This window comes from Brachionichthys hirsutus, chromosome 14, assembly GCF_040956055.1.
Source record: "Brachionichthys hirsutus isolate HB-005 chromosome 14, CSIRO-AGI_Bhir_v1, whole genome shotgun sequence".
Taxonomy (NCBI): Eukaryota; Metazoa; Chordata; class Actinopteri; order Lophiiformes; family Brachionichthyidae; genus Brachionichthys; species Brachionichthys hirsutus.
Window position 1 is genome coordinate 11335854 of NC_090910.1, and position 66564 is coordinate 11402417.

The 66564-nt window shown below is 51.4% G+C and overlaps 8 protein-coding genes across 8 annotated transcripts; 6 read left to right on the forward strand and 2 right to left on the reverse strand.

The window, feature by feature from the left end:
• Positions 1-4608: 4608 nt before the first annotated feature.
• arhgap21a (Rho GTPase activating protein 21a) lies at positions 4609-26824 on the forward strand. The gene is made up of 25 exons (XM_068747719.1): positions 4609-4920; positions 7604-7792; positions 9264-9285; positions 13503-13595; positions 14139-14217; positions 14667-14721; positions 16040-16063; positions 16820-18578; positions 19926-20051; positions 20132-20234; positions 20324-20360; positions 20506-20625; positions 20759-21058; positions 21140-21204; positions 21278-21426; positions 21501-21649; positions 21735-21893; positions 21980-22058; positions 22143-22216; positions 22307-22396; positions 22495-22620; positions 22695-22736; positions 22844-22949; positions 24333-24364; positions 25235-26824. Exons 1-25 carry the CDS (start codon positions 4609-4611, stop codon positions 26657-26659), a joined length of 5715 nt encoding a protein of 1904 aa, XP_068603820.1. The 3' UTR covers positions 26660-26824.
• A 1640-nt stretch (positions 26825-28464) lies between these two features.
• On the forward strand, positions 28465-29391 carry apodb (apolipoprotein Db). Its single transcript, XM_068748036.1, has 4 exons — positions 28465-28578; positions 28657-28778; positions 28989-29074; positions 29159-29391. The coding sequence occupies exons 1-4, from the start codon at positions 28465-28467 to the stop codon at positions 29389-29391; spliced, it is 555 nt and encodes a 184-aa protein (XP_068604137.1).
• A 1187-nt stretch (positions 29392-30578) lies between these two features.
• otos (otospiralin) lies at positions 30579-31906 on the forward strand. The gene is made up of 3 exons (XM_068747720.1): positions 30579-30700; positions 31065-31088; positions 31286-31906. Exons 1-3 carry the CDS (start codon positions 30643-30645, stop codon positions 31471-31473), a joined length of 270 nt encoding a protein of 89 aa, XP_068603821.1. The 5' UTR covers positions 30579-30642; the 3' UTR covers positions 31474-31906.
• A 272-nt stretch (positions 31907-32178) lies between these two features.
• On the forward strand, positions 32179-33806 carry cops9 (COP9 signalosome subunit 9). Its single transcript, XM_068748101.1, has 3 exons — positions 32179-32321; positions 32588-32660; positions 33650-33806. Exons 1-3 carry the CDS (start codon positions 32259-32261, stop codon positions 33685-33687), a joined length of 174 nt encoding a protein of 57 aa, XP_068604202.1. The 5' UTR covers positions 32179-32258; the 3' UTR covers positions 33688-33806.
• A 2851-nt stretch (positions 33807-36657) lies between these two features.
• Positions 36658-39472, forward strand: and1 (actinodin1). Its single transcript, XM_068748279.1, has 6 exons — positions 36658-36661; positions 36900-37042; positions 37322-37735; positions 37831-38082; positions 38177-38398; positions 38570-39472. The coding sequence occupies exons 1-6, from the start codon at positions 36658-36660 to the stop codon at positions 39143-39145; spliced, it is 1611 nt and encodes a 536-aa protein (XP_068604380.1). The 3' UTR covers positions 39146-39472.
• LOC137904117 (uncharacterized) lies at positions 39168-46914 on the forward strand. The gene is made up of 4 exons (XM_068748280.1): positions 39168-39261; positions 45965-46158; positions 46209-46815; positions 46859-46914. Exons 1-4 carry the CDS (start codon positions 39168-39170, stop codon positions 46912-46914), a joined length of 951 nt encoding a protein of 316 aa, XP_068604381.1.
• A 10-nt stretch (positions 46915-46924) lies between these two features.
• tmtopsb (teleost multiple tissue opsin b) lies at positions 46925-53034 on the reverse strand. The gene is made up of 4 exons (XM_068747846.1): positions 52668-53034; positions 50046-50374; positions 48489-48722; positions 46925-47221 (listed from the first exon to the last, which is right to left on the reverse strand). Exons 1-4 carry the CDS (start codon positions 53032-53034, stop codon positions 46925-46927), a joined length of 1227 nt encoding a protein of 408 aa, XP_068603947.1.
• Positions 53035-59314: 6280 nt separating this feature from the next.
• tnk2a (tyrosine kinase, non-receptor, 2a) lies at positions 59315-65414 on the reverse strand. The gene is made up of 19 exons (XM_068748177.1): positions 65310-65414; positions 64685-64847; positions 64534-64604; positions 64200-64406; positions 63803-63952; positions 63624-63719; positions 63278-63459; positions 63074-63200; positions 62841-62987; positions 62388-62482; positions 61914-62108; positions 61545-61636; positions 61384-61428; positions 61054-61289; positions 60791-60979; positions 60107-60711; positions 59864-59997; positions 59641-59753; positions 59315-59437 (listed from the first exon to the last, which is right to left on the reverse strand). Exons 1-19 carry the CDS (start codon positions 65412-65414, stop codon positions 59315-59317), a joined length of 3075 nt encoding a protein of 1024 aa, XP_068604278.1.
• Between the last annotated feature and the right edge of the window lie 1150 nt (positions 65415-66564).

The window sequence follows — 66564 nt, forward strand, 5'->3', positions numbered from 1 at the left end:
ATTAGTGTTGCCAACAAAATAAATGAGGGGGTTGACTCCTCATTAGTCCCACTGGGGGGGGGGCTAATGTTTTCTGCTTTGGTGCAGGAAAAGGGTTATATTTTGTATTTTAAACACATTTCTTTCTTTCAAAATGATGGTGACGGCCATCACCCCCTCCGCTGACACCGGGTTCCACATTAGCAGCCACGGCGCTGGAGCTTCGGCTCGGTCCGGACATTTCTGATCCTCATGGCTGCGAGCTTTTGTAGCACGGCAACGAAACACGCTGTGGGTGTCGGAACGCTGAGTCACATTTAGAAAAAAAAGAATTGATGGAAGAAGCATGTTTTTATTTGGGCTTTCCCGTGATCCTCCTTGTGTTATAACTCCGTGCGACCTGACCAGGAGCCGTGCAATAATTAAGCATCGACAGCAAGAGATTTTTTATTTGAGTTTATTCAGAGATGTGGGGGGGGGGGGGGCTGTTATCAGAAGCGTATTTGCTCCCCTTTTTTCCGCCGTCTGAGAGCAGCTGCTGAGGAGTGAATGAGCAGACTCCTGAATGCGTGATTGGCAGAGGCATTTGTCTGGAAGTGTCAAGGGACCTCTGGAGACAATTGTCCAGATCAAGCAGTGCTCCTTCACCAGTATGCCAAGCTCATGCAACCCCCCCTCTCTGGTTCGGGACTTTTGTCTTCACTGTTTGTTTTCGGGTGAGAGTCCCAACCCACAACTTCTCTTCTCTGCAGCCGCCGCTCCACCATGAAGGAAATCCCCTCTGCTTTATTTATTTTCTCCTCCTGGAAGCTCCTTGCCGTCGTGCGTTTCTCCTCTGCTCCACACACACGGTCTCCATAGCAAACTGAAATTTGGATCGATTTTCTTTTGCCAGCGGAAGCGAAGCGATGCCGGGACTCACACATTTGTTTGGAGTCGTTGCAGCAGAACCTTTGTTTTGGGTTGGATGCTTGGTGCTGACTTTACTTGAGTTGGATTGTTAGAGGATTTGATTTGTTCCATTCAGGTGTACAACCAGTAATTATCTTCATCATCATCATCCATTTTGCATCCAAGTGAATGTTTGCCGGGGGGGGGGCACTTTACACAAGGCCTTTCTTTGCACAAAGATTGTGCAACAGAACCACAATGAGGTCCATTCCAACCTCTTTTCTGTTTGTTCTAGTCCTGCCTTGTACCATAGAGAGAAACAAAGATCCACACCTACGTGCAATTTAGAGTCGCCTCCACAAAGAAAGGACTTGAACCGTGAACCTTCTTGCTGTGAGGTCATATTTAACCACTTTGTTTATTTAAAGCACAACAGAAAGTTGATCCCAAAGGAACAGTGTCTCACCTGCAAATCCAAACCTCAAAGATATATGAAATACAAATCATCTGATTTGTATTTCATATAAATTTCAGGTACTTCAATGTTCAATCAGAACTGCAGTTTTTTTTTCTTCTCACTAAACCATCCAAATCTTTTCAGATTTCATAATTGTATTTCCTAAATTGCTTTAGATGTGTTTATATAGTATTTCCCAGAACCACAAAGAAGATCAGTCCCCATTCTTTGCTTTGATTAGCTCTGGGCAGCCTGCTGCCTCCCCAGGGTTTTCAGTTGTGGGGTGAACACCCCTTGGTACCCCCCCCGAAGGGCTGCATGAAGCAGGGCATTATGGGTGTGCAGTGGTGTGGGTGCATAGCAGGAGCAGTCTGTTCCCTGGCCCTCATTAGCCAGCCTTTGTTACAGTAAGCCATACCTCGTCGAGCCCAGATGTAGCATGTCCAGATTAGATCCCGCGCCCGCCAGAAGTCCCGAAAAGCCACGCCGAATCAGGCCTAATCCTCCTGCAAGACTTTCTCTTTTCTTCTACCACACACAGGCACCGACCAAAAACGCGATCGCACACGAGCATCGAGTGGAGACTTCAGCATTTCTTATTGTAGTTCTTGGAGGCCTGTCGGTGGCTTGTGTCTTTAATCCCCGTCCAGAGATCCTGTCAGATGCTTATGCGGGGGCCTTTATTTTCTTTGTTACACAAATTGTAGCTGCGGATAATCGTCTGATAAACTCTAGCGTGGATTGAAAGCAAACTGCATCATGGAGCAGCCTGTCTTTGATTGTGCGGTTCTCCGCAAATATATAAACATTTGAAATTTGTTTCACGACTCGGCAAACTCAAATTTGGTGTTAAGTCTCGGATTTTTCCACAGTGAAAAACAGCAGCTTTTTCTCAAGCCCCTTTTTATATTCCTTAGCTTTTTCCAAACTGAAATTGTTTACTATTTACGACCATTAAAGACTCGGGTTTTCTCGAAAGCCCCAAGCCGACCTCTAAAAAAGCCTTTTCGATTGCTCCATCCTTTCCTTCGTTTCACCGCAGCCACAGTCTGGATTCCGGATCATGTCTCTGGCTGTGTGTGTGACGTCGCGGGAAGCCGCAAGGCCGTCGCCCATTTATTGGCGGCAGGACTCGAGTGAGAATGGTACAAAGAGCATTCACGGCGCCACCTCTGGTCATCTCTGGTCATACTATCCATCGGTTCGCCAACGCTGTTGTTTGTTTCTGCTGCGGCGTTCTGAGGCAAAGACAGCGTTGTTTTCAATTTACACCTCTGTGTAATCTCATAAATCTTGTCGAAGCGCTTTCCTCGCTGGTGCTAAAGAGCTGTGGCTGCTTTATTGTGTGTTTGAATATGTTCGCCAGCTCATTAACCTGCCGCAGTTTTTCCAAATGTATATTTGTATAAATATAGGCTACGGGTTCCGTTTAGAACTGAAGAAGCCTCTTGCATGAGAGGCGAAACGTCTTCAGTGAAACTTGAACAAGTCCAGTTGATTCTCCGTTTTCACTTCGATGAGCCGAACGGTCCTTAAAGTTGACGTGCTTCAACTTTTCTCATTTTAAATAAGACCCACCTCTCTTACATCTGAATCCAGAATGCATATATAAATGGATGCACCTTTTGTATTTGAACAATGCAACTCCCACAAAGGGTGGCCAATGTGCTGGAACAAAATGGATGGAAAACACCTCCCCAAAACAATTTGATGCCCACAGACACAATAGTCTATGCATAAACCACTTCACGGAGACCCAAACGAACTCTGAAATCACAGGCAACACCCCAGACTAGTGGCCGACGTTGTTGTGTTCTGGCTTGTTGCTACAACACCACAATGATGTTGGCTAGTTCTTGTGTCCGTACGGCTCAAATCCAGTTCCTAGCCGATAGGAACTTCATTCAGGGATCTTATTTACGTCATGTGTTTCAGATTTAGAGGAGTTCAGCGCTATATACAACATGGTCTGAAGCCCTTAACCAGTCTGACGCGTATTGCCCGGAGGTCTTGTTAAGTTGGTAACGTTACCTATGCAGTTCTCATGTCTTCTTATGAGACTCCATCCTTGTTTTGGCTTCCACCACTCGGATGTCTCGACTCCCTGTTGGGCCACTTCTATTTCTGCCGTCCTTTCCGTACAGAATGCTGCACGCTATATTGAGCTGAGTGAATGTGGTAACAAGATGCTCATAACAAAACACCAAGAGGGGGACATTCCACCACTGGGTTCTTGATGTTGTTTTCATGGAATAGACCGGCGCTTGTATTTACGCCATCTCCCAGTCGATTTCACTGCGAGAATTGCATCAGGTTTTATTTCATGAACTCACCGTGGAGACAAAAGATACAATTACTAAAAAGCCATCAGTTCATCTCCCTGCTCCTTAAATAAAGTTACTCAAACTACTGCTAGAGTGCGGCATACCTGACAAATCAAATTACTTGATCAAAAAGCCAAATTCAATCTTCAGTTAATGGACATACATACCAGTCCATAAGCTTCACGTTAGCTTGGGACAAACCGTTTGATCCTTTTTTTTTAAAATCGAGTAAGACATAAATATAAAGGAGTGATCGCATTCTCAAGCGGTTCCTGGTGAACGTCTTGGAGCACCGACGCTGTCACCCGGGCGTTCGCTCTTTGTAGTCGTGAGACGAGGAGCGCAGTCATTGAGCCATGACATATTTGATAGGACCCATATGCTTCTTGATCTGCGTTAGCCCGTCCTGATTTCCTCTGATGGCTGTGAAAGGTTACCGGTGTCTGCAGGCAGGTAGCACCTTCACGCAGCTTCTTTAAAAACGTCCTGAATGCTCTGCATCTTGTCTTCTTTCATTTGTCGCACTGACTTATTTATAAGCCTTAGCACGCGGGGGCCTTTAAGAATGCGCCTGTCAGAGGAATTAAACTTTAAAAAGCATCGGGAGAGGTGAGAGAGAGAGAGAGAGAGAGAGAGAGGGATGGTGGAGTTGAGGAAGGAGGAGAATTCACTCCACGCCGCCTGATGTGTGTGTGCTGAGTGGGTGGGTGTTAGTCAGTCGGTCTGGACTCTCTGCAGCGCACTCGTCCCCTCGGCTAAGTGGAAACATCATGTGTGTGCGGGACGCCCTGCGGAACAAGCCCGTTTCCCCAGCCTGAGTCCGGATCCGACAGAACCGAGCAAGGTGCGACATGGACTCCGGCGGGAACTTCCAGTAGGCCGTCTAAAAGAAAAGTGGAACAAAAAGGGCCCACTTTTGAGGATAGTTTGCTTTCACCACCTGAGTTTGGCGATGCCATGCTGGCCCAGAAGAACGGGCTCCCCCCAGGCCGTAAGCCGGTTCCTCTGAAGGATCGCCCGGCGCTGCGGGATGCGGATGCGGATGCTGAAGGCTGCTGCGCTCTTTCCCCGTCGCCATCCCCTGGAGGTTGTCCCTGGGCTCGGCTGGCCGGGGTGGATGGCTGTCTGTCGGAACCATACTGCCTTTGGTTCCAGCTTCTGGCCAGAGCCTACTGGGGAGAGGTGGAACTGGGGCTCACCAGTCCCAATCGCAGCATCTCTTGGGCTCGGCTCAGGGAAGCCTCGAAGAAGAACTGCGTCCGCTCAAGGGTGAGGGCCGTCGTGCATGATAATGGTGATCATGGTGATTGGAGAGCTCGAGGGGGGGGGGGGGGGTCCGAGGGACGTCGTGTTACAGCGTAAAGGAAACCCTGACTTGCTGAAATGTGTGATAAAGCGATATCAGTATCTGGCAGGGCTTTACAGAGGAAGTGCTTTTGAAGGGACGAGAGGTTAGGGGTGGCTCCACTTTGTGCTGCCGTCTGAGGAATTTAGCGTGCGTCATCCTGCGCTCTGCAGAGGCAGGGAAGTCCAGTTTCACTTACCGGTACCGTCTGTGCGGGTTTTGTTTGGTAGTTTCAGAGGAATACGTACGTTCTCTCTCTCTCTCACTCTGTGCATATATCTCAGTTTCATGCAATGTCAAAAAGATTCCAATAGACCTTATTTTTTGTGTAGATATGACTGGAGGTTAATCAAATTAAGTAATTTTCAGGAAAGTCCTAAAGTGGAGTCCCGAAGGCGTATTTTCCGACGGTAACGTGGATCAGGGTGACTAATGCTGAGGTCTGCGGTCACTTAGGGAGAAGAGTTTGGAAATAAAATGCAGCGGGAGACTGGGAGAGGTAGAACCGTGAGTCAGGCGTGACTCATGAAACAAAACAAAAAAGAGGTGCTGTGGAGAAAAGCTGAATCAACAACTAATGCCGTTCACATTCCTCATGTGAAGGAGGAAGACGTACACGAAGACGCTCCATCCTTTCGGCCCGCAGTTGGAAGCCTCAGCCTGCTCCTCATGGAGGCCGTTATGATGAACAGATTGCATAAATACTGCATAATTCAGCGTTATATATTTATGGCGACCCCGCGAGGCATTTAAACTAAAATGACGTATCTATTACCTCATCCCGCGTTAAAACAAAGAGCCGCGCTGAGCGTTCGGCTGCATCAGGGACCGTGGCTCGTTTCCAGCTCCGTTGGGTACCGGCGGTGATTTCACCAGTCACGCCGTGAAGTCAGCACCCATCCCACTCTCCAGAGGGCCCTACATCGGCTGCTCCCAGGCAGGCGGCGGAGAGGCGCGGATAGAGGAGCCAAAGAAGGACGACTGGGGAGAATATCTTTGTTTTGGACCCACACCTCAGATGTATTTTGGTAGGAGAAGAGCCTGTGGAGTGATCTGAACCGGGGCTGAAAGACTTGGCAAGCTCTCGTACCCCCCCCGAGTCGCTATGGTAGTATTAGCAGGAACCGCTAACACACCGCCTGCGGTGCAGCGATCCGGCGTCCATCGTTCCTCTGGTGATGGATGTGACAGGAGTCTGACTCCTGGAGCAGATCGGAGCAGCAGGAGAGGTCAGAGTGTTTCTGAGTGAACGATCAAGATGGAGGAGCCATGACTGAATGTGGCGTTCGTTTCTACTGCAGAGTTTTCAAAAATAAAATGAAAGTATCTTCACAATGAGTTATTGCCTTATCTGTTTGCGTTTTTCCATAATAAAACAAATGTCTTGTACTTTCTGATCGACCGAATCGCTGCCGGCTGTTGGCCGAGTATTGAACGGACAAGACTGATGAGGCATTGATCAGTCGGTAGATCATTTTCCTCCATGAATCAATGAGATTGGTGGTTTCAACCACTCTTCATGGAGATCAGGTCAAATGTTCGCCCGCCCAGGCTTTCTCCGTTTGAGTCCATGCATCTCTGTGCGTTTCGTCTGAGGTCGGCTGTCTCTGCAGGCCCATCAAATCTGATGTCGAACATGTGTCGTGTTGTGTGTGTCGACGTGAACGCAAAGTTGTGCGAGCTGAGAGCTGTCAGCATGTAAAGGTTGTTGGTTTTTTTACCCTGTGTGTTCGTCCCAGTAGGAATAGAGAAGATCAGTCTGTCATCATGCAAACACGCCAAACAGCCACGCTAAGCCCCAAATGTCCAATGACTAAAGCCATATGTATGTTTGTGTGGAGCTCTGGGCAGCGTAAATGTGGTTTAAATGACAACCGCGGTTCTGTCGAAAGAAATTGGGATCGCTGACCTGAACCACGACTGAGAAACGGAACGATTTGAAGCATTCTAACAGGTTTCAGCTGCGCTTCTGCAGATTGTTTTCTCTCTAGATTTGCTGGTGTGCATGCTCTGCGTGCGTCCAAACCCCGACTGCCCTGGTGTCTTCATTTGGGCAGGTCCGCTTGCAGCTGGGGGGGGATCATTTCTGTTCAAGCGTTGATGGGCCTGGGAATATGTTTCCCGCCCGACTTTTAATGTACGTGAATCTGATCCCGAGGAGTCCAGGAAGTAGTTCATGGGCGCCTTCTCACGATGGACCAGCGATGTCAGAATGGACATGGGTGATTGGAGTGGATTTAGAAAGGCAATTATCTGGCTGTGATTATATTACCAGCCTTTAGGTGTAACTGAAGCTGTGGGTTTGATGCTCGGTCGCAGGTGAGACACGACCCCAATATTCCTAAACATCCTGTTTGCAGATTACAGTCGACGGGACTGGACTGATAACGCTGATGGATCACTTTTAGTTGATTATTAAACGTGTTCCTTCATCTGTGAAAACGCTTTTCTTTCCTCGGCCGTCAGGAATGACGTAAATGGCGTCGCGTGCGTTTATTTTTAAAGAGGTTGAAGTGATTCTGTTTATCACACAGACGTGAGGCTGGTATCAATCTTCTCATCTGACAAGAAAGAAAAATAGCCATGTTTGTTCTTCTTCTCTCTCAGGCCAAGCAGAAAGATGGCGGCGGTCAAAGCGAGGCATCGGCCACGCCCTCTCCCGGCCCGGAGGAGGAGCCCTTCTCCTGGCCGGGTCCCAAGACGCTCCGCCTGCGTAGAACCTCCCAGGGCTTCGGCTTCACGCTGCGGCATTTCATCGTCTATCCGCCCGAGTCCGCCGTCCACAACTCGCTGAAGGTGAGAGAGCAGAGCTGCGTGTACCAGAACCACCCAACGCCGATTCTGTCCAGGGCGATTTTTAGCGCTGCGGGATTTTCAAAATAAACCATAAATTCTGACTTCTCGGAAAATAAAATCTCATGACATCTCCAAAGTAAATAAAGTTTTGTTGAATCGAGTGACGTAAGGCCTGGAGGCCAACAGGGGGACTTAAGGAAGACACTATCGTAACCGGCTTTGCTAAAAGAGACCCGATATTAAAGACAGGTGAAATAAACTTAAGACACAGGACATTTGTTTTCAGCTGTTCCAGAAAGTAACCCTGGATTATTAGATATAGTTTATGGAGTAGAAATTTGGCACTGAAATGCCTTACCTCATCGACTGTCTTGCAAACACACTTCTCTGCGAATGCGTTCCCCGTTTCAACATTATCAAGTGTTTTTTGTTTAAAAGATGTGATCACTTTGACTGAATCCCTGGATTCCCGAGGTTGTTAATATAATCTCAGATTATAACAGTCGTCTAGTTAGCATCAGGATAAACTGAACCTTTGTAGGGCTTTGGGTAAATAGGACGGGGCTCTCTGCAGCCTTATCGCGGCCTCCGGGCTATGAGGATCCGTTTTCTCATGATAATTCAGCATAAATTGGGTTTACTTTTCACTGAAGTGTGTTTTGACAGCCTCTTCAGGATTTCCTACAAAGTCGTGCTCGGTGCTTCGTGTTTCTGGCGTTTGGCTTTGGTTTGGATGTTGAAAGAAACGCTGGATCGTCAGACTTTAGTGACAAACCCGTATTACGAGTGTGTGAAACATTCAATCGTTTATTCTAACCGGGTGTCCCATTACATCATCCAAACCCAGAAGGGGGCGGGTACCAAAATGTCTGAATCCTTGTATGCTCATCTCATTTTATAGTAATCACTTCTTAGGTCTTGATTTGATTCTTGATTAATTGCAGTTTAAGGATATTTGGCTTAACTCGAGTGGGGGGGGGGGGAGCAAACCCTCTTAAGGAAAGCCTTGGAAGCGAAAGGTGGATTAATGGGTTGGATTTTACCCAAGGCTCGGAGGGAATTAAAGTTTTACGTGTTAAGTAAAATAAATAAACACAAACGTGGCTCCATTTCCTGAGCGCAACTCAACAAGAGAAATCTGTTGGGGTGGCACGGTGGCGCAGTGGTTAGCGCTATTGCCTCGCAGCAAGAAGGTCACAGGTTTGAATCCGACTTGCGACCTTTCTGTGAGGAGTTTTCATGTTCTCCCCGTGTCTGCGTGGGTTCTCTCCGGGTTCTCCGGCTTCCTCCCACCACCAAAGGCACGTGTGTGTCTCGGTGTGGCCCTGAAGATGAGCTGGCGGCTCGTCCAGGGTGTGCCCCGCCCCTGACAGCAGATAGGCTCCAGCATGACCCGCGACAAACCGGTCCGGAAGATGAATGAATGACGTTAAATCATAAAGTAAACGATTATCTTCTGTCTTTCTTCCAGGATGAAGAAAATGGCAGCCGAGGTGAGTGCCAGAAAGCGTCTCCTTTCGTTTCTCTGTGATCTGTGATGTCAGACGTGGCATTGATGATGTCACAGAAGCCATTAAACGGTGTTAAAGGCGTTGCAGTCAGCGCTGCATTCCTCCGAGCGTCCGGCTCATCCCTCCGGTCCCTCAGTGTTCTGCTCACGCCTGCAGCCGGTTCGCTGGAGGTTCGCTCTGCAGCGCTGCGTCAGAAGCATTCCTCAAAGCGTAGGAATGCCGAGCGCGCACAGCCCGTAAGAATCCAGGTGAAAGGGTGAACCGGAGAACGTGAAAGGGTGAACGGAGAACGTGAAAGGGTGAACGGAGAACGTGAAAGGGTGAACTGGAGAACGTGAAAGGGTGAACGGAGAACGTGAAAGGGTGAACCGGAGAACGTGAAAGGGTTAACGGAGAACGTGAAAGGGTGAACGCGGCACTTTCGCTGTAATTCCGACTCCTCCGACGGGAAATTACAAGATTCCAGGCAGTGTCCCTCGTCATCCCTCTTGGATCCGGATGCCACATTCCTCACGCTGGCCCCTCCCCACACTTAAAGCCCTCCACATCCGAGCGCCTTATTCCACACGGGCCTCCAAACACAGCTGAGCCGTTCCCTTCATGAAATGGCTCAGAATATTCATGAAATATTGTGATTTGACTTTCACTTTTCAACGATTTTTCACTCTAAATATTGTCCAAGTTTCTTCCTTTAAGTTCACGGGATCGGGGAAAAGTCCTCGTTAGACATTGTTGGAGCAAAGTTTGACTCCGTGTTTAAAACCGAAATGGGGGTTAAAGGTTAAAGATCGAACTTTACAGCTTGTCTGAGCCGAATGATCCGGGTCACGCCGCAGCGGCGCGGCAGACTGGAAACAGTGGCTGCCTAAACAATGACGGTCCGTTTAGTAGCGGCTGTGAAGCCTTTGATCTTTCCCTCGGCGGATAGACGTGTCGTTTTTTTTGCAATAACGAGGCCAATTTGAAGTGCTAGACTTTTTTCTCTGTTTGACATTTGTCATTTCTTACTGCTCACCTACCACGCCTCACGCACACACACACACACACACACACACACACACACATGTTCCCTGTGCGTGAGTATTTGGATGTCGTCTGAGTGCGCCTGTGATGTTGGCTGCAGCCTCCATAGCGGCTCGTTTTCCTGACTGCGGTGTCCGGTGAGGGTGGGTGTCCCGCTGACCACACGCCGACCGGGCCGAGCCTCGCTTCAAGGACGCACACACACACACACACACACACACACACACACACACACCAACGCGCAGAACGTCGGCGCACACTGGACGGTCAGAGACGGGTGGAATGATACGGATGTGTTTATTTCCTTTCGCAGCACTTGTCGACATGCCAAGCGGCTGTTATCCCAAATCTTCCTCTCCTATCTCATTTCCTCTCTTCTTCCCTCCAGCCCTCTTTCTATCTGTCTGTCACTCCCTTTTCCTGTGTGTCTCTTCGGCTGCGTGTTTCAGCAGGTTTTTGAAGCGTTGTGTTACGATTAAACGAGAAGCAACACAACCAGTGTCCCGTTGAAGCACACAGCCTTGTTTTCCCTCCATTCCCACGAAGTCTGCAGGAGGAACATAACGCAGCACAGGCAAACAAAATTCCCCGCTATTCTCCAGTGGGCTTCTTAATGCCCCACCTTCCTGGACAAAACTGTATCCAAAGACTTCCAGACCCTTTTTCTCTCTCTCTCTCTCTCTTTCTCTTCCCTTTCTTCTTCCTCTCTGGTTTGACTTTTGTTGCATCGTCTTGTTTGAGACTTATCTTGAGCGTTTGTCAGGCCGACAGCACATTTGTTGTGGCGTTGCCCCCGCCCACATGGAAGCTGTCAGACCTCATGAGTCCGGTGTGACGGGTGTGCGCGGTGCACTTTGCACCTTGGTGCGGTGTGTCGGGTGCGAGCCCAGGTAACGCCCGGAGGTGCAGCGCATTCCGAGCGATTAGTAAAACGAAGTCGTTGCTCCACCGGAGAGTCTCGTAAACACGACTTCGGAGGATGTGGGTTTGCCGAGTTATTCATGGAGGTCAGCGCCGGGCTGTTGCAGGTGTTTTGGCAGAGTTTCGGCTTTCAGAGCGGAGTTGTACTTGGACTCGTTTGTGTATAAATATGCCGAGTCCTTCATGGGAAAGGGAGACGCAGCGGACAGAATTGCGGTGTTTATTTTCACGCTGGCTTCATCGGCTGTCTTCAAGCAGCCTCGTTACGCCGAGCGGACGTTTCTGAATCAACCCCCCCTGCTTTATGTATTTATGTAAAGTGTACTTGTGCTTTGACCTTCCTGCACTGTGAATGAATACACTTTGCAGAGATCACATGACTCTTTCTCTGCTGGAGGAGACAGATAGCCATCTAAACGCATGGCATCTTCCTCCTCCTCCTCCTCCTCGGTGTTTGAAGTGTTGGGAAAGTTGAGGGGAAACGCCTCCTCTGCTCGGTGTCAGGGTGACGAAGACGAGGAGCACCTGCATGCAGATTTTTACGTCTCGCATTCTTGTATGGCTGTACGCTAGAGAGACGCTAGCAGTGTCCTAGCGGGGTTAATGCAGTGAGCGGGCAGCAGCCCCAGCCTTAAGGGGAACGCTATCCAACCCGGAGCAGCGGGGGGGGGGGGGGGCAGGTAGCCGGCCGGCACAGCAGGGCCCACGTCCAGAACCAGAGCCCAGAGACGCAGATAGATTTTAGATAAAACTGACCTTTGAGAATAAAGTCGCGTTCCGGAGCTGCTTGTAACTCTACATTTTTAACGTCTGTCGTGTTTACATTCAACAACTTTAATGAGGCACATTTGTTTCCAGTTATTTCAGGATCTCAGATCTGCAGCATAAATAAATTCAGATCCGACCTGAACAACGTTTATGTGCGGATTACTACTTCAGCTACTACTTAATGCTATATTAAATAGTGTTGACGTGTTAAATGTCACGCAACGCAAAGACCTGCGTCAGCCGCCCAGCCTCTGTGTTTTGGTCCAACCCGAGTCGTTTTGAGGCACGCCGATGCGTTTCATTAACCCCAACAGTAGTTTTGTGCTTTTGGTAAGACATTTGGGAGCTTAACGAATATCCAAAGCTTTAGATTTCTGCGTTTAATCCCGTTCATCCAGCTGGAAACAGAGCTGCAGCTCGCTGAGATGGGCTTGGCGCTGGGCGGGGTCACGGTCGATGGCGTCTGACCTCAGATCAGTCACATCATACATTGAGTTATGAAGACGCGCTGACATTTATCATGCTGTCGGTAGCGGTGCCCATCATTATGGTACGCTGTTCCTCAGTGAGGAAGAGGAGCGGTTAGGTGAACTACGCTGCCTCCTACTGGATGAAAAACAAGCTTGCAGGTGTGTGTCAGATTAGATGATATTTAATTATCTTGTTTCTTGTCTGTTAAGTCAAAATGGGCCGTGTTATCTGTTTGTTCATCTCTGAATCATTAAAGGGGTTTCGGGGGGGGACAACAACACCACATACAAAAACATTTTCATACTTGACACGTTTCGGTCTCAACTTGTTCTTGGAATAGACGTAAACGCACGTGCGTTTAGTTCGACGACGCATCGTCGTGTTCTCGCCGCATCCTGCTGGTTTATTTTTGTCACAGAAACTTTGTGAAACTTTCTGCTGCTCTACCGATTCAACAGAAGCTTTGCAAGCAGCAACATATTCGTCTCGTAACGGTGTTGTCTGGTACGTCGCGTTAAATAGACTGCAGTAATCTCCTCAGCCACAGGAGGGAGTCAGCAGAGCGTGTGCGAGACACATCCAGCTTCCTGTCATACTGTCAGATCAGAAGCAGAGGACTGAGCCCCCGATAGGCAGCTGCACCGGGTCATACGTGCATGCGTGCATGCGTGCATGTGTGCATGCGACAGTCCGAAAGGTAGTCTATTTACTATAAAGCCAGATGAAGGAGAGCAGCAAATATCGGTGTTGTGAATGAATGACTTCTAAAAACGGTTGCAGTCGGGTTTCAGCCTTTTATGGACAACGGAGCTGTTTCCTTGTAGTCGCCATCTTGCAGAAAGTCCTGTCTTTATTTCGCTTGTTGTTTTTGGCGTTTGCGTTCCTTGAGCGAGAAGGAAAAAAAACGTTCCTCTGTAATATTCAAACCAAAACAATACATGTGCAGAAAGTATGTGCAGTGATGCTACATTGTCGCTGCAGTGTGTCCTAGTTCTGTCTCTCTCTCTCGTTGCCAGGGAGACAGAGGAACCGTCTAGAGCCCATGGACACCATTTTTGTCAAACAGGTGAAGGAGGGAGGCCCTGCCCACGGAGCTGGACTCTGTACAGGTAATGCAAACCCGCACGTGCAATCTCCAAAGAAAACATGGCGCCCCTGATAGCTGGGAGGTCGCACGCTTAACTCACATCTGACCTCTAAGTGCCGTTTCACGCCGTTTGTTCTGTAGCCCGCCAGGCCAAAAAAGAGATTTGAGTTGCCAAATAGCAGATGGCCCCCTTTGTGGGAGGTTGAGCAAAGTGTAACATGTTCTTTGTTATTTCGACATTCCCCAGATTCCCGCTCTGGGTTTCTTTTTTTTCCCTTTTTTTCCTCTCATTCATCCATGAATCATCTCCAATTTAACCGGTCGTGATAAAAACAATGATTGAATCGACTCCCTTCTTGGCAGAAAGGTAGATTTCCCTGAAATGACGGCTGATGCTTTATGAGGTCAGCGTTATTACCAGGTCACACTGCGTTATAGGAAACGAGGCCCCTGAAAGCATCTCCTTTGATCCGGCAGTGGACAGCGTTCCCTACAACTACGTGGTTTCTCTCTATAAAGCGCTTTACTGAGATTCTTTCTTACTGGAGCGTCTGATTCTATGCAGGGGACCGGATAGTGAAGGTGAATGGAGAGAGCATCATCGGGAAGACCTACTCTCAAGTCATAGCCTTGATCCAGAACAGGTAAGATCAGCTTCATCGGCTTCTCCTCTGATTCATCTTCAGGGAAGCGTGCAGAGCAGGAAGCCGACTGAGTCACGCCGCTAGTTTCAGTCCAATCCCGTCACTGCCAGCCCGAACCACCCAGGCTGAGCCAGCGTAAAACATTTAAATCAAACCGCGTCCACCGTTTCAGATGAAACCGGTCGAGGGAGAGGAAAGAGGTAAATGTCCCTGAAACGGGGACGATGCACACGACCGCCATGTTCTGGGAGGGACGGATACGAGGCTGCTGGAACTCGTCCCTCAGTCGCTCCCGGGATTTGTTTTTGTAAGTTAGGTTTAGTAAAAAAAATGGGGGGGGGGGGGGGGGGATCTTACTGGGAGCCCCCTAGTGGCAGAAATGGCTTATTATAGCTTTGAAAGTTATATTGACAGCGCTGTGTTACATTGTGTCATTCTCTGTTCCTCAGCGATGCCTCGCTGGAACTCTGCGTCATGCCGAAGGACGAGGACATTCTGCAGCTGGTAAGACTCTGTTCTTAAATCGAACCGAAGCGAACCACGTTCAGATATCTGTGATCATTTGTGGTCTGAATTACAGATCATATCCTTTGTTGAAGCTACTTATTATCAATGATCCTGTGATTAGTGATCAGAGTTACATTTGACTGATGATAATGATATAATCAATTGTGTAATATTACATTTTCCCATTCAAGAATGCTCGCTCAGTGCGAGATAAGATCGTTTACGAGATCACTTTAGACACATCCTGTCTGCAGTGCGTGAAACATAAAACCCATATCCGTCTCAAAGGTGAGTCCCGCGGCCAGGAAGGGGCGGGGTTGACCAGCTCCAGGGACGTCCTGTGATGCTGTTGTGGTTTCTATCATCAGTCGCTTTGATTGGGGCGCGTTGGTGGACTTTGAGCGAAAGCTCCACACCCTGTCTTCACATCCGTGATGCGAGCAGCCAGCCCACGCCCATCGGTCACAGTCACACACACACACACACACACACACACACACACACACACACACACACACAGTCACAAGTTACTTTGTGAAGTTCTGTCTCGGAGCAAAAGAACCGAGTCAGCTCCCACCGTTCTCCTAAATTCCACACATAACTCGGTAGTGTAACCAAAACCCACAGAACCGGAGAGTTGTGGATGGAGTCCAGGACCGAAAGGAAGGAACTGGTTCTGTCCCCCGGGGGGGCGTCATGAAGCAAGATTCAATTCAGCGCGTTCTCACGTCTTTGTTCTCCGACTGGAGTTTAACTCTCGCTTTATTCTCGATGAACCCGGAGGTGCAGAAAGAAAACGTGCGTTTCTCTTTTCACGTCATTTAGTTGATTAAAATAAACACACACAGAGATAATATGCTCCACGTGTTCAGCTCTGATGAGTGCAGATGGGAGCGAAGGTGAGAGTGTTAGTAAACGCGCTGCTGTTTTGCCGGCTTTGTCGTCCTGGGAGGCGTCCAGCCCGCTCGCCGTCGGGGAGAGGAGTCAGCTGCAGTCAGCTGACTCCTCTCAGATCTCTATTTACAGGAGCCGCTCAGCTCAGCGTCTTGTAAGAAACGCGTGACGGATCAGGGCTGGGCTTGGATTCCGGGAAAAGGAGCTCGTAGATAGGGAGGGGGGCGGTTCCCTCGGTGGGCAGGTGAGAGTGATGGAAAGGGAAGTCGAGGGAGTAGCGTGGAGGAGCAGCTTTCCTCCTCATTCTTCCTCACGACTCTGCTCGTGATGCCTCGTCTTCCTCAGGCGGTGCCTTTCCTCTCTGCTCACCACTTTATTTCTCTTTATTCCCATTTTCTCTCCTCTAATCCGTGGACTCCAGTTCTCCAGGGACATCACTGCTCTGGTAAGAAGGGAAACGATACTAACTGATCCCTTTCCTATTACGTTCCTCCTGTTTTATTCTTTTATTTACACCTGTAGCATTCTGGAAGCACCCAATTCCCCAAATACCCCCCCCCCCCACCCCTCCTTTGCATGGTGTAAACTGTGTGGGTAAATGTTTGCACCTTTCTGAATCACAGGCTGAAAGAATTCTCACTCGTCGCATATCAGACTTCAAACGTTAGTTCTGTACGTTCCGTCCTCGGAATCGCTTGATTCGATTTTAACTGCATGCGACTCCCGAGGGAGGCGGCGACCTCGCCGGCGCCAGCGTGTGGGATCGTAACCTGACCCCTCAGGTAGACTGCTATCGATTAAAGTCCAACGCCGCAACGCTCTCCCTTTCATTTGCTCAAGAGCTTTGCAAAGGGGATGAGGAAATATTGTTCCGCGTGCCGCTCGGGGTTGCTCCTTCCCTGTGGGGGGGGGGGGGCGCGAGGGGATCAGAACGGGACAGACTCCTGCCGGAGTTCAAGTTTAATTCAGGGAAAGTTTATTTCGTTGCTTCGGTGACAGTGAGTCTTTTCTCGCTGATAATCTCGTCAGATTACACCGAGTCAGGAAAGATTCTTTTACTACTTTCAACCGCATGCAGCCTCATTGTTGTGGAGCTGTTGAGCCCCCCCCCCCCCCCCTTACACACAACCCCTACAGGAAGCTCTTATCATCGCGTCCTTCATTGGATGGGATGCTAATAATCCCCTGTAATCTGTTGCAGGCGTATTCCCAGGATGCATACCTCAAAGGAAACGAGGCCTACAGCGGAAACGCACAGGACATCCCAGAACCCCCTCCCATCTGCTACCCTCGGATAGAAGTGAAGGCTGCGGCGACGGCTCGGACATCAGAGCCCCCCACGGCCAGCGAGACCCCCAAAGAGCTGGCTCAGGGTCCGGGGAGACTGGGAGGGGAAATCCCCGTCCCGCCGTCTCCTCCACCCCAGCAGACGGCGTCGTGCGTCCGTAATGAGAACGCGAGGACGCCGGCCATGCCTCTCGATCCGGTCGAAAAGGGGACCCGGGTGGCTCGGGCCGGACCCAGCCACAGGACAGAGGAGAACCGGTACAGCCCTTCAGCGGATTCGGGCTCAGCGAAACCAAGACCCCTTATACCCTCCGTACCCGGAGGTGCACAAATCCAGCGCCCCTCCTCGTGTGCTGCAGACGCCCCGGTCTACTCCCCGACCCAACCAAGCCCCATCTACCCCGTACGGGCCTCCGTCACGTCCGCCTCCCCGGAGCCCGTCGCCGCTAACCGCTCGCCACGCCAGAACATCGACTGGAAGAACTACACCACCTATAAGGACTACATTGACGCCAAGAGGCTGCACACCTATGGCTGCCGCACCATCCAGGAGCGTTTGGACAGCTTGCGTGCGGCGGCCAGTTCCAGCTCTGCCTACGCCCAGCAACGCACGCCGCCTCCTCCTTGCACCGGCCCAAGAGCGTCGCTGGGCTCCCAGATCAAATGGAGGAGCGCCTCCACAGACCGAGGGGTGGATGCTGGCAGTCAGGGCACCGCGGTGACTCCTTTACGTAGCTCCTCCCAGGAACGGCTCGCAGGCGGGACAGAGAGGACCATACCAATCAGGAATTGTTCTCGGAGTACTTCAGAGGATGCCCTGCCATTGTCCACCCCCACGGGAGTTTCCAAACCTAGAGCAAAGTCCTGTGACTACCTGGGGAGGCAGCCCGGAGAACCAGGTGGGACGACTGTAGGAGATAAAACGGGTTTGGACAGGTTGCTGCTGTGCCCCGGAGAGGAAGGGCTAGAAGTAAGAGCTTTACCGAAACTAAACAGGCATCTCACCGGGCAGGAGGAGGGACGAGGAGGTGGATTATCCCACAAAGACGGCGTCATCGTGAGACCATCGCATATCCCTGTCAAAGCGTCCATCTCAGACCCTTCTCCTGCCTTAGCCGTCCCCAAAACCACAGGCCCTCCTCAAGACCAAAGAGCCAACCAGCTGCACCTGCAGCTAAGGAGCCGAGCCGACAGTCTGAAAGCGGACGGCAGGTTGGACTCCACGTTGGCAGTCAAGTCTTCCTCCTGCTCGGCTTCCTCGTCTGAACTGTCGGTAAAGAGGAGCTCGCAAAACGTACTCGTTGCCTCGCCTTCGGGTTCCTGCAGCAGCAGCAGAGCCGTAACCCAAAAGCCAAAAACAAGCATCCCCGTCAGGACGAACGGCGGCTCTGCAGAGGGCGTGGGAGGACTGGACGCGACTGTTGTAGTCCTGAGGAGGGACAGAGACTCCAGACCGCCTCACGTTTGTCCTCCGTCCTGTGTGGCAGCTGCTAATGACAAGCAGAGGGGCGTGAGGCTGCCCCCGTTGGTGAAGGCGGGCTCTGCAGACGGAGCGATGTTCTGGACGTCCAATGACAGCGGTCGGGAGAGGCACCTGAGAAGGCTCGGAGACACACGCCATAAGTCGGCCTCGAACAACCTGGACGACTCCCTGGATTCAATTCCCTTCATAGGTAAGGCCTCTCCTGTTTCCATAGCAACATCTTTGTCTGCAGTGCCTACTCTCAGCTGCGTTAACCCTCCTCAAAGTCCACGCTCTGGCCAATCAGCAGCGCCTTTGATTCCCTCTGCATTAATGAATAGATCTGCGTTGACCTCCTCCGTTGCCGTGGAGACCAGATTAAATAAATAAAAACAAGGCAAATGCATTTCAAATGGATTCCCTTCATTGTTTACCCGGTTAGCTGGATAAACTGTAAAGCATCAGGCACGGTGCTCATCTCTGACCGGAAGCATCCCGGGAACGCCGCCGCCTGGAAGAACGGCGCCGTGTCGAGTTAAAAACAAAACTTTGTGTTTCCACGCGGCACCGCGTGAACACGATGAAGTTATCGTCACGACGCCGGATGTTACGCCGCATTTAAGTGGCGTAACATCCTCTTGGTATGTGAGGAGGGCTGCACAGAAACATAACCCGCACACGCACACACACACACACACACGCACACACACACACACACACACGCACACACACACACACACTCACGCACACACAACTCAACACAGCCCCCCTGAAACGGCTCGTTTCCCCCCCAGTGTTGTTCATCAGGGGAAATGTAAGACCGTCTTAATGGACTGTGACACAACAGCGGAATGAGAGCATCAAGCGGCTTCGATTCGATTTCACGGTCCGGTTCAAAAGAGGAAGTGGGACGACTGTTGTGCGTTAAGAGCCACCAAACGTTGTGTGCCGGGAACAAGAACAAGCACTTCCTGTCCTCTTTCGTCCTTGTTTTCCTCCCAGACCGGTTCGAATGCGCCGATAAATAATCTGCTCAAGAACGTTCCAATCACAGCTTCATGCATTTGCCGATGTCACATGACTAACTGGGCTTGAACGCAACCTTGCATCAGCTCATCGTCGACCAATCAGACCAATCATTTATTGTAGTTGTGTGTGTGTGTGTGTGTGTGCGTGCGTGCCGTTCCACATTCCATCGCTGCCGGTGTGGATACGATTCAGATCCTGTGTTTGCTCTAAACATCTCTAAATGTCTTTTTACACACCTTTGCGACGATGTCAAAATGTGAGCCTGCCTTTTATGTGCGGCTTTAAAAGAGAAGGTGTGTACCTGCACACGCACACACGCACACGCACACACGCACACACACACACACGCACACACACACACACACACGCACACACACACACACACGCGCGCGCCGGTCTACAGGCCGCTTGGGAACGCCGTCTCCGGCTGGCTGAGGATTTCATTTGCGGCGGTGACGGCGCCTTCCCGGCGGAGTCCGCTCCATGTTTTCCTGCCCCCGCACCCACAACGCCTCTGCCCCCCCCCCAGACGAACCGTCCAGTCCGAGCACCGACCAGGACAGCACGCACATTCCTGCCTCCGCCGCCACATCTGGAGCGCCCGGCCCCGCTTCTCCCTCGCCGCTCATCCGGCGGCAGCTGTCCCACGGCCAAGGTGCGTCCGAGTCGGAGCAGCCAATCGGACGCCTCGACGGCAGCGGGCAGCGCGTTCAACGTTTGACCGTCTCTTAACAGATTCGCTCTGTCTCACGACCATCGAGTCGGATCCTGGTACTAAAACGGAGCGGTCCAAGTCCTACGACGAAGGCCTGGACGACTACCGGGGGGGCGCCAGAGGGTACGCGACGTCACCGGAGCCAAGCCGGCGCATTGACGGAGCTCCTTTCGGCTCTTTGAGCTGAAGTATTTTTCTTCTTCTCGTTCCAGGACGCCGTTAATACCTGGTCTGAAAGGTAGCAGGAAGGTGGGCGTGGCCTATTTTTCTCTGTTCTGTTCTCACCTGAAGTGTTGTCCTCATTCCAGGGGGGGGCGTGACCCCAAACTGGAACACAGGGGGGCAGCTGTTTACGTGTATCGCTGCCTTCATCGTCTTTCCTCCTCTGCCTCAGGCCGGCGACCGTTCCTCTGACGATTCGGGATCCGGGAGGGATTCCTCGTCGTACGTCTTCTGCGACGCCACCAAGGAGGGCTTGCTGCATCTCAAGCAGCTCAACGCCGACAAGAGCAAGGTGCCCGCTGGCTCCACGCGCACGCCGTGACCCGCCCCCTTTACGCCGAGACCTCCCACCGCCGGGGGTTTCGTTGCATTGAGACGCCACCAATAGGAACATTTACCGTCCCTCTTCCTGTCTCCCCGCGCAGCGCGCCGGCGGCGGCGTGCGCCCCTGGAAGCAGATGTACGGCGTGCTGAGAGGCCGCTACCTCTGCCTCTACAAAGACAAACGGGAGGGACACGCCCACGCCGGCTGCCAAACGGCGGACGAGCCCCTGCCGATCGGCATCGGCGCCTGCCTGATCGACATCTCGTACAGCGACACCAAGCGCAAGAACGTGCTGCGGCTGACCACGTCGGACCGCGAGTACCTGCTCCAGGCCGAGGACCGGGAGGACATGCTGGCCTGGATCCGGGTCATACAGGAGAGCAGCAACCCGGATGAGGAGGTGAGGAGAACCCGGTTCAGGGTCCAGACGGGACCGTTGCACCGCCGCCATCCCCCGCTTCCTTCCTGTCTCTCTGTTTAGAACTCGGTGGTCATCAGCCATGACCTCATCAGCAGGAAGATCAAAGAGTACAACACCTTCATGAGGTAAGTGGGGGGGGGGGGGGGGCGGTGCCGACTCTTAGCTCTGATTGGGAAAACTCAATCCGCGTCTTTCCAGCCCGACAGGCGGCAAGACGGAGCCGTCCCCCAGACCCCCGCGCCAGTCGCTGGGCATCCGACACACCCTGCTGGGGGGCAAAGGAGACCCCAAAGCGACCGGCCCTCACTCGCCCAAAGCCGAGCAGGAGAGGAAGAGCGTGCACAGAGGTACGGAACGAAGCCGCTTCCAGCCAGCGGAGGGGAGCCGACCGTTTTTTAAACTAACTGTGTTCAAACCCAAGAGGACAGCAGCCCCCCGAAGGACAAGGACAGGGGGGCGTGGAGGAAGGGCATCCCGGGGCTGATGAGGAAGCCTTTCGAGAAGAAGCCGTCTCCCGGGGTCACGTTTGGCGTGAGGCTGGACGACTGTCCTCCGGCGCGGAGCAACAAGGTCGGCACCGAGCGGATCTGTGATGCAACACCAGAGAGAAGCGTTAAAAGCGTCCTGTAAACGTCTCCTGTCTTCTGTCCCCTAGTTTGTCCCTCTGATCGTGGAGGTGTGCTGCAAGCTGGTGGAGGAGCGGGGGCTGGAGTACACCGGCATCTACAGGGTCCCCGGCAACAACGCCGCCATCTCCAACCTGCAGGAGGAGCTCAATAACAAGGGCGTGGGTGGCATCGACGTCCTGGATGATGTGCGTCCCCCCGTCCCCCCCCCCCGTCCCCCGTCCCCCGTCGTGATGTCAGCGTCTGTGTCACGTTTCTGTTTCCTTTCCTCCAGAAATGGAGGGACCTGAACGTGATCAGCAGCTTACTCAAGTCCTTCTTCCGTAAACTTCCCGAGCCGCTCTTCACCAACGGTAGGTCGCCTTTTTTTTTTTATTAAAGCTCGCGCCTGCCACCTAGCGGTGGAACGTGCTCACCGCAACCGAGTTCGTCCGCAGATAAGTACGGAGACTTTATCGAGGCCAACAGAACCGAGGACCCGGTGGAGAGGCTGAAAGAGCTCAAGAGGCTGGTGAGGACGGTCTCGACTTCTCCTTTGATTTCTCGCCTCGTCTGCTTTTGTCCCGCCGTTTTGCGTTCTGATTCTCCGTTCGCCGCTCAGCTCCGCGAGCTGCCCGACCACCATTACGAAACGCTCAAATTCCTCTCGGCTCATCTCAAAACCGTGGCTGAAAGCGCCGAGAAGAACAAGGTAGGACTGATTCAGAGGATCGGTTGAGACGAGGAGCAGACAAACGAACCGGGGGGAAACCCCCTCTCTCCCCCCCCCCCCCCCCCCCCCCCCGCCAGATGGAGCCGAGGAACCTGGCCATCGTGTTCGGCCCCACCCTGGTGCGCACCACCGAGGACAACATGACCCACATGGTGACCCACATGCCGGACCAGTACCGGATAGTGGAGGCCCTCATTCAGAACGTGAGCAGCAGGCCTCGGAGCGCCCCGACAGGAACCAGATCCTTCCGCTGACGCGTCTCTTTTCTCGTCCCCAGTACGATTGGTTTTTCACCGAGGCGGGAAACGGCGATCCGGTGGTGGGTGGAGCTTGTTTTTTTTACACACACGATGGTGGGGGTAGTTTTGCTTTGTGAATCTGCTTTTAACTGTGGGGGGGGGGGGGGGGGGTCGCGTCTTTGGACAGACCCTGTCCCTGGAGGAGAGCGCCGTGGAGTCCCAGCCCGTCCCCAACATCGACCACCTGCTCACCAACATCGGCCGCGCCGGCGCGTCGCAGGGCGACGTATCAGGTAAAGGCGGGGCCGCTGGTCGAACGCCGCTTCCTCCCCTCCCACCCCCCTGCTTCTTTGGCTGAACCAAATGCGGGTATTAGTGCTGGGGGGGGGGGGGTCAATGTTTAGAACGGTAAATAAACCCCTTCCTCCCTCTGATTTAGATTTCCTCTTGGTTCTGGGCTGCCCCCCCCCCCCCCCTTTACCCCGCCTACTGTCACGCTAACACGCCGCGTTCTCTCCCACGTCACGAGCAGATGTGCCTCCTCTGATTCCCCTGTCTCTAGTGAGGCTCTGTCGGGTGTCCTAACGGCATTCCCAGCATTCACACATACTGATCTTGACACAGGCCAAGTGGGAGGAGCCTATCGCGCCATGATGACACTGATGGACTCTATAATGTCCGCGATGGGCAGCTGGAACTGTAGGAAGAAGGAGGATTGTTGCCCGCGGTGTAGCTGCCTAGTCTGCAGGAACCCGCCTTTGTTTTAAAGCGCAGGAAACGCCAAAGAGAAAAGCTTTAAAGCGGGAAGCGAAGCGGCTACACGGTACGGCTACACGGTACGGCTACACGGTACGGCTACACGCTACGGCTACACGGTACGGCACGGCGTCCGGCGTTGTCGGCGTGCCTCAGAGTGTACCTAGCGGGCCGGTGCTACTGTCTGAAAGCTCCGCTGTCTCTCCTCACTGTCTCTCGCAAGCTGGCCAACGGGAGAGATAGCACGGTACGGTTCCGACGCCGCCAGTCAGTGTGCATCGTCTGTACTGTGAGGGGTGTAAAGGGGGCTCGGCCACGACAAACAAACAAACAAACAAACAAACTAACTCGTTGAGCGGGAAGCTAAAGGGTAGGTTGAAGGTTCTCTCTCTCTTCATGGATAGCTAGCCCTCTGTTACCCCCCCCCCCCGTCACTCCTTCTTCTGTGTCTTGTTTTGTTTTTCTTCCATCGCTGTCTCCGTCATCACTGTTGTCATGGCAACTCACGTCATCTCACCTAGCCTTTTGTGAGAACTTTGGATTCATCTCGAGCTAAATTGAAACGTCGTTTTTATCCCTGCTAGCTCCAGCGCTAGCTCAGATATCGGACCCGGCCGGCTCGGACCGCCTTTGACGTTTTCGGAGTCACGCCCGTCCGTTCGCTCGTCACCGTCGCCATCTTTGTGTCGCATGATCCGCTGCTGTAGCTGCACTCAGCGTCACTAAGGGGCGCCCTGGAGGGGGGGGGGGGGGGCTGAGTGTAACATGGAGCTCATCCATCCGTCCCTGTGTGAAGCATGGCCTGTCGCCCCGTGTTCCTCCTTCCACCTCATCCCTGCTCCTCTTCATCGCTCCTCTTCATTCAAAGTCATCTAACTTCTCTCTCTCTTTCTCTCTCTCTTTCTTTCTTCCATCAACAGATTCACCCACTAGTGACTCGGCTAAATCAAAGGTGAGTGTGCGTTTTAACGCCTCAGGATGAGCGATGACGGGAGGTAGGTGAGGGGGGGGGGCTGACATCACTTCCAACGTGTCAAAGGTGAAGGAGGAGCTGCCTCTGAACGACCTCTCACCGCCGAGCCGGTTGCTTGCTCTCGAGGCGGCGTGATGAAGACGACGCCGTTCTTCATCGCTGTTCGGCTGCATTCCATTCAGCTTTCACAGAGCTGCAGGAACGCTTCACTTTACGCTTCTGCTCCTCCTGCTTTAAGGCTGGCATGGAAACCATTTGCTCCTTGTTAATTATGATGCGCCTCCTCATGCTCCTCCCTGTGCACCTCCTCTGGTTCACAGGAGCAGCTGGAGTACAGGTTTAAGCGTCGTGCTCACTGATGCGTTCCCTGCCGGACCGTCGGTATTAGAAACGCTCATCTTCCCTTTCTCCTCTCCTCTCTCCTCTCTCCTCTCTCCTTTCTCCTCTCTCCTCTCTCCTTTCTCCTCTCTCCTCTCTCCTCTCTCCTCTCTCCTCTCTCCTCTCTCCTTTCTCCTCTCTCCTCTCTCCTCTCTCCTCTCTCCTTTCTCTTCTCTCCTTTCTCCTCTCCCCTCTCCTCTCTCCTTTCTCCTCTCTCCTCTCTCCTCTCTCCTCTCTCCTTTCTCCTCTCTCCTCTCTCCTCTCTCCTTTCTCCTCTCTCCTCTCTCCTCTCTCCTCTCTCCTCTCTCCTTTCTCCTCTCTCCTCTCTCCTCTCTCCTCTCTCCTTTCTCTTCTCTCCTCTCTCCTCTCTCCTCTCCTTTCTCCTCTCTCCTCTCTCCTTTCTCTTCTCTCCTTTCTCCTCTCCTCTCTCCTCTCTCCTCTCTCCTCTCTCTCTCCGTCTCCGCCCTACAGGGTTCCTGGGGCTCGGGGAGGGACCATTACAGCCGAGAGCTCCTCGTCTCCTCCATCTTTGCTGCAGCTAGCCGCAAAAGAAAGAAGCCGAAGGAGAAGCCGCTGCCGAGCAGCTCGGATGACGATCTGGATTCCGTGTTTACCAAGAAGGAGATTCCCGGCCTGCGGCCGAACCGCCACGGCGTCCGGGAGGAGGTGCGGAGCGAGGCTCATCCCGGTCCCGATGGGAAGCAGCCCTCAGGAGCGGAGGAGGGGAAAGAGAACGCGCCCGAAGCCGAGGAGCACAGAAACTCCCTCATCCCGAAGGAGGAGGCTCCTCCCAGAGAGCCCTCGCCATCGCCGCCTCCTCCGTCCCAGCTGGATGAAAGCGCCTCCGACCTCGGGACCATGAGCTCCGGAGCGTCCGTGCCGCGGTCGAGGCCGGAGAAGTGGAGCGCGGGAGCGGGATCAGGAGCGGCCGCCGGGGCGGAGGTGAGCTCCATCACTTCGGACTACTCCACCAACTCCTCCCTCACGTTCCTGACCGGGGCGGAGTCCGGCGCGCTCGGCCCGGAGCCGCAGGGCGGCGAGGAGGCGGACGACGAACGCAGCGAGCTCATTAGCGAGGGACGGCCCGCGGAGACGGACAGCGAAGGTGACTTCCCGGTTTTTGCCCCAGGCGGGGGCAGCAGCCAGTCGATGCCCCGCCCCAGGCAGGAGCCGGAGAAGAACAAAGCACGCGACGGCGGCGCCGCCGTGGGGAGCGCCACGCCAAAACTGGAAACTCGCCGCCTCTTCCCAACGCACAAGATGATAGAAGGCGACACCCTCTCCAGGAAATGGTCCCTAAGACAGAAGACGGACGGCGAGTCGTCGGCGGAGGCGGCAGCGGGGGGCGGCGGGGGGAGGGCGGAGTCTCACACGCGTCTGTCTCGCGTCCTGGAGGTGATGAAGAAGGGGCGGTCCAGCAGCAGCGAGTCGGAGCGCTCGGAACCGGCCTGGCACCTCAAGATCACAGAACGACTCAAGTCCAGGTTCCGCTCGTCCGCCGACGACATGTTTACGCGCGGGAAGAGGAAGAGCGTCCGCCGGAGGCACACCATGGGCGGCCAGAGGGACCTGGCGGCGCTGGCGGTCATCAACGACTGGCGGGGGCGGGGCGGCGGGGGCCGGACCGCCGACCTCTCGGCTCTGGACCGCCTCAAGCCCCGGTGCTCCTCGCAGGACTTCTCCATCGGCGACTGGATCGCCAGAGAGCGCTGCAGAGGCTCCGATTCCAGCGTCGAGGCCGCGCCCATAGCCGTTGCCGAGGACGACGGCCAGGAGGCGCCGCCCCCCCCGGCAGCCCAGCCGCCATCGGGGGAGCACGTCAACGGCGGCCTCGGCGCAGACGCTCACCCTCACAAACTGCACGTGGTGCGCTCGCGGTTCTACCAGTACCTGTGAACGACGTTTAGCGAAGGGTTACTGCACAATACTCGCTTTATGTATCTACTGTACATACTTGTGTATAGTATAGTACTTATACTTGCGTCCGCCATTGTTACCGGAATAATGCTGAAGAGATGTTTATAATTCCACCACACTGGGACGGATGGTGGGGGGGGGGGGGGGGGACTTCCTCGCATGTAATATGACGTCGATGGGCGGGGCTAGCGGGGCATGAGTGGATTGTGGGCGGGGCTAGCTGTGGCAGCACTAAAAAGGCCGACAATAAAAGAAGAATTAAAAGGCTTTTTTTTAAGGAGAGATTATTAAGAATGTATCGCCCTCCTTGGATTAACACTCCGAAACGGTGTGTGCGTGTGTGTGCGTGCGCGCGTGTGTGTGCGTGTGTGCGTGTGTGTGTGTGTGTGTGCGTACTGAGGTTGTGTTTTCACAGCCAGATATTAGCTGGAGGATTTGAGCAGTGATGAGATGCTGACTCTAGAGTACGTAATACTCGGTACAATAGTTTTATTTGCAAACGTTGTTCGGTTCTACGTTTGTTTTGATCTCAAAGAGAATAAAGTGCCTCTTTGTTTGTTCTTTTTAAGCGTTTTTTACAGACAGGATGACCTTTTTCAAACGAGAGAATAACCTCATGCATTCCAGAGATTCCCGTTTGCCGTTCTTTCCTGGTATTTTATCAGCCCTCTGTATCTGTCATTTTATGTCTGATGGGCTCTTAGGACATGAGAAGCACAGAGGTGCGACCCCCTCCCTCATAAACACTGGAAATAAATCATTTATTAGATCTTTGAGTCTCATTATTTTGTACCTGAGAAACATTTAGAGACCAAATGAAGCTATTTATTTTCTGCATGAATGAATCTCTGCTATTTGGGGACAGAATCGATACATAATGTCTGATTGTTATCCGTCCGTTTCAGATTACATTTATCCTCAATGCCAGGATTCATCCTTATTTAATATTTAACAATAAACCCTTTTAAGTTTCACCAAAATTAACTTCAGCGTTTCAATTTGACAGAAAAACCTATTTACGGATGTATAAATCATTACAAAGAAAAATAAATGGTGACACATTTCATTTTAAAGTTTTATAACATTAGATATTTGAAAGGGAATTTAAAACTTAACATCCTGGACATGCAGGGAAAATAAAAAGTTTCGATCCTGAACAACAACGCGTTGAACTCTCGTCACAGCGTGTCTATTGTCGGTGCGGGAATGTGCGCGTGATGACGATCCTAACGAGCTGCAGCGTGCCGTCGGGTGACGTCGTGCGGACGTCCGTGGAGCGCGACTCAGTCCACTTCAGGTCAACGTCCGGAGAAGGTGAGCTGCTCCTCCTGCACCTCCTCCGGCTGCACCTCCTCAGCTCAGGTGAGACGCCTTTGACGTTTACGCTCATTTTAAACTGAATGTTTTCCGCGGAAGTTCCATTTTTCTCTGTTTTATCCTCTGCGGTCGTAAAGTAGAATTTAAAAACTACAACTTAATACAGTGCATATATATATATATACTACAGGTGATTTTAACCTTGTTTATCTGAAGAGAGGAGCAGGGAGGGGTTCTTTGTGAAGTTGCTACCTGCAGAACAGGTGGAGCAACATTTGATCCATTAGACCAGACAAAAGGGAAGGATGGCCTGAATAGTTCCTGCTTGTGAAGAACAAGATCGCATCAGCGACGGGGAAAATGCTTCCATCGAACCCCGGCCTTCCTTCCTGCATCTTTGTTACTTTGACACGAACTCCTTCATTCCAGCTTCCGTGATCTCCTCTCCTCTCCTCCGCTGAGGCAGGATGTCTCCCCATCTCCTCCTCCTGCTCCTCCTGCTCCCTCTGGCGTGGGCGCAGACCTACCGCTGGGGTCCCTGCCCGACCCCCATGGCGCAGCCCAACTTCGACATTCAGCAGGTAAAGAGGCAGAAAGACACGGCGTGGGTGGCGACCCCCCCCCCCCATGGGGCAGAACTCACGGACCTCTCTCCACAGTACCTGGGGAGGTGGTACGAGATCCAGAAGCTGCCCGCCTCCTTCGAGAGAGGGAAGTGCATCGAGGCCAACTACGACTTACGGAAAGATGGAACCATCGGGGTGCGGAACTTCCAGTTCTAGTGAGTACGGAGGGACCTTTGTTGTTGTTGTTGTTGTTGTTGTTTTGATGCGACCGAATCGTCGTTTTCAGCGTCAGAGATTCTTCTTGGAAAAGAATCCCAATCCGTCTCACTCCGACCAAAGTTCGCCAGTTTCCAAAATAAAAGCATTTCACGCGCACCATTTACGTCTACGGTGTTCTTAGGCGTTGAAATGCATTTGTCTCTCAGTAAAGACAAAACCAGGGGAGGGGAGGGGACGGCGGTGATCCTCGATCCGAGAAACCCGGGCAAGCTGGGAGTCAGCTTCTCCTACTGTAAGTCTTCTCTCTGGTTCCTCTCTGGTTCCTCTGGAGCTAACCCTTGTAGCTTAGCTTTAACAAAGCTCCCGTCTCTCCCAGTTACCCCCTACAACCCCTACTGGGTTCTGTCCACCGACTACGACACCCATTCCGTCGTCTACTCCTGCACGGATGTCCTCCACCTATTCCACGTGGAATACGCCTGGATCCTCAGTCGCTCCCGCTTCCTGGCTGCAGAATCCTTGCAGTACGCCAAAGAGCTGCTGGTCAACGAGGGAATCGATCTGTCCCCGATGACGGCCACGGATCAGACGGGCTGCAAGGATTTGTAGGGGTCTCCACTCTGGAATTACCCGCAGCATCCCGAAGGCTCTGAAGACGATGCGCTCCATCGTTTAATATCGTCTTTGCCGTTTGTATTTCATAAAAATGTATATTCTAAAAACTGAATTTCTGGCTTTGATTTTTCCAGCGCCATCCTCCTGTAAATATTCAGTCTGCTGCGAGACACATTTACAGACATTTAAAACGGGCTTTTTAATATTTTAATCCTTTATTCGCTGCTCGGTAGGATTAAGGATGAGAAAGTGGGATTTTTGGGAAACATCAGAGACTCGCTGTTCATAATTTGTGGCGATGACAGAAACACGACATGAGTTCTGCGTGCAACAAAGGCGTGTTCATGAAGAATAAGTTATTGATTACGTCCTATTTATCAGGTAAGCAATGAGCTGAGAGAAGAAATGGACTCCATCATTAGTGGGATAAAAAAAACCAGATTATATGCAGCCAGGGAAAGAGCAGGGATGGACTGTGTGTGTGTGTGTGTGTGTGTGGAGGTGTGAGTGTGTGTGGAGGTGTGTGTGTGTGTGTCTGTGTGTGGAGGTGTGTGTGTGTGTGTGTGGAGGTGTGAGTGTGTGTGGAGGTGTGTGTGTGTGTGTCTGTGTGTGGAGGTGTGTGTGTGTGTGTGTGGAGGTGTGAGTGTGTGTGGAGGTGTGTGTCTGTGTGTAGAGGTGTGTGTGTGTGGAGGTGTGTGTGTGTGTGTGTGTGGAGGTGTGTGTGTGTGTGTGTGTGGAGGTGTGAGTGTGTGTGGAGGTGTGTGTGTGTCTGTCTGTGTGTGGAGGTGTGTGTGTGTGTGTGTGGAGGTGTGAGTGTGTGTGGAGGTGTGTGTCTGTGTGTAGAGGTGTGTGTGTGTGTAGGTGTGTGGAGGTGTGTGTGTGTGTGTGTGTGGAGGTGTGTGTGTGTGTGTGTGTGTGTGTGGAGGTGAGTGTGTGTGTGTGGAGGTGTGTAGAGGTGTGTGTGTGGAGGTGTGTGTGTGGAGGTGTGGGTGTGTGTGTGTGTGTGTGTGGCGGTCCGCTGGCTCTTAGTCCTCTCTCCTCCTCAGACACAGTCGACCAGTCGATGAACGGCAGCAACTCTGAGCGGCTCCCGAACCGTTTACAGGTAAACTGTCATTTGAACGCCGTTATTTTGACACCGTTTGACGTCACCGTGACGATAGCCCTACTTTTAGACGGCAGCTTAGTCCCTGATTTATGTAGCAAAATGATGGACGATGGTTTAACTCAAGTGTTTTCCTCAGGATGAAGGCGCTGCTCTGCTTCACCGTTCTCTGCCTTGCGGCTGTTTATCATCCGAGTGGTGAGTTTTCGATGTCGAACTTTAGTCTGAATACTTTAGCAGTGATGGAAGCTGACATTGTATTGTCCCACGTATGAGTCGGGTATTAATATCACAGACGTGAGGCTGCATCCACAGGACAGCGTTCGTTTTTCATGACTGCATGAACGCACAAAGACGACTCTGTCCGGCGGTGAATTCTTCACGCACTGGACTGTGGGTGTGTTGGCATGGTCAGCGATAATATTTGAGGAGGGAGCAGGTATCTGCCATCTCCTGGGAGAAAAGCCCAGTTCCCTCGCTTGAATCCCCTCTTTGTATTTGGGATTCTTGGGAATGTTCATTTTCTCTCTCTCTCTCTCTCTCTCTCTTTCTCTCCTCACAGAGGCCAGAGTCATCCCAGAAGGAGGTGCAGTATAAAAAGAACACTTCTCCTCTTAGATGCCTTCGTATTTTCATCAGATAGTTTTCCATTCATTCTACTTCTTCTGTCGTCCTAAAATGAAATGTTTCCTGCTAGTTTAAGCTTCCTCACCTAACTTGACATCTTGCTGGCTGCTCCCAGGCTCTGAATCCTCCTCTTCCTCCTGCCCGTGTGTCTTCCAGTGCCGTACGACGAGCCGCCGGCGGTTCCCTACTGGCCCTACTCCACCTCTGACTTCTGGAACTACATCGAATACTTCAGATCCATCGGGGCCTACAACCACATCAACAACATGGCCCGCACCTTCTTCGCCCATCAGCATCTCGGAGACACTCTGGGATATGAGACCAATGAGGGGCATGAACACTGAAAAGGGATCTGCTCAAATACGAAGGGAACGTGAATACTTAAAACGGAGAAATTAGGAGGAAAATAAATAAACACAGACAACGAATGGAGGCAAAGAAAGATTTACTGCATGGCAATTATAGCATAGCATATAGCATAGCCATAGAAAACGAATAGTTTAATGAGAGCTTAGATATTTTGTTGCAGAATGTAGAATAACATCTTCATGTAATGAGATGCAAATAAAAAAAATCCTGAATTGTAAAGTTTGCAGAATGATTTCATATTATTTTTCTCTTTACTTGAAAATAAAATCCTTATACTCTCTGTCTTCTAGTTAATCGTGAAGTTACTGGCTTTTTTCAAGGCCAAGGATTTACGTAAACATATGTTTACATTGGATTAGCGACAGACAAGCCAAATAGCATCTCCATACGTCAGAATAAACATGTAATAAAGAGACATTTCAAATATACTGTATTTTGCTTCTTTCTTTAAACGTATTTATTCTATAATTTCTAATTTGACATGAGAAAATATCTGATTTTTTTTTTCTCCCAATTTTGTGTTAAAATAAATCCATGGTTACTTTTATTGTAATGATTTTTTTCCTGAAACATTCGGAATAAAAGTGTAAGTTCCGGTAAACAAACGCACACATCGGGGGGGGGGGTCGCATTGTGTCGAGCCTGTGGAGCCAGCCGAGCACAGTTTAATGATGCACACTCTCGTTTTGTTTACTTGTGCCGAAGAATTAGCCTCGCTAGCCGCGAATACACTTTAAACTGCTGTTGACTTGGCAAAACCATGAAACCCGCTGTGGACGAGATGTTTCCCGATGGAGCTGGACCTTACGTTGATTTGGACGAAGTCAGTTTACGGACTATTAACAAAAATACTACCATTTAAAACAAAAAAAACGGCTTACGAGAGCTATGACATTTCTTGCTAGCTAGCTAGGAACATCCAATTTACAAACTTCTGTAAACAGTAGATATTTTTAGAAGCTACGCGGTGAAAGTATGTTAGAGAAGTGAATTATTTAAAAAGTATATTTCTGCAAATGTATTTACCTTCAGCTACTACCTTATTTTAGAGTCTGCCATTAAACAGGATGTACTGCTGTGCGTTGACAGGCAGGGGGCAGCAGCGGTCTGCTGATGGACCTGGCAGCCAATGAAAAAGCGGTCCACTCTGATTTCTTTAACGGTGAGTTACGGTCCATTTCTTATTGGAACCCTTAAGCTATTAAATTTACACCGTCTTTTGTTCTTTGTGTTGAGTTGTAGAAAAAGACAGCTGTGTTTTGAGTCGAGATGAAAATTAAGATCAAAACCGCATATTAAAAAAAGTTTAACAAGGAGAAACTGTAGCTGGAAGCACGTTCCCCTGTAAACACCGCTTTATGGGAAAGCAGGCGTTTGCAGAAAAGACACCAAAAAACACCAGCATAATCGCTTTTCCGGCTTGCAGCAGTCGGCTAAAGGCACATGACCTGGAGAGAAAAGAGCTGATTGTTAAAAAGAAAACGAGGAGGATGGTAAAAGCGAGTTTATAGCTGCTGTCAGACTGAAGCTCAGCGGGAACCCTCGCCAGTCAGCTGCTTTAAACACACGCAACACTTAAAACGAGCTTTCAGTGAACTTCTCCTGTCTCACCCGTGGCTCTAAAAGAGACTTGTCGTGTAATATAATGATATTAAGACCCTGCAGCTTTAAAAACATTTCATATGTGTTCTTCTAGAAGGGGCAGGAGTGAAAGAGGACACGCCGCAAGGTCGTCTCTTAGAGACGCTCTGCCCCGAGACGGTCCCTGTAAACGATCTGCCGCCGTAATGTGGTTGAGAAAATCTCGTAAGATCAGATGAGCAATTATTGAGACCGCAGAAGAAGACACCAAATGTCCTGGTGTTCAGAGGACAGAGAAAGACACCAAACTTACATTTGCAAAGGGACAAATGAATTTCCACGTCAGCGTCGTCATCGTCACTTCCACCGGAACGATGATGACGAAACCCGGAGCGTCGTAGAATCAGAGCGGTTAACGAACGGATCCTAATGATCCACAAAGGATTCGCATCAACTAGTTTTCTGCTTTGATCAGTCAGGCTTCACGTGGAGACGCGTTTCCTTTTATCTCTCGCCCATCGTCTCTTTCTTCTTTCCATCTTGTGCTATTTGTCTCTTCACCTCCTGCAGACTTCGAGGATCTTTTCGACGACGACGATCTGCAGTGACGGCGGCGTCCGACCAGCAAGTGTGTGTTTCTGTCGATGCGTAGATGGGGAAATAAACATTCTCACTGCAGGTCCTGTCTCGTTTGTACAGCCCCCCCCCCCCCCCCCCCCCTTACTGAAATAAAGTCCATTTGCTTTTACAAAAGAGGAATAACCGGGTGTTTGTGAATTCTGAGGATCCCTCACATTCTTTTGGAGTCGTGTTTGAATCTGCTTCGTGGGCTCTGCAGAACACCTGTCGGTAAAATGTTAATGACACGCGAGTTACAGTGTTAACGCGACCCCTGAACCTTCAGCCGGGACACGATGGGACAGGAAGGGGGGGGGGGGGCTGCAGAAAAATGCTGGGAAAATAATGGCTGAGGTCGCTGACCGGAGGCGCGATCAGAAATAGTAACGAGGTCAAATGTGTTTACATCTATAGATCAAAATATAAAATATACAGGCTGTCATCGGGTCCAATAAATTCACGCAGAATCGCAGCGAGCTTTTATTTTGACGAGGCTTCATACAAAATAAGATGTCATTTGAATGCAGTTTCACCAGATTGTTTTTGTTTTCCTTTACATTTCGGATATTACTTGCATAAGTCGGACAAATTTGTGCAGAAACCCCCCCCCAAAAAAAACAGCGTTTGATGCTCGATATTTCCTGAGGGAGGACTCGCTCCAGATATGCATCCCTCCTCGACATCCTCCCAGATAAACCAGAGCATTTGTTGCTCTAAACTCTAAAAGGAATGAAACTTTCACTAAGCGTATCCCAGGACGATGACGAACGTTATTCTGCAGGAGCATCGGCGAGGTCGTGGTCCGGGGTCAGGGGTCAGGGGCCGCTGCGGTTCATCTCGAAGGCTTTGGAACATTCCCTGAATGATAAACATGAGGAAATGAAGCTTTAACTCTAAAACATGGAAGAAAACATCCTAGAATCTGGTGAGATGTGCTGCTGGAAATTCACCGTCACTGGTATGGAGGCGGTTCCTTCTGACGAGGCTGGCGTGCCTGAACAGTTAAACCGGGGGGGGGGGTAGATTAACAGATTCCTCATGTGTGGACCAGCCCCCCCGGAGCGTTCACGTTTAAACCAGGAGTTGTGGTCTGGAAAGCTGCTTATGTGGCACCTCAGCCCCCCCTTTCATTGTTTCCTGATGTTTTCCCACTCTTGTGTTTTCTGCCTCTCTTTTCCTGCATGGGGAGGGAATCCAACGTCCCAAAAAATAAAAAGATCCCGGGTTTGATTTCTAACTCAACGTGATCATCGTAAAGTTTGTTCAGCCTTTATGACTTTTTAAAACTTTCCATGTCTCAAACCCTCCCACCTTCTCTTCCTGTGCCTCTGATTGGCTGAAACCTTCTGGGCGATCTGTCCAATCAAGCATCTTTGGAGGTGGCCCTTGACCCCCCCCCCAGGTGTGCGTGGGTGTTTGTGTGTTACGTGTTCATGCATGCTTTGCGTGTGTGTTTGGTTTAAAACCGTGTCCCGTCCCTTTGACAGGGCAGTCTGTCAGAAGGGCCGCTGGAACAGGGTGCACCGGGATCCTCTATCGCCCCCCCCCCCCCACACACACACACAGATACCCCCAACGCCCAGGTGGACCCACTCGTCTGGCCTGTGGGGCATCATCCGAGTCCGTATCTGCATCGAAAACAGCGACAGGTAACCGGTGCTCTCAGATCCTTCAGCGGAGGCAAAAGTATTTCTCTGTAGGTAACGGTACCTGCTGGGGGGGGGTGGGGGGGGGGTCCTGAGGCAGGAGTTTGAGATCTCTGCAGGAGACGAGGAGGTGAAATCATGGCTGGAAGAAGGAGAAGCTGCTTCTCCGGCGTTCTGATCGCCACTCTGCTGGCCGCGATGCTGCTGCCCGGTGAGTACGAAGAATTCACGTACTCTGAATATCGCACGTTAAAGTAACGACAGATATCACGTAGACGTAAAGGAGTAAAGCACGGAAGGATGCAGTTTCTTTGAGATAGAATGCAGTAAAGTATGTCAGCATGAATACACAGGCGACGTGCAGGTACTTGAGTCGATGGAATCCTTCCTCCTCATCCTCACGTTTCCTTTTTGACCATTTTTCTACTTTTAAACCGTCTTTATAATCTGGATGTCTTTATAATCTGGATGTCTTTATAATCCAGGACTCTGGGGGGTCTCTGCCCTTCGCCGGTTCAGGGTCGTTCGTACGTCATGTGTGACGCTTCAACGCGGAAGACGGGTTGATCTTCTGTTTCCAGTTTTTCAAAATTGTGCAGTGATGAAGACGAAGGCTGAGGAGTTACTTTCATCATTTCTGCTCCAGTAAAAAAAAAAAAAAAATCCCGTCAGCATCACCTTCCTCCTCGTTTCCAGATGTGCCTTCATTTACGGGACCGGACGCAGCCCCATTTCTCCCGCCCTCCAGCTCCTCCTTCGCCTCCTATCTCCGCATCGCTTTGATTGCTCCATTAAACATTGTTCAAACTCCACATCTCACAACTGGAACCGTTTCCCCCCTCTGTTCCGCACTTATTCGTCATCCTCCTCCTCTTCCTCCTCTTCCTCGCTCCTGTAAGGCGTTAACACCTTTTCCCCGTGGAGATGAAAGAGACACGGAGCAGAGCCGAGTCTGCCACCCCCCCCCCCCCCCCCCCCCCCCCCGGCTGCATGTGGTCAAACAGTGCCCAGACACGCACTCGTGCACACGCATTCGTGCACGCCCAGCATGAGGCTGGATGTTACAAGCTCCCCTATAAAATCTACAAAGCGCTATTAGCCTATTAGCTCTGTCCGGTTTAATGACAAACGATGTGCACGTGTTTGCGCTTTGATGCGGTCGCGTCAGCGCTAACGTTCTCAAGACAACGTGCGGCTCCTGGAAAATGCTTGTCCTCAAAGCGTCTGGGTTTCACATCTGCTTCCGCTCCCCTGTGTCTCCGCAGCGTGTTCGTCTGCCGGGCCGGTTTCGCGGGAGGCGAAAGGACACGGTAAATGCGTAAACACACAAACATCTGCGCGTCCGGAGGCGCGCGGAAGCTGTTTATCGGGAGGGAGAGCCCCGCGTCAGCCGCCGAACGAGTCCCGAAATGCACTTTTTAATTCAATAGTCACCACGAAACGTCATCACATCGCTTAAGTCCGTGATCGATACCTAACGTGACGTAAGAGCCGGAGTAGTTCATTATTCCGATCATTCGTGGATCAGCAGCGTCTTTACTGTCTGGTGTCGACAGGAGCAAGCATCAAGGAGAGGTCGGCCGCCGCCGAGTCGCACCGGAGGCTGATCCGCAACCGGCGGAACATCAGCTGGTACAAACAGCACTCCGACTTCTGGAACTGGTACAAGTACTTCACCGACAACGGCAACCAGGAGGCGGTGAGCGAGCGGCTTTAATTCGCTTAACGCCGGCGGGTCCCACTTTTAGACAGCTGAAGATATTGATCTGCAGAAGCTTTAAAGATGTAATATTAGAATCATCGGGGGCAGAGCAGCGAGCAGCTGTTGTCTTTATCCCCCCCCCCCCCCCCTCCCCGGTTCTGATCCGTTTTGTTTTCCTGCCGCTAAACTTAGCAACGTACCCGACACGGCCTCTGCTCCGCTTCTTCGCTTGAATCACCGATAACCCCCGCCCTGCCTCCCCCCCCCCCCCCTCAGGTGCAGGAGATGGACCGGATCTACCTGGCCTACCTCCAGAACAAGAACCGTGCTGAAGGACAGCGGTCCTACAAGGCCTACCTGAGGCACCTGGGGGACATTTACAAGTCCTGTGCCGATTCTGACGACCCCGATTGCGTGTCCTCCTACACTTCCAAGCCCAAACCCAGGCCGGAGCCCCCCAAACCTGCGCCTGTAAAAACCTGCGACCCCACCAACGATGCCTACTGCTTGTACGCCGCTTTGGTCCAGGGTAAGAGTCCCTACCTGCCCCTGGTGATCCCGGCTGCCACCCCGGCCCCGGCGCCAGTGAAGGGCCCCGCCCCTCTTTATGTTCGCTCTGCTGCTCAAGCCAAGGACCCGCAGTCGGGGTACCATTCCTACTCCCCATCTGCAGTGCCTTTCCTTTCCAAGGTAGGCCTCCAGTTTGTCTGTAATATGCTGAGGTCAAGGTCATTTCTGAGGTCAAGGTCATTTCTCCGACCTGTTTCCTGTTTCCTGTCCTTCAGGAGGAGAAGGCGGAGCTGCTGCGGATCTGCCCGTCGGACGACGTCGAGTGTCTGCAGTACCACCTGAGGGCCGCCTACGGGCACAAGGCCCCCGCCGGCCCCCTCCCTTCCTACGCCCACCTCGGCTGTGATCCCCAGAAAGACCCGGCCTGTAAACCCAAAGTGGTGCAGAAAGCCCCCCCCGGCCGCTACAGTCAGTACCCCAGCTGTGATCCACGGGATCCCTACTGCACCCACGCCGCCGCCCTTGTGGTACGCTTTATTATTATTATTGTCGTCAAACAGCTGCTGTTCGGTTTTATTGTCATGGCTTATGGTGTTTCCTCTGGGGGGCATGTTCTTCCAGGCGCCTCGTGCTCCCGACCCCCCAGCCGGCCCGGGATCCTGCAACCCTCTTTTTGAAGATGGCTGCAACCCGCTTATGGCTACCAGGTTTGCCACGCCCCCCGACTCATACAAGCACGAGGAAAATGAGGAGGCGGCGGCCGTTCGCTTTGCCCCGCCCGCTGCTGAGCATCGCCGCGACCCCTACGCCATGTTCAGGGATGCGTACATGAATGCTAACAGAGTTCCCTCTGATCCGTACGCCATGTACCGCCAGGGCTAGCGCTCCAGCGAGCGACCCGTACGCCGCCCTTGGCAGGCACAGGCCCCGCCCCCATGGGAATGACCTTACTCTCCACGCGCCGACGCCTCTTCAGAGTCTAACCCCAAAGATCCTTTCTCGGTAATCCGTGAGGCGATGGCTGCCACGCATCGCCATAGCGCCCCCGCCCCCAGGCAGCAGTATCCTTATTCAAATCCCAGTTATGAGGAGCCCGCCCAGGAGGAGCATCACCCTCTTGGCCCCCCAGGTAAAACCAAGGAGGGCTATGACTGCTACATCGGCTACGATCGCGAATGCTACCCCGTGAAGCCCACCGAGCCACGCTCCGGCGTTCACCGCCGCGTCCCCTACGCCGCCGAAGCCTACGAGCCGCACCTGAATGCCGACGGCACCCGAAACGGCGTCGTGGAGCCCTTGGACCCGCACTGCGACCCCGAATACGACCGCGACTGCCGTCTGCGTCGCTACGAGCCCCCCGAGGAGACCGACGCCGAGGAAGACCACAGCCAGGGGGCGGCAGAGAGCGAGGAGCAACCGGAGCCGTATGAGCCCGAGCCCTACCAGAGTGGCCAGGAGGAGCCCCACGTGTCCTACCCGCCAGTCTCCCAGGGCGTCCCCAGCATCGAGGACATACTGAGGCGCTACGGGGACCAGTTCCCCGAGCAGGACGAGCACAGAGCCTACGGCGGGGACTACCGCAAGAAATAGACGTGCCTCCGCGCGCACGCTGATGGACAGTCCCGCGTGCTCCTGCAGCGTCGCCCTCGACCTCCAAGTCCTGCCTGGACTAGATACGGGACAAGAGAAGTCTGCGGACGCAGAGAGTACGTGCACACGTACCCCCCCCCCCCCCTCCTCTCTTTTACTGTTAGTTTTCCACCACTTCAAAGCTGTAATGACTTATATAATATTATTCTGCTTGTTTCTGGATCTCACATTTTGTATTTGTTTTTGTTTTTTTTGCTCTTTGTCAGTGATGTATTATGTAAAAAAAGGAAAAAACGTTAATCTAATTATGAATGTTCCAGTAAAAAAGCTCCAGAAAGCTGGATTTGCGTTTCATTTATGGGGAATTCTGACATTTGACCCTCTTGAACCAACGAACTGGTGCTTCGTAAGACGCCATTTAAAAACTTCTGCTTCACTTTGAGCCGGAACAAGGAGCGGCCCGTTCTTTAAAACGCTATTTTTCCTTTATTACACACAACGGCGAATAATCAAATTGATCTCGGCAAAAGACGGAGAACGCATTTAAAGTTCCCCTTCATTACCTGAGACGGAGGTTGTGCGGTTCTCAAAATGCCAACCCAACCTTTGAGGAATTTCAAACAACGTCTAAATTGACCTTCTAAAGAAACGGAAGATAACAAGTTTGAAATTAGCTCAACGTTTTATAACTTCTCCTCAGCATGTCAGTAGAATTCCTCCGACGTGCTCGCAGAGAGCCGAGGAAACATCTTGCATCCGGAGAGGTTTCCATTCTGAGTGGATTTGGGAAAACTGAAAATCGCAGCCACCCGGACGAGCCCTTGATCCTGAGGGTTCGTCCGGGCGGCTACGATTTTCAGTAGCCACCTGGGGAGTAACCGGACCCATAAGAACGCAACAAACCCGGGAAACAACAAACGTGTGCCTGCTGTTAGTCAGCCCTCAGGCTTTCTGCAACTTCACAGGTCAGGAGGAGGAAGCGCGAAAGCGGGAGCCGGAATTCTTGCCCTTTATTTTATTGCCTTTTCCCCTCCGTGAGCTCAAATCGTTTCCACCTGAACAGAAGAGAGAACACATAAAGATCAGACTCGAAGCATCCGACCGCTGGGCCTGGATGTTATTCATCTGTCCCGGTCCATATCCATCAAACTGGAAGGAGTTGTTCTTAATCTCAAATTAGGATTGAAGCCGCAAAATTAAAATGAATTTATGGTTGTTAAGTCTTCTTCGGAAGATTCTCCACATGATGGACAGGTAGCGATGACGCATCGCACCTGTCCCCTGCAGAGACGGAGGACCGGATCCAGTTGGGAATGACGCATCAGTTCACATTTTCTCTTTCTTTCAAAAAGAAAAATGTATCAAGCGAGGTGGAAAAAAGGTGAAAAGACAAAGAACAAGGGGAAGGAACAGAGTGTAAGTGGGGGGGGAGACGCACGGCAGGCATCTAACGGGCTGCGATCAGAGCGTCCTCGTGTTCAGGAATAATCCACAGCGCGCCACATGACGTGAAGGGAAAGTGGTTCGGTATTAAATGGGTTCCAACGCACGGTCCTTGTCTCCTGGTTGAACGCATCATCTACCTGTTACGATAACGGACTGCAGTCACCGCCAGCTGCTTAGGTCCCCCTGGCCACTAGGGGCCCCCCGACCTGGCAACCCTATTTTGCACGATGCAGGAAGTGTTGTGTGAAAACTGCAGTGCAATTTACAGAGTGACGTTGGACCTGACCTTCACCGTCATCACGTCTCAGAGAATCTGTCCGTCAGGCGGCTAAAGCCGGGAGAAGAAAAGAAACGACAGTCGCAAGGTAAATATTTACTGTTGTTTTTTGGGGGGCTCTGCTGCGACCCGGTTGACAGAACGGCTATTTGTGCGCATGCTCGGTTGCAACCGAGACCGAGTTGGTTTTCCACACAGCTCGAGTGTAAATCCTTATTTAAGACCTGCGTCAACTGACTGCACTCATACAATGCTATTTGAATGTTTTTGTGCTACTGGGATAGCTGCTAAGTGGCTACTGGGATAGCTGATAAGTGGCTACTGGGATAGCTGCTAAGTGGCTACTGGTATAGCTGCTAAATAGTTACTGGGATAGCTGCTAAGTGGCTACTGGGATAGCTGCTAAGTGGCTACTGGGATAGCTGCTAAGTGGCTACTGGGATAGCTGCAATGTGGCTACTGGGATAGCTGCAATGTGGCTACTGGGATAGCTGCTAAGTGGCTACTGGAATAGCTGCTAAGTGGCTACTGGGATAGCTGCTAAGTGGCTACTGGGATAGCTGCTAAGTGGCTACTGGGATAGCTGCTAAGTGGCTACTGGGATAGCTGCTAAGTGGCTGCTGGGATAGCTGCTAAGTGGCTACTGGGATAGCTGCTAAGTGGCTACTGGGATAGCTGCTAAGTGGCTACTGGGATAGCTGCAATGTGGCTACTGGGATAGCTGCTGACGAGGAGTTTGAGTTGCTATTGAGAATTCGCTGGGCACTTTGGAGAAATGTTTCAAGTCATTAAAAACATTTCATTCATTTTAACGATTGTAAATAATTCCTTGAGGTGTGACGACCTGGCAGCTTCTCTAAAATGGAGGCCTTTTAGCTTGCGGCGGTTTTAGAATCAATCTCTTTCCCAATAGAAATACGAGCATCTGATTCTACACTGGGCTCTGAGCAAAATGCCGGGGACCTTCTCTGAAGTTCCACAGAAGGAGCAACACCCTTATTCCCTAATGAGCGAGAGTTCTTGGGGATCTGGGTGAAACACACACACCTCCTCTCTCAGTGTGTGTTTCTGATTCTTCCCTTCAGACCTCCTTGGGTCGTCTGATGATTAGTCGGATCAACGCCGTAGGTTTTGAGGGCCCCCCCCCACGAGGGAGGGGGTTGGAGCATACCAGGTTGTCATGGCAACCTTGTTATGATCGATGAGCCTCCGCCTCCCGTTGTCGCCTTGGAGATTTCCTGGTGTTTGTCTTGCTCTCCTTCACCGTGAACAATCGTTCATCATCTCGGCGGCCCTTGCCAACCGTGGATCTGATTAAATATGAATCACTTTTTAAAGCGCTGCCAGGGGTGTTTGTGCACGTGTGTGTGTGTGTGTGTGTGTGTGTTTGCCTTTTACCCTGCTGAGGGGCAGCAGCTGCCCAGCTAGCGGCCCAGCTAGCGGCCCAGCTAGCTGCCATCTACGTGTGGACAGAAGTTGTATGTTCTCCTCTGTTGGTCTTTTGCACACCGATTCAAAGCAAAGTGATGGAATGCTGTGAAAATTAAATCAAAGATTCCCGACAAAGTCCGCTCTGATAAAGTTCTTGTGAGCGCTTCAGCTTTGTGTGCGCCGCAGAATTATGTTAGCGTGTCCCCCTTTCGTGTTTGATGAGGAGGTGCCATCTGGAGTGTGTGCAGCAGCATCTGTTTAAAGCTGCAACAGATGGATCCTCCTCCTCCTCTTCCTCCTCCTCATCTCTCGAGGCTTTTTCACATTTAACCCCTTGGCTGAAAAAGCGACAGTAATCATTGCAAAATAGACTCGCTGAGAAAGAGGCTAATGAAGATGTGTCAAATTAAGGAATTTCAATCTGGGGTGAAATTAGTGCATTTTATTTTTTTGCAGCAGAAGCACGGTGATAATTCGTCCTAAGTCTTCTGTGGTTCTGAGTTCGGTCCCGTCCCAGCAGTTTCATGTAGATCCTACGCCGGAGTCTTGACTGGTGGCGGCGGCTGATGACTCTGCTGAGCCTGATGAAATGGTGCTGGAGAGGTGTACAGAACACACCGTGCTGCTTGAAGCTGCTTCCTGATTTCTTCCAGCGAACTTCCTTTGACGAGCACGAGAAATTCAAACTCTGTGGGCCGACTGTTCAAAGTTGAGCCGCTTCACAACGGTGTTAGCCTGCGAAGCATTTTATCACGGTGACCAGAAGGGGTCCATGAGCGAAGGGACATGAAAGACTTACATGGACTTTCATCCTTTTATCAGATGGGCTTGTCCCGCTTTAGTGAGACTTCTGGAGACGTCGCTGTTGGGAACAGTCCGAGTCTTTATTTTCTTTTTACGGCCGTTTGGGTGTCGGGGCTGTTGGGGGGGGGGGTTAAGTGGTTCGACAGATGCCGATGAGTCGATGGGTTTGTTTACCGCCTGAACCGTGAAGCCATTGAAGCAGCAAACGGTCTAATCTCCGAGCGGTTGGCTTATCTCAACCTGCTGCGCCCGGCTTCCGAAGCTCTGCCGGGCTTACTTGGAGGGGGCGACCCAAAGACCGTGGCGTGAATCTGTTCCATTCCAAGAGGAGAAGTAGCCGGCGAGGAGGACGAAGCGTCGCCGCCGGGGCAGCTGGACGAGCGGCAAGATGGGGGGGGGGGGGGGGGGACCGGCAGGAACCGGAACGGCTCGGATAGAGAGGCGAGCGGGGAGAGGAGCCGCCTGGGAAATGTGAAGGGGCCAATCAGAGGAGGTGAAGCAGTCAGGGGGGGGGGGGGGGGCACAACACATCCTCAATTGTAGAGGTGTTAGGAGCTGTTTATAATAAACTCCAGAGGGTCATTGGATCCCGGGGGGGGGGGGGGGGCATTAGAGAGCCTCAATTAATTTTGCTGATTTGTTTGTCATAGTGGAGAACCACCAGCTTTACAGACTCCAGTTCGTCGTTCTCCCGTGTTTCCCACGGCGGCATCGGGAAATGGACGTCGTTTCTCTTCGCGTTGGCAGCCCGTTACCGGAACACGGGAGGAAGGTTCTGTGAGGTGGCAGGAATATTTTAGCAGAAAGAGAGCCATGTGGGGGGGGAATGTGTCAAAGTGTAAGAAAGCACTGTGTTGAGGGAGGGAGGGGGGGGGACTGAGCTGCAGCGAACAGGGGGGGCTAAACGAGATGAGTCGGAGAGTTGCATTTATTCTCTTCAATCAATGAAATGATTGATCCCACTCAATACATGTAAACTGTTTACCCTTGTTTGTTTACGCCATGGTTTCCTTTCCCTGCCTCATTAATATGTATTAATTTTCAGAATTAATTTAAATTGATCATTTCCTCTTTAAAGCAGCCATACTTCTCAGGGTGGAGGAATCAATTCTCTACCCCCCAAAGATAAACCACACATTTTAATTGGAGTTTAGTGAGCAGCGATGGGTTCGTCTCCCACTGGGGGGGGGGGGGTAGAAGTGCCGAATGAGGGCAATTCACCAGCAGAAGGTGTTTGTTGTTGTGTGAGATGGCTAATGGTTGGAGCAGCGACTAAAGATACGGATGCTAAAGATGTGAAACCGATGAAGATCTTTCGCTTCTGACCTGTGGGACGTCAGCAAAATAAATCTCCCACGGAGTCCAGGTACTGTTGGTGGTGGCGGCCGGTGACTCTGCTGAGACTGATGAAAGTAGAACATTTTTCTTTCATTTGTTTCACAGCTAATCCTCCGGTCCAAATGAGTTATAAATAATTACAGTTGGATTCGGAGCTAAACGTTGCTGCTGTCGGGGGTCTGCTCGGTTTGATCTTTATTTAATTGCCGTCTTCTTCCCGACAAATTGTATCGCTGACTGGGATGGACGAGCACATTTATCCTGAAAATGCAGTGATTATAAAGTCAATTTTAATTTGAACCCCCCCCCCCTTTATCAAGCCATTAGTGATTTAGTGGAGACACACTCCCTCTTCCAACGCAACTCCTGCGTTTATTTAGCATTGTATTTGCATACACTACAGAAGGGCAGTTGGAGAGCGTGCCTCCACCAAGGTCGGATGCACCTCTGCGTGATTTTATGTCCACGCGGAACATGAAAATGAGAATCTGAGTCTGCGATGAGGTGGAAGGATGAGGTCACGCTGACAGAAATGTGGGGGTTGCTTCGCAGCAAAGAGCTTCTGGGTTGCGACTCCACCTGAGGGGCCGGGCCGTTTGGTTTCTCCGGTCTCTACCCAAAAACCGTCCAGTAAGTGAACTCACGACTCTAAATTGAACTAATTGGTGTGAATCATTTCTTCAAATATAACTTTCTGGTACGTTTTGCCCCAGGGGTGAGTTTAAATACATTCAGAGACATCTTTCTGTTGTCTGCGTCTGTTTCCTGCTCTCGTTATTCATTCTTGGTGATCGAACTTTATATTCAGAGGCGCCACTCGCTGTTTGCTTTTTCGGGACGACGAGGCTGTAATTCCGAACCGGTTTCTGCTCGCAGGAAATAATCAGCACAGGGGAGAGCGCGATATTAAAGAGTAGTGAAAGAAAACAGAAGGAGCGAGACACGCCGTTTGTGGTATGATTTACTTCATGTTACATAATCAAAGATAACCCGATCAGGAAACAAATCTACGCTTCCGTTTCTGAAACATCAAGACAAAACAAGCAAAAAGAACAATCCCAAAAAACACAGAGAAATGTCCCTTTAATGGCTTCATTACATCCCAGCTCCGATGAATGAGGGCCCGCTCTGAAATTAAATAAAGACGTTCAACAAGTCTTTAATTCTCTGTATCAAATCCTCAAATATCAGCCGTGGAAATTAGGTCAGGAAAAGGAATTGCACAGCCGCTTCCTAAACTGTATTACAGTCGGAAAAAAGAATAATCCCGCGGGATGAAGAAATACCTCATTGCCCCGTTTACCGAAAGAAGAGCCGATAGCACGCCCCAAAATGCACCGCCAAATAAATGCTTTTCCCGAAACGTTCCGAAATAATTCCTCAGATGAAGGAAGGAACGTTATTTAGCTGACGGAGACGCCTCGGCCTATTTATTGATCCGTAACGCTGTCTGTAATGTCGACTGCTTCATGTGTGGTAAAGCAGGGCGACAGGCTTTACAGCTTCTATTCCCGACTCCCAAGCACACGCCCCCTTTCCCAAGCAGCACGCCCCCTTCCCCAAGCAGCACGCCCCCTTTCCCAAGCAGCACGCCCCCTTTCCCAAGCAGCACGCCCCCTTCCCCAAGCAGCACGCCCCCTTTCCCAAGCAGCACGCCCCCTTCCCCAAGCAGCATGCCCCCTTTCCCAAGCAGCACGCCCCCTTTCCCAAGCAGCACGCCAAGCAGGGCGACAGGCTTTACAGCTTCTATTCCGAACTCCCGAGCAGCACGCCCCCTTCCCCAAGCAGCACGCCCCCTTCCCCAAGCAGCACGCCCCCTTTCCCAAGCAGCACGCCCCCTTCCCCAAGCAGCACGCCCCCTTTCCCAAGCAGCCCGCCCCCTTCCCCAAGCAGCCCGCCCCCTTCCCCAAGCAGCCCGCCCCCTTCCCCAAGCAGCACGCCCCCTTCCCCAAGCAGCACGCCCCCTTCCCCAAGCAGCACGCCCCCTTTCCCAAGCGGCACGCCCCCTTCCCCAAGCAGCACGCCCCCTTTCCCAAGCGGCACGCCCCCTTCCCCAAGCGGCACGCCCCCTTTCCCAAGCAGCACGCCCCCTTTCCCAAGCGCACGCCCCCTTCCCCAAGCAGCACGCCCCCTTTCCCAAGCGGCACGCCCCCTTCCCCAAGCAGCACGCCCCCTTTCCCAAGCGGCACGCCCCCTTCCCCAAGCGGCACGCCCCCTTCCCCAAGCAGCACGCCCCCTTCCCCAAGCAGCACGCCCCCTTCCCCAAGCAGCACGCCCCCTTTCCCAAGCAGCACGCCCCCTTCCCCAAGCAGCACGCCCCCTTCCCCAAGCAGCACGCCCCCTTTCCCAAGCAGCACGCCCCCTTCCCCAAGCAGCACGCCCCCTTCCCCAAGCAGCACGCCCCCTTCCCCAAGCAGCACGCCCCCTTTCCCACCGGTTCCATTCCAATCTCTACTTGCTTATATTTTTGTAAGCTTTCATCTTCACTCCCTGTAGCGAGCGACCAGGATCATTTTGGGTTTGGGGTCGGCGGCGTTCGGAGGAGGGGCTTCCCCCGCGGCGGCCTCTTTGTTTGAAGGGGGCGGAGCCACATCGCTGTCTTTCTGGGAGGGATCTGAATGTTGCGAAGGCAGGGTGGAGGTGGGCACCGGAGCCACCACTTGTAGTTCCCTCCCCTGGTGGGGCGTTTGGATTATCTTGGTTCCCCGTGAAAACGTCCTGAAGGTGGAGCCTCGCTCGGGGGAGGAGCATCTCACGAACGCCACGAAACACCTGTAGAACTACACACAATAAATGCAAACGTTAATCACGATGTCGCGTTGCGTTCTAGTGACGTAGAGTCGAGCTGTTGCTTTGTCGTCTGGCTTCTGTCGTCCATGTTTGTAGTCCTAGCGTGCCACCCCTGGATAAACGTAGTGTACTTAGTATACTCTCTGGTTCCTCACGTATACTTTAAGTCTACTACATTTCCCCAGAGCGCCGCAGATCAAACTGGAGCGCCGGCTGAGTTGTTTGCCCTCCAGAGGAAACGATGCATCTTTAAAATGTGGGGCCAAAGAGGAGGATGAAATAGACGACTGGGGGGGGCGGGGGGGTTATGCCGGCGTCTGTCCGCAGCACGAATCTGAGCAGCGCTTTAAGTCTTCAACTCGCCTCAACACACGCCGACAGACTTACGGGCTGGGAGGAACTGAAGACTGAAAGCGCCACGCAGCGGGGCCTGCTGGGGCGCTCACCCTGAAAGGTCACTTGTGGCTTCATCGCGACACACACGCGTGGGGGGGGTGGGGGGGGGGGGGGACGCATGGCAAGTTCGTCATGAAAGAAAGTTAAATGTCTCCCGCCTGAAAGGAACGGCGACAGAAGCAGAGGCAGATAAAAAGAGACGGATGAAAGCGAGTTAGTGAGCGGCGGAGCAAGGAGAAGGTCGCGTTCCCTGATAGTGACATCACACGCTAATCAGAAATCAAAGCTTCCCTTTCGCAGATGAAAGAGAACTTTCTCCCTAAACGTCACCTTTTCCCTTTCACTTTCCACTTTCCTCTGCCTGCATTAAACTTTCATGTCCTTCCGGTCGTCTGCACTTTTCATTCATTCTTTTATTCATGTCTTCTTTCCCAAAAGTTTTCTTTTCCTTCTCGTTCCTGCTCTCATTGTCCTTTTGACTTCACTTTCTCCTTTAATTTCCAGATTCTCATTGCTTTTTTTATTTCATTATGTCTTTTTTTTCGCTCCCCTTCCCTTTTTCTTTAATTTCACTTTCCTTCCTTCCTTCCTTCCTTCCTTGATGTCCTCGTGCGTTAAGGGTGGAGATCTGCTTCCTCCAGCATTAACCTCCACCCAAGCGTCCCATTCTTCGACCGAGTAAAGGAGAGGAGACCATTAGACATGGCAGCTGGAGATAATTCATCGGAGAACGCCGGAATCTTAGTGGCAGTATTCCCAATGTGCAAGGAAAAGACCAGAACAGGAAAATGTCGATTAGATACTGCGATCGACTGAAATGTAGAGAACACGACAGCGGGATCACGAGGTCGATCTCCTCACCTGCCTGTTCATGAATATGTAAATGAAAGGGTTGACGACGGTGGAGAACTTCGCCAGCAGCGACGGCGTGACGCTCGCCTCCGGGGTCAGGAGGTCACGGGGCCCGAATGTCGCCAGAAGGGCCGTCACTCCGTAAGGCAGCCAGCAGATCAGGTAGCACACCACCATCACGACGACCATCGCCAGCACCCGGTGCTCTCTGTGGCGGTTCAGCACCGAACTCACGTTCTGGGCCTGAAGAGAGGAGCGAAGTCAAGAACAACGGGGAGAGCAGCCGGACCGCGGCGGCGTTCTCCGTCGCCGCTCTGCGCGCCCTGCGGCTTCTTAGTGGCGGCGCCACCTGTTGCTAGCGTGCAGCGCTTAATTGCTGTTTGACGTCTTCCCTCCGGCGTTACTGTTTGTTTTTCCTTTTAGAATAACTTTGTTTGGTTTCATTAACTTCTGAGATGAACCGGCGGCTCGTCCAGGGTGTGCCGCGCCTCTCGCCCGTTGGCTGCTGGGATAGTCGCCAGCGCGACCCGCTAACCGACAAAGCGGTTCGGAAGATGAATGAACCTGACATTCTCTCTGCCCTCGTGGAATCGATTGAACCTGTACCCCTGGAGAATATCTGAGTGTGTATATATACACATTTACGATCCAGGATTAAAACTCCCTCCCTCTCCTGGGCGGCGTTGTCGTGACCAAAAACACTCCACCACCCCGTCACGCGTGCGTCTATCATTTTAACGTATTCATAATTTTAGATCTCGCTCCAAAACGCAGCGAGCGATTTTTGCACGACCCGACAGAGTCTGGGAAATTTTAATTCTTGTGTCAACAGCGTCAGCAAATCAGCTACCGGGCATCACGGACAAAGTGTTGATCGAGCAAACAGGGTTAACCGTCCCACGCAAAGTTAGCCGTAGACTTTCATTTCTTTCCTTTAGTATTAATAATAATAACAAACTAAGCACAAGCAGGTTCAGGAAGTTCAGCCCATCTTAAGTCGACTCTGAGCTCTTACCCTTCGGCAGATTACACTCTAACTATTAGCCTTATTTTCCTAAATAACTTAAATGTTGACTTCTTTTTTTATACACATAACTTTTCTCATTTACAAACACGAACATCACGATTATTCAAAGGTTCAGGCCTCGCTCTAGCTTCCCGTACCTCTCGCCAGATCGCTCTTTATTTTTGTCTCTTGAGTCTTTCCAGCCAAAAAGTCAAACCAAACCTGAATCTAAACACAAACAAACTTTATCTCGTGGCGTAAGGATGGGGGCTTGAGCTGGCAGAAGCCCCCGAAGTCTTGCTAAACGTGTCGGGGGGGATTTTAATCAACCACGTTGTCGAGACGTCGATCCAGATCTCAGACCGGTGGGCGGATGTGCGGCTTCGTTTTCTAGCTACCAAATCGTAGAATTGTGCAAACATATCTTATATCTTTGGTAATTTGTCCCTCCCGGCTGGAAGCTTTGATTACAGCTGAGGATCAGTTTTGGTCATAGATCTGGGAGAGCACATCTGGCGTGCATTTAAAGAATCCGGTCCCATCTGGCGCTGAACTCTCACCTGTCGGATGGTGAGCAGCAGCTTCCTGTAGGAGTAGAGGATGACGCAGAAGGGCAGGACCAGGCAGAAGACGAACAGGCAGATGATGTAGGAGATGTTGTTTGGCGTTCGGGTCTTCCAGTCCACCGAGCAGGTGGTGCCGGGACCCTCCGGCCCGTATCTGCTCCAGCCCAGCAGCGGGGGTACGGTCCAGGCCACAGAGTAGAACCAGGAGAAGCAGATCCCGGCCACAACTGAGCGGTACTCTCTGCTGCTGGCCAGCGCCGGCGTCATGATGGTGGAGTAGCGCTCGTAGGAGAGAACGGCGAGGGAAATGAGGGAGACGATACCTGAGGAAGAGGAAGTGGAAGGGGGGTGGGGGGTGGAAGTATTTGTGTTTGGCTTTGTTTGATTCAAGAAAACTGATAATTTACCAGCGCTTAAGATGATGTAATAAAATTTTAATCTTATATAAAGAACAGCCCAGAACCGACTCTCATTAACAAACGTCAAATCAAACATTTAGCGACTGATGAATATGGAACAATTCAACTTTGTAAAGGCATCCTGAGTCACGACGAGCGCCGATGCTAAAGGCGTTCACGTCACAACCGGACAAACATGCACAGAAAACGGATTCACAGGCAGCGACGCCACAACGCCGCGGTGCTAATCAGTGAATTTGTCCCGTTGAGTCGGGTTTGAAGCGCGGAAGAAGGGGCTGGAAGGACTTTCTCTACGAACACGATTCCAGATTAATTCATCTAGAGTTGAAGATGAAACACTTAAACCCAGAGAAGACATCCGTGCACATATCAGCCCCTAATGTTGGCCCTTATTTAAAGGATAGCCCATTTTGATTTATGGTCAAACGGATGACCCGACCGCCGCGGCCCGAGTCAGCACATGAGCTAATCGGCGCCCATTGCTTCTTCTTTTTGCGTCTCGTCGGCGCCTCTCTTTTTCCACTCCTTCCCTTTGTGTCTGCTCCCCGGTCGATGCTGCACACGCAACATGACCTCCAGCACAATGGCTCCGTTTGACAGGCATTAGCCGCCAGCTATTGTTGTGCGTTAGCTGTAATCTGAGGCTGCGGTACTGAAACTTGATTTCCTGATACTGGATCTTTCTGGAATTCAAACACTTGACCCGCGGCGTTCCGATTGCAGCCTGTGGTCCCTGGTGAGGAACTGCTGGCTCTTCCCAGATGCCCCTCATTGGCTGTTTTAGATGACTTTATCTGGATAGCTGTGCCGTTTGTTGCCGGGTGGCTGCTGATATTTCATATTTCATGGTTGTTTGTTCTTTTTTTTGGTGTTGCATTGTCTGGGGAAAAATCTGCCTTGTCATTGTCGGTATATAAAATGTACCATAATTGAGTTTCTTCTTGGGGTATGAAAGCTCAGCTGGCAACGGCAGGCTGGGTTCATTGTTTTTATTTTTACTGTTGTGTTGTTCAAAAATGGAAAAGACCTCAAAGACCGGGCCGTTGAGTCTCTGCCGAGTTGTTTGAAGCGAAAATCCAGAAGGAAAGGACAGACTTTAGTTTGATGTTCGACCGGGAAGAGACGGGAGCAGGCGAAGAGGTCGGTTTGGGCGCGGCGAAGGTGCGAATCAGGCTTAGACGTTGTTCAAACGCGGCTTTTTCCTCGTCTGAGGATGAGGAAGAGTGTTGGAGAATGGCATCCATTCATTCGTTCACCAATCACGCACATCTCTAATGCTGCGATGTAGCTGCAGGAAGCAGGAGATGCTCTCGTGGTCGGCTTTTAGCGCTTATTGATTATTGACCCTGCAGACGCTTCGACGTGCATCGTTCATGTTTCATCACAATAAGCCCAAACGGACTGTTTGGTGCTGCGTCTCACATTAAGGGCGTCCTCTAACGAGGAAGGAGCCGACCTCTGGGAGCAGCAGGGACACGGCACAAAGAAAACAAGAGTTGAGAACAGAGACACGGCTCCTAAATTCACCCGACAGCCGGTCCGGCCTCCCGAGGGAAACCAAAAGCACTTCCATGGATCTGCAGAACCAGACTCCAGAGATAAAGCCGCTAAATCAAGAGGAAACGCTTGCATGGAACAGCAAGACCAGAGAACAAGAGCAAACTTGGACTAAAGACAGAGCGAGGAGCTTTAAGGTGAGTCCAGCCTGCGAAGAGGAAATAAGATTAAAGAACAAAACACAACTTCAAACGGCCGGCTCGAACCCTGGAGAAACTAACGGAGGCAAAAATGAGCAGCTGACATGATCTCAAGTGTGAGAAGGCAGGATCTAACGTTAAGGACGGACTCCAGAAATGCATCAACAGGTTCCACTGGCCTCCAGAGAGAAGATCAATCAGAAGCCTGGACCAGAGAGAGAAGTTAAAAGACTTTAGGGTGACGCCTTTCAGGCAAAGTTCTGAGGAACTCACCGGAACGCATCTGGTGACCCTTCAAGTTCAGATTTCATGGGGAAGTTTAAAAGCACAAAGGCGGCACCTCACTGGGGGGGGGGGGGGGGGGGGCAGACAGGTTAATGATGGGGGCGCATGCTGCTGCTGCAGGGTCGCATCTCCAGGCGACGCTCAGGACGCAGCGCTCCACCGCTCCAAGGAGGACGGCGGCGCGCGTAAAGGAGGAGGACGCGGCAGCTGCTTACCTAAACAGGAGTTAACGAAGCCGTACCAGACGCAGCCGGCGCGTCCGATCAGCCACCGGCCCTGCGTGCTCGCCGCGAAGCTGAACGGGGTGCCCAGCACGCAGACCAGCAGGTCGCTGGTGGAGATGCTCACCAGGAGCAGGTTCATGGGCGTGCGCAGACACCGGTAGCGACAGAACAGCAGGAGCACCAAGAAGTTACTGAGGAACCCGAAGGTGCCGATGAGTCCGAGGCACACCGCCACCACCAGGTGGCCCCGGGGGCTGAGGGTCGCGGGGGAGAGGTAATCGGGCAGCGCGTCGTGCGCGCCGCCGGTTCCTGCCGCGGCGCAGTGCGCGCAGCTCAGGCTCAAGTTGCAAACGATCATATCCGGGCAGGGTCCCGAAGTTTGGATCATCCGTCCTCTGCGCGGCCGTTCACTCGCTCAAGCCATCGGGAGCAGCGAGGGCGCGTGCACGGAGGAGCCCCGCCGCGCACCTTGCGTGCATGTCAGCCTGAATAAAGTGGAGGAGAAACTTTCGGTGGAGCAACTTGGAAAAAATAAAATACGATTCGGAAGAGATGCCGGCGTCACGCTGGATCCGCTCCTGATCCGTGCGCTCCCGTTCTCTTGCGCACTGAGCCTTTTATCACCCACTGAGGAGAGACTGCGCGCGTGCGTCTCACCACGCATGTGTGGAATAGTTTCAAACCAGTAAATGAAGGGGGAGCGCATTGGATGCTGGGAGGCAGGTGCATCCATCCACCTCCACCAGACTCCGCCTCTCTGGCGACGCAGCGGCTCCACAGAAGAGCCCACGACGCGCGGAGAAATATTCACCAATATTCTGGGAGCCAGCCCAGCGCATATCTGAAACCGGATCCGATCTGAAACAGGATCCGATCTGAAACAGATTCCGATCTGAAACAGGATCCGATCTGAAACAGATTCCGATCTGAAACAGGATCCGATCTGAAACAGGATCCGATCTGTGCAAAACCAGGCGTGAGACGTAACCGATGCAAATATGATGAGCTCGATTTGACATTTTAAAAGATGCCACATCTTCAGCATCGCTGCAATCGCTGAGCTAAGATGCAAAAGGGGTTCAGCAGGGCATAGTTTCAGGACCCTCACGGTTTGTAGCTAGAATATAGAATCGATGCATAAAAATACCCGAGGATGACCTCTGGGAAGTCAAAGTCAAAATGGCTTTATTGTCATTGTGATCCGGACAGGCCTTGCTGCCCTCCTGACATTCTGCACGTCTACTTTGATTGTTGTTTTTTTAAAGAACAGAATGTTTCCTATGAACCGAGCAGCACTGAAAGGCTTTCCATCTGTGACTGTAAGTAAGTCCCGTGATCGCAGGCTTCCCGAGGCGATACCAGATTGCAGAGTCTCTCTGTAACAACGGCCGCTTCGTGTTTGCAGACACTCGATGCAGCTTCAGTCGTGTGTTTCCTGTCGCTGCTTCAGTCCCATCTCAGCTCAGCTGATTGGACAGGATGAGGAAAAGTGTTTCCCGATTGGAGAGTGGCTTCACAAGGCAAGCAGGGAGAGATTGAAACTGTGGAATTATTCCGCACATTCCTATCAATACTGGAAGGTTTTGGGGGGAAAGAAAAAAAATCTTCTTTCAGTCTTTTGAGATTAACTCCGATAAAATGTGGGAACAGCGGCGAAGAAGGGATTTTATACGGAACGTTCAAAAGGACATTTATGAACCTTTTTTGCCAGATTGTCAGATGACTTGGAATTGGGATCGATTCTGGGTTTAGTTTCCTGATTGATTCCTGTCGTTCTTCCCGCCTGTTGCTCTCCTGCTTCCTCATCCGTCCTTCATTTAGGTTCTTTCCGTCTATTTCTTCTCTGCTCTAAGCTTCTTCTTCTTCTGTTTCTCATCCGCCTGCCTCCATTTTGTCCTCGTCCTCCAGTATTTAGTCTGCGTGATGAGCGATCATGAAAAATTTCTTTTGGATCTGATCCAGAATGAGTGGTTTAATTATTCATTAAACAAAAATTAACAAATTTAATTAAATCCGCTTCATAAAAAGGGCTCATAAAAACTGAAGTATATGTGACACCCTCCCTGCACCTTTATCTCTCTGAGGACTGATGCCCCATCATTAGACGCGTGGGCTTTGAACCCATGATCTACAGCGGCTTCACCTTCCTTGATAACTTTGCTCTCTTAAATTCACACACTGAATTTATTAAGTGGATGCAACCTGAATACCAAATATGTTTCTGAACTTTAATTCAACGACTATGACATCATTACAGTTTAGATCAGAACCGAATCGGGGAGCAGCTGACTTGGGAAAAGTATCAGTATCCATTTCTCCACACCATTACCCGCATCTCGCAGCGGCGCGCTGACGTAGAGCCACTCTCTGCAATCTCCGGTCCACAAGCGATGACCCTTTGACCTCTGGCATGTGACTACAGGAGACCGGAGAGGAGAGATAGTCGGGGAGAAAAGTTCCGGTCTATCCTTGAAATGTTTAGAAAAATCTAGATGAGAATAAAATAAATGTATTACTAAACCACGTGACATCACGACCGGCTGTGAAATTGCTCTCTGTGAGTTTTTTAACATTTAGTTTTTGGAAGTTAAGCTGCAACTTTTCGGTACGAGTTGCAGCTTTCACTCTTTTGTTTCTCAGATTTTCCGAGGTGTTCTTGAAGCATCTCTGTCTGAGATCGAAGCCAGAAGAAGAAGGAGATAAAGGATTTAAAACAGCGGCGTGTAACTTTCTAAAAGCTGCTGAAGGCCAAATATTTTTCTAAAAATAAAAGCTGTGCCTAAATCAAATTGAATGGCTTTATGTTGCGGGCAGAGCGAGGGATCGAATCAAGCGTAATCGTTTTGCGTAAAGGTTGGACTCCTTGCGTTAAAGACGCACGGCGGTGAGCGTTCGGGCAGAATTTAACCATTCTAGGACCAGCATGATGACGTGCACTATTTTTATCCGTGTCCCCTCTGGGCTCTTCGTGGACACTGATGAAGCCGCGTTGGATGTTTCAGCGGCGCGGATCGTCTCGATTTGGACGCGCCGCAGTGTGGAATAAAGAAGCTGTCAGGCTGCGGATCTGTTCGTGGAGACGCAGAGATGTAACTGGATCTGTTTCACACAAAATGACAGCTTCAGAGCGACGGACGTTTGTTGATGGAAGAGCCGAGAGTTTAAATGAGCTTTGCAGCAAAGTGAAAGGAATTGTGGCCTTTTGGAAGTGAACTTTATGCACGTTTATTTTGTTTCCCGGACAACCCAGTTCTCCTCCTCCTCCTCCTTCTCCTTTCAGAGGTTAGAGAAGACGCTCCTGCGTTTATGACCTCTCCTGAGAGAATACACATTTTCCTCTTGGTTGGACAAAATCAATTTCGACCTCGTTGAAGGTTGAGTCATTTTCGCTGTCTGTGTTTCTCCATCGATCAGATTAATTCCTCCCTTCAATCAGATCCAATTAAATCAGATTCTAGTGCACCTTCCTTTACTCAGTCACTTCAGGCACTGAAGGAAAACTCAAAGGTTGGGATTGAAGTTGTCGACGTATTAATGGTGCTGAATTAATTTTGCTGAAATTTACGAGGAAAGTGGAAAAATCGATTTAAGCATTTGCTTGCATTGGATTTGATAAAGTCGACGTGTCGAGTCACAAAAGACAGCTTTATTAATTATTCTTATTGCCCCCCCCCCCCCTTTTTTTTGCAACTTAACTAATGGATCCAGATCTGTTTTACCAGTATTTCCCAAAATGTCCAAGCGATAAGCTAAATATGCTAACACCAAAGACGAATACGATACATGGAGACAATGTGTGTGACTTTATTTATTATTATTCTGAGCATAATGACACGAAGGGGCGGGGGGGGGCATCAACACTAATGACAATGATTTTTCCACATTTGCCTCTTGGCACTTGAGTCAGAGATATGGGAAACGTTCCACTAAGCGGCTTCTAATTGAAATTATGAGGGTGTCTTTGGTTTGTGTCGGGCCGGCTCTTGTCCTCCAAGACTCTTTCTGTCTCATTAGTGAACCAGCCAGGCGGGGCAGCCGGGAGGTTTTGGGTTCTGCACCCCTGTGTGTCTCAGAGTCGTCCAGAGAAACAACACAGGATGACATTGTTCTGGGCCCAGTGAAGCTTATTAATTCAGTGTGACTTCAGGTAGTTTCTCCATCAAACTTTCTCTAAACTGGATCGGGCCCAGGAGCTTGAGCAAAGGTCAGCTCAGAACTTCATGAACTTGGAAACAGAGGATTTTGGGAAATTAAACAGATAGTCATGCTTGATTTAAAGCAGACAAACCCGTAACTGTGAATGCTTCGCGACTTCGTCCGGGCCAAGGACAACGACACCGTCATTTTGTGTGAGCACTCAAAGGAAACCCATTTATGTCTCCAGCAGAGCCTCCAGAGGCCCGAGGCTTTTCTGCACGAGGCACTGCCGTCGTTACATGGCAGGAGATGAGGTGGCCCAAAATACACTGAAATAAACAAACGAAGCAATTTAGCAAAGTGTGAATTGTGGTTGGAATCCGAAGTTGCCCTCAAATGGAACTCAAATGCTCTTTGTGGTTTCTACCTCTAATGACACGACTGGGAGGCTGAAAAATGGATTCATGGCGCTCCTTGTTCTCGTTTCCGGAGACGCCAATTTTGGGTTTGCGTCGTGCGTTTCAAGGCACAGTTTTCTGCAAGTGCGCGGGCGAAGACGGGTCACGTAACCCTCGAAGCTCGTCTGCAAGGCAGCTCACTTGGAAATTTTAGCCGTCGGACCACAATGCATTGCGGCTGCGAGGGAGGGGCTCTGTTCTGGCGGTATGTGCTTTCAATCGAGATGCGCCACTTTGCGACATTGATAAGTAGGGCAGGATTGGGGGTGTCGGCGAGGGTAGAAAGTATTGATTGGCGTGACATGGGAATTTTTTTTAAAAGAGAAATCATCAGGACGGTGGCTCGGGGCGGGGGGGGGGGGGGGGGCATAATGGAAGGCTCACAAGTTTGTTCCCTCCTGAGGACGTAAGTGACGAGGCTTCCATTAGCGGACGCCTCCACTGATTGAGCCCGCCTCTCTGTGAGGGCGCACTTTATTTTATTTAAAACTCCCCCAGACATGTTTTATGGTATAATTTTTTTTTTACATTTAATAGTATTTGGAATAACTTCATTTTCCAACATATAAAGTAAAAAAAAAAGATTGCACTCTTTCTCTCCATACTAATTGCGCCGCTAAGCTAACTGGTGTGCGACCAGAGAGGAGCCAGATGCCCAAGTGTTAGACGAAATATCAGCGACCCAGAATCAACCTTGACAAGAAAATGTTTCCTCTTTGGTCGCTTTGTCCCAGCTTCCATTTGGGGAAACAAACACTGTCAATGTTCTCTTGTGATTCCACCACAAGGACGACAGCAGACACTTTGAAGTCGATGGTGTTGCTCCCGAGGCATTCATGCAATAAAAACGCTGAACACAAATGCTTTTGAAAAGAAATCAGATTTATTTTAAAACTGTCTTATAAGGCTGTCTTTTCATTTTCCATTAACGTTATTTGCAGTGCGGCCGGCATCACAAAAACACCAGATCGAATCAAACAACCTTTTGAGAGGAGATGAAAGTGTAACAGACGTTCGATCGCCGTGCAAAGCAGCAGCTAAATAATGTTTAGCTGCTTGAGAATTTAAGTGATCGGATGCCTTATCAATATATACGAACATTTACACATAGCAGCAGCCTCGTAAATCAGGTGACTAGCGCCTTATATTCATAAGGACAGAGGAGATATCTTCACATTTCTGGTTTTGCATTATATTGCCTACAATAACACTGAACCGACAACGCTAATCTTCTCACAGTTCACATGTTTATAACGCGGAGAAAGCTTTACACAATTACACGTAAAAATACACATCAGGTCATAGAACTAGATAAACTGTTTATCATCTTCTGACCAGCAGTTAATGAGTCGCCGCCGCCATTAAAGAGCTTTAAACGGCATCTTGTCTGCACATTATCATAAAAACGGCCCGCCGACGGTTCCCTGATCGGATGCCACTGGCAGCAGAGAGGCTAACTGTAAGCTAACGGCATGCACACGTCCGCGCATGCACATATTCACGGCTAAAGTTTCCAGCGGCGACGAAAAATTGACAAAAACATAAATAGAAACTGTTCAAGTACAGAGTGACTTCGGCGTCGAGCTGCTATGTTAGCTAATGATGGGCGTTGCTTGTGTAACAGGAAGTAGCAGGCGTTTATAGCGCTCACTGCCGCGCCCTGCCGCGCCCTGCATTCCAGCTTTACGATCCCTCCGTTCTTGGAAAAGCTTTTTTCACCAATCAATTTAGAGTCGACAAATTCTTACGTACTTTAACACGTCCTTGGCAAATAAATCAGAGTCTCGTGTTTGAAATGCAGATGAAAGAGCAAACATTAATGGGGTGAAATGCTAACGGCAACGCTAATATCTATCCGTTTTTCTTCAGTGTTTAGATTTTTTTTCCCATTTATATAAAATAATATTTCAGGTATATGGGATTCTCAAGTCGTAAAAAAAAAAATACAAATACAAATAAACTTCGCTGTCTTCTGCATTTCCATTTTTAAAATGGCCTGAGGCCGACTCTGGTTTTCTGCCAGTTCAGTCGGCCCTACTGGTTTCACTGCGGCCCGTATGAGTCCAGCATGAGCTTACTGGACTCCTCCAGGTTCCAGCGGCAGCGCTGCAGAAGGTCCTCGCACTCGGCTCTGGACCGCAGACCCAGACGGAACATCTGCTCCACCTCCAGCAGCGAAACGGAGAAATTAAAGTATTCAATGGTTCAATTATAAATATTCTCAATTTTGAGTATTAAAATAAAATAAACTGCAGAAAAAGCTCTTTTTATATTTTTTTTACCACCAACTTTGCAGCAAGTGCCTCTTAACGTTTTTTGTTTCACTTAAGCTGATGCTAAGGGAGTGAGATGCTACGTAGGCGGCGTACCTTCAGGTGGTTTACAGCCTGTGAGATGCTCCAGCTGTGACTCTTTAGCGCTGCCTCACACTCCTCCAGCGTGACTCCGTGCACCGCTCCCTGGACCTGGATCACAGCATGTTATTACAGTGTAATAAGAGGACATAACATGTAACAACATGAGTCACGCATTTAAAGGCCTTTTCTGTGACAACTTCTCTAACGTGAAGGAAAAAAGAGACATCCTTCACCTGTTTGATGCTGAGCTCCTGTTGCATGCTGGTCGCTGTAGTTTTCTCGTTGTTGTTGTTGTAAGAGGAGTTTGGTTTGGCGCCGCTGGGTTGCTGCATCATAGGTTTCACCGCCGCCATATTAGCAGCGCCGTACCTGGAAAGGAAAAGAGAGAAGAAAGGCAAAGACTTTCTACAGAAATATACAAAAACCGGCTCCGTGTTGGGTGACTCCTCTCTGCGCGGTGTGTGTGTGTGTCACACACCTTTCCAGAAATGCAGGTCGATCGGGCAGCGGCGTGGGAACGGGACACGGGGAGCCGTCCATAAGTGAGGAGAGGCCACGCCCCTCGTGGAAGACGAGAGGGTCTAATAAGGAGCTGGACGAGTAGGAGGAGACGCAAGCTGTGACCTGTGAGGAATACGATGCGACTTGAGGCAGGGAGGCGGACGAGTTGGAGGACAGGAGGGGGCCAAAGAGTCCGGACGCCCGCCGTGGGGAGACGGAGAGGGGGGGAGGAGGCAGCGCCACGGGGGAGGAGGACAGCGGTGGCGCCAGTGGGAGGGGAGACGAGGAGCGGGAGCCCGGCTGAGAGAAGGTGTGATCTCTGGGCGGAATCTGAGGAGGCGCGTCTCCGTGTGCCGGCAGTTGGGTGTTGCGGGTGGAGAGGTTGCACTTGGAGGGGCGCTGGGGGGGGACGGGGCTTCGAGGAGGGAGCACCGGCCGCTCCTCAAAACAGGAGGTGGACGAGGGGGGCGGAGGAGGCAGGCAGATCTGTCGATGAGGGCCCAAAGGAGCCAGGGGCATGGGCAGGGGGGAGGACGGGAGGGATCGGCCTGTTGCCATGGGAACCTGCAGCTTCACCATCACCTGCAGCCGCAGAGATAAGAAGCTTAGAATAGAATAAACAGGGCGCTGATCTGGGGTCTGTCGTGGAGACCGTCCCCACCTCTCGCTGTAGTTCCTGGAAGAGGTCGGCCGACTGCGTCTCGCTCCTGCTCGACGTGGCGGCGGCCTCGTCCTTCTGTCCCTTGTTGATAGACCGCACCTCCTGGTCCTCCGATTGGTCCTCGAGCTCCGCGGCGACCTCGTCGTAAGACGGCTGAGGTAGAGGCCAGTCCAGGATGGACGGCGCGTCCTGAGGAGCGATGGAAATCCTCACCGGCGTTCCTTACAGCCTTCATCGCGCGCGGCGTCTTCGTCTGACTCTACCTTCAGCGTGTCCTCGTCCGGCTGCCGGGTGTCGGCGAGCGGCGAGGGCGTGGTGGAGCTGAAGCTGTCGTCGGTGAAGTCGATGAGCGACACCTCGCTTCGAGCCGCGCGCACGCCGGACCCCTCCCAAGGCCGCAGCTTCAGAGCCAGGGACGCCCCCGGTCTCTTCAGCCCCGCCGACGCGCCGGCGTCCTCGTCCTCGTCGTAATCATCCATCACGGAGTCGTAGAACGGCTCTGGGACGCACAGGCCAAAAAAAAGAAATCAGTTGGGAAAGACGCGCAGCGGCAGGACGTTGGGAGGAAGAGGAGGAAGAGGAGGAAGACTTACTCTTCAGCAGAACGGCGGGCTGCGGAGGACGAGGAGGAGGTTGTTCTGACGAAGGGAGAATTACACATTTAGATGATCTCGTCATCGTTGGGCTGGTAAAAACAGGTGCAGACAGCAGGGATGATATCGTAAATGAGTTTTTAAGGTATGGATTCATTTACTCTTGGTGCGGTTGGGGAGTTTTGTCGGTCTCGCGGCGCCTGAATCCATTCCCAGGACGTCGGGCGGGTCCATGGGGTTCCCTAAATACAGGCTGAAAGGAGGCAGGGAGAAAAAATGACTTAAATTATTATCAATCATTTTATCTCCGCTGTTTTTAGCGTCACTTAAAAAAGAAAACTCAATATAAATACATCTGTTGGACTGTGGGTGATGCGCTGCCGCCCTCTGCTGGACACAGACGGAACAACCCCACAGAGCAGAGCAACTTTCATTATCCATTCATCTATTTATTAATTAATCAGTGTTAAAACGCGAGTAAATACATTTACTCAGGCTGAACTTGAAGGTACTTTTACTCGAGTATCAACCTGTCTATACGATCTGCATGGCCCCAGCTCCGGTGGGGGTCCGTGTCGCCGTGTCCCGTGTGGATGAAGGAGTGTTTCAGAGGTCGGCTGATGTCGTGGGCGGACAGACCGGCGACCGACGTCACCACGTGGCGAGGAAACTGACCCACGCGCAGCGTGCCCCTGTTCTGGCCTCGCCACCAGTAATGCTCCGCCCTGAAAACATCAACACACACTCCAATACTCATCAGTACTTTTCTGAGTACAACTCGCGCCCATCACATGAGCACTTATCTCGTTAATGGAAGGCTTGAACTGGGACAGACGTCCGCCTGTCCAGCCAGCGTCTGCACGCCGTTACTAACCAGCCAGTAGCGTGACAGAAATTATCATTAACGCAAAGGAATCCAAAAAGATGCGTTCGCTGTCACGCAAGGAAAATCCGTCATTCTGCACAAGCACAAGTCGTTTCATTCAAACGCTGGCCGCGCTGACCTTCCCTCGATGATGGTGATGACGTCGTTCAATTTAATCTGGAGCTTGTCTTCCTCGTCGAAGTCCTGCAGCGCTCTCATGTCCGTCGGCAAGGTCTGCAGGACACACACACACGCACACACGCACACACGCACACACGCAAGCACACACACACACACAGAAGAATCTGTTATATTTCTTCCACTTGCATCTCCCTTGTTAAATTACTTTTGGGGCTTGTAGATCACGTTTAATCTGAATTATAGCGATGATTAGAAATTGGAGCTAAATTTATTTCCTTTTTCTTTTAGCTGTGACTTTTGGGTGGAGCCGTTGCATAAACAATTATCTTTACAGTCTCGGGGTGGACAGTTGTCCCTCTGTCGGTTCAGGCCTATGCACGCCGCTCGGGACACATCTGCTCACGTAAGACGCGACGTTTCAGCTTCCTCTCGGCTGAAGCTGCCGCGGTACCTCGAGCAGGAAGTCTCTGAGGGCGATGAAGGTCGGCCTCTCCTCCGGTTTGGGGCTCCAGCACTGCAGCATGACGTTGTAGACGTCCTGAGGACAGTCGTCCGGTTTGCTTAGCCTCTCGGCCTCGACATCCACCTTGTGGAGGATCTGCAGACGCACATAAATCACAGGATAACGAAATACAATCAAGATCCTGCTGATGCTGGCTGGTTTTAATCCTCCCCAGAATGCACCTGGCTCCCGTTGAGGCCCAGCCACGGCTCCTGTCCGTGGGTGAACATCTCCCACAGAGCGACCCCAAACATCCAGGTGTCAGACGCGTGAGAGAAACTCCGAGACTTCAGAGACTCCGGAGCGCACCTGGAGGGAAGCAAGGATGGCGACGGTGAGGGGGGGGGGGGCGATGGGGGTCGGCCCGACCCGGGCGCGTCTCTCACCACGGGAACGGGATTTTGTGGCCCTCCTCCATGATGTACTGGTCGGTGTGCGTTGGCAGCGCCCTCATCAGGCCGAAGTCTCCGATCTTCACCGTGTCGTTGGCGGACAGCAGAACGTTCCGGGCAGCCAGATCCCGGTGGAGGAAACGCTTCTGCTCCAGGTAGGCCATCCCACACGCCACCTGCAGACACACAGCACCACCCCGCGCTCCAAACCTCACCGTCTAGCGTGTTTATCGAAATATTTAACGTCCGAAGCCAATCAGAAATCGATCCTGTCGGAAGCGGCGCCAGCCCCTGCGACAGGAAGCGCTTCCCGCTTCCTGTTGCGTGTTTTTTTCCTGACCTGCACGGCGTAGTTGCACAAAGAGGAGACGAGGATGTGGCCCTGACGCTTCCTGAGTCGGTCCAAAAGGGAACCCAGAGGGGCCAGCTCCGCCACCTGCAAACACGCAACGCCACCGACGTCAGCACGTGTGTGTGTGTGTGTGTGTGTGTGTGTGTGTGTGTGCGCGCGCGCTTCACCATCTTCATGGGCTGCGTGAGGACGACGCCGTGCAGCCGGATCAGGTTCTGGTGGTTCAGTGAATGCATGGCGTTGACCTCTCTGATGAAATCGTCCAGACCGTCCGAGTCCAGCACGTTGGACTTGAGACATTTCACCGCCACGGACAACTAGGGGGGGGGGGGGACGGGGGGGGGACGGTCACTTTAGTGGGGTGGATCCGGGTCGGTTCATCCCCGATCCGTTAAACTGGAGATTATTTTCATATTTTCTTTGTCTCATTAACATACATATATATATATTTTTTTAAAACTCCTGATAATTAAATCCTGTTTCGTTTAATTTCTGAGGAATTAAAAACAAATATTTCAGCAAGTATCGTGAAATGTTTGCGTTTAAAAGGATCATTTATTTCACCACTCGGCCGTTGGGTCCGGTCCACTCCCCTCGCCGAACCACCCCGAACGTTCCGTCCCCCAGCCGCTCGAACAGCTGTAGCTCCGCCTCTCTGATCAGACAGGTGAGCGAGGCTCCCGACTCGCTATTGGCTGGAAGTGTGCCGGACGACGCCCCCTGAGGGAGGGGCTGCTGGGAGTCGGAGTCGAGTCTTTTGACCGGGAACACCTGCGGGCCCGGAAGCAGAAAGCGGTGACGGCGGGTTTCCTTTTCATTCTCGCTGAAGTGGGACTGAAAGTGAAACGTGACACCGACTGGTTTGCTGCTCCGGCATATTTAAACGTTTTAGCTGCACCTTGCTCATCCAGGACTTGCGTTTGTAAAGAGCTCTCCTCCTCTTCACCGCCTCCCAAAGCCTCCTCTGACCTGAACAAACAGAAACAATGTGGCTCTCGACGTGAAGACCGAAGCTGAAGCTGAAACAGGAAACGGGAAACAGGAAGTACCCGGGCGTCCCATGCCGATCTTCTCCAGGTCTTCATTCTTGACGTAGTCGAAGTGGGAGAGTCGCGTGACGTTGAGCTCGTCGCGGATCCGCAGGAAGTACTGCTGCAACTGCACGTCCGTCAGCAGCTCCAGCAGCCACTCCGTCCCCTCGTCGCACTGCGTCTGCACACACAGGAAGCTGATTGGTTGATTGATTGATTGTTTAAGGGAAACAAAACACCTGCGGAACAGATTTCCATTAAACGTGGAAGAATGTTTGAGCACATATCAGGAAAGAATGGGCATCGATTAACGTGAACTCTCCAACCAATTGCATCGACGCTTTGGGGAGGGGCGGGGCATAGGCTGGTGGAGGCTAACCAATCAGACGGAATTAAATAGTTGACTGTTAGAAGTCAAGTCTGAGTTCTGGAGCCGCGACAAGGCGTCACAATTGAAGCGAGGTAGCGACGTGCTAACGCTGCACAAATGTGGGCTTAACTTTTAATCCTATTTAAAGTCAAATGAAAAGGTGTTGCAGTTGAAGCACGCACGCGCGCACACACACACGCGCACACGCACACACGCGCGCACACACACACACACACACACACACACACGATCACTGCGTGTCCATCACTTTACCATTTGTCCCCCGACGCTGGTCCTCCTGTCTCTCTCCTCCTCTTTGTCCTCCCCCTCCTCTCCTCTGGCGTAGGGGAGGCGCTGGTACATGTAGCTCTCCCCCATGCTGCAGCCGCTCCTCTCGTCCTCCGCCTCCTCCCTCTCTCTTTTTTTTTTCCTGTGTAGCTGCAATTCAGACGATGCGTTAGCTCTGCCTCTCTGAGTCTCGCGTTCTGATTCGCTCTCGGCTCTGTGACCTTCTCCGCATTCACACACGTCCACAAACGCACCGCGAGGCGTTCAATGTCACTCCCTCCAGCTGCATCGCCTAATGATAGCTATAAATCCCTCCGTCTTCCCTCCCTGCTGACTCACGGACACCTCCACACTTCTCTCTCTCTCTCTCTCTCTCTCTTTCTCCTTCTGGCTCAGCAGCCGAGCCCGCCGTCTGATGTTAAATAATTCAGCAGCGCTAACAAGAGGATGAGGAGGGGGAGGAAGGAGGGGATAAAAATGTAGATACAAATAGGTGGACAGATGGACGGATCATTAGAAGGATGGACGGATGAAAAGGAAGTGAATGAGAGAGAGAGTTCCCAGCATGCAACTGATAGATGGTGACATGCAGGTTAAGAGATTAATCTATGAAGGGTGTAAATTTGAGTTTACTGGTTTTATGTCACGGCGAGTACAGAACATCTTCATGTCCCGAGTGACATTTTAAAATTGAATTTGCAAGAATCCCGAGGGCAGAGAATTTGATTTAAGCTCATCGTTAGCGACATCCGATGGCTAACTGGAGCGCAGACAGGAAGTGTGTCAAATATCTCTTCATGTTTCGGCATCTGTGACCCCGAACGACCCAAAATTAGAGACTTAATCTCTTCCTGCACGCATTTTATCGAGGGCGATGCCCTCAGAAGAGAAAAGCTCAATTTAGCTGCAGTTGAGCTCGTGAAGAAAAACTGCATTTGGTCGATCGCGAGTTAAGAGCCAAGGATGGAAGGAAGGAAGGATGGAAGGAAGGAAGGAAATAAGGAAGGGATTTCTCTCAATAAATCGCTTGAATATTTTTATTTGTTACCAATAAAGGCAGCTGAAAGAAAAAGCATGCAGAAAATTCTTAGACTCCGTGTTTGTAAAGCCGATTATTCGTCCTGTTTCTCCCGTCCGATAACTTCCATTTCTCATTTTGTTCATAGATTCCTCTCTGGACTGGAAAATATAAATTTGGACAAAGAATGATTGTACGAGACTTTGTCTGCTAACGCTAACG

Coding starts and splice junctions, on each gene's coding strand:
- apodb (XM_068748036.1), top strand. CDS start 28,465: ATGTCTCCCCATCTCCTCCTCCTGCTCCTCCTGCTCCCTCTGGCGTGG. Junction 28,779..28,988: donor GTGCGGAACTTCCAGTTCTA/GTGAGTACGGAG, acceptor TTTGTCTCTCAG/TAAAGACAAAACCAGGGGAG. Junction 29,075..29,158: donor GGGAGTCAGCTTCTCCTACT/GTAAGTCTTCTC, acceptor CGTCTCTCCCAG/TTACCCCCTACAACCCCTAC.
- LOC137904117 (XM_068748280.1), top strand. CDS start 39,168: ATGGACAGTCCCGCGTGCTCCTGCAGCGTCGCCCTCGACCTCCAAGTC. Junction 46,159..46,208: donor CCCCCTTTCCCAAGCAGCAC/GCCAAGCAGGGC, acceptor ACTCCCGAGCAG/CACGCCCCCTTCCCCAAGCA. Junction 46,816..46,858: donor CACGCCCCCTTCCCCAAGCA/GCACGCCCCCTT, acceptor TTCCCCAAGCAG/CACGCCCCCTTTCCCACCGG.
- otos (XM_068747720.1), top strand. CDS start 30,643: ATGAAGGCGCTGCTCTGCTTCACCGTTCTCTGCCTTGCGGCTGTTTAT. Junction 30,701..31,064: donor GGCTGTTTATCATCCGAGTG/GTGAGTTTTCGA, acceptor CTCTCCTCACAG/AGGCCAGAGTCATCCCAGAA. Junction 31,089..31,285: donor CAGAGTCATCCCAGAAGGAG/GTGCAGTATAAA, acceptor TGTGTCTTCCAG/TGCCGTACGACGAGCCGCCG.
- and1 (XM_068748279.1), top strand. Junction 37,736..37,830: donor CAGTGCCTTTCCTTTCCAAG/GTAGGCCTCCAG, acceptor CCTGTCCTTCAG/GAGGAGAAGGCGGAGCTGCT. Junction 38,399..38,569: donor CGTACATGAATGCTAACAGA/GTTCCCTCTGAT, acceptor GTAATCCGTGAG/GCGATGGCTGCCACGCATCG.
- tnk2a (XM_068748177.1), bottom strand. CDS start 65,414: ATGGGGGAGAGCTACATGTACCAGCGCCTCCCCTACGCCAGAGGAGAG. Junction 63,201..63,277: donor CACAAAATCCCGTTCCCGTG/GTGAGAGACGCG, acceptor GCTTCCCTCCAG/GTGCGCTCCGGAGTCTCTGA. Junction 61,429..61,544: donor ACTCCCCAACCGCACCAAGA/GTAAATGAATCC, acceptor TCCCTTCGTCAG/AACAACCTCCTCCTCGTCCT.
- cops9 (XM_068748101.1), top strand. CDS start 32,259: ATGAAACCCGCTGTGGACGAGATGTTTCCCGATGGAGCTGGACCTTAC. Junction 32,322..32,587: donor CTTACGTTGATTTGGACGAA/GTCAGTTTACGG, acceptor GTGCGTTGACAG/GCAGGGGGCAGCAGCGGTCT. Junction 32,661..33,649: donor CCACTCTGATTTCTTTAACG/GTGAGTTACGGT, acceptor CACCTCCTGCAG/ACTTCGAGGATCTTTTCGAC.
- arhgap21a (XM_068747719.1), top strand. CDS start 4,609: ATGCTGGCCCAGAAGAACGGGCTCCCCCCAGGCCGTAAGCCGGTTCCT. Junction 21,059..21,139: donor GCAGCAACCCGGATGAGGAG/GTGAGGAGAACC, acceptor CTCTCTGTTTAG/AACTCGGTGGTCATCAGCCA. Junction 22,950..24,332: donor GTCGCAGGGCGACGTATCAG/GTAAAGGCGGGG, acceptor TTCCATCAACAG/ATTCACCCACTAGTGACTCG.
- tmtopsb (XM_068747846.1), bottom strand. CDS start 53,034: ATGATCGTTTGCAACTTGAGCCTGAGCTGCGCGCACTGCGCCGCGGCA. Junction 50,375..52,667: donor CTTCGTTAACTCCTGTTTAG/GTAAGCAGCTGC, acceptor CCTCTTCCTCAG/GTATCGTCTCCCTCATTTCC. Junction 48,723..50,045: donor TGCTGCTCACCATCCGACAG/GTGAGAGTTCAG, acceptor TCCTCTCTTCAG/GCCCAGAACGTGAGTTCGGT.